This window comes from Eptesicus fuscus, chromosome 13 (genome assembly GCF_027574615.1).
Source record: "Eptesicus fuscus isolate TK198812 chromosome 13, DD_ASM_mEF_20220401, whole genome shotgun sequence".
Taxonomy (NCBI): domain Eukaryota; kingdom Metazoa; phylum Chordata; class Mammalia; order Chiroptera; family Vespertilionidae; genus Eptesicus; species Eptesicus fuscus.
This window is the reverse complement of record NC_072485.1, coordinates 10,193,057-10,265,145: the sequence shown is the minus strand read 5'-3', so window position 1 is coordinate 10,265,145 and position 72,089 is coordinate 10,193,057. Positions and strand designations below refer to the sequence as shown.

General features: G+C 41.2%; 2 protein-coding genes, 1 long non-coding RNA gene and 1 pseudogene across 4 annotated transcripts; 3 read left to right on the top strand and 1 right to left on the bottom strand.

The window, feature by feature from the left end:
* Positions 1-5,025: 5,025 nt before the first annotated feature.
* LOC129151230 (uncharacterized) lies at positions 5,026-10,474 on the top strand. The gene is made up of 3 exons (XR_008557964.1): positions 5,026-5,184; positions 6,237-6,330; positions 10,243-10,474. It is a non-coding gene; the product is annotated as an uncharacterized LOC129151230 (long non-coding RNA).
* A 9,947-nt stretch (positions 10,475-20,421) lies between these two features.
* CASP1 (caspase 1) lies at positions 20,422-31,624 on the top strand. 2 transcript variants are annotated; one of them, XM_008156096.3, is made up of 10 exons: positions 20,422-20,482; positions 21,108-21,374; positions 24,016-24,078; positions 26,170-26,285; positions 26,946-27,119; positions 27,525-27,759; positions 28,164-28,307; positions 30,442-30,551; positions 31,018-31,121; positions 31,531-31,624. In XM_008156096.3, exons 1-9 carry the CDS (start codon positions 20,476-20,478, stop codon positions 31,114-31,116), a joined length of 1,215 nt encoding a protein of 404 aa, XP_008154318.2. In that variant the 5' UTR covers positions 20,422-20,475; the 3' UTR covers positions 31,117-31,121; positions 31,531-31,624. The 2 variants fall into 2 exon arrangements, with proteins under 2 accessions (XP_008154318.2, XP_054581494.1); XM_054725519.1 differs by lacking the exon at positions 24,016-24,078.
* Positions 31,625-32,882: 1,258 nt separating this feature from the next.
* LOC103299257 (caspase-13-like) lies at positions 32,883-51,002 on the top strand. Its single transcript, XM_054725555.1, has 9 exons — positions 32,883-32,961; positions 35,894-36,142; positions 40,062-40,168; positions 41,030-41,203; positions 42,401-42,635; positions 43,483-43,626; positions 45,137-45,246; positions 49,060-49,163; positions 50,901-51,002. Exons 1-8 carry the CDS (start codon positions 32,955-32,957, stop codon positions 49,156-49,158), a joined length of 1,125 nt encoding a protein of 374 aa, XP_054581530.1. The 5' UTR covers positions 32,883-32,954; the 3' UTR covers positions 49,159-49,163; positions 50,901-51,002.
* On the bottom strand, positions 49,549-59,650 carry LOC129151120 (40S ribosomal protein S8-like; annotated as a pseudogene).
* Between the last annotated feature and the right edge of the window lie 12,439 nt (positions 59,651-72,089).

The following is a 72,089-nucleotide window of genomic DNA, read 5'->3' as shown; positions in this document are numbered from 1 at the left end:
CCACTGGAATGAACACTTAACATTGTTAAAATTAATGCACTTTACCACAATTTAAAAAATATCTTAGTATGTACTTGATTTAGTGGCAAAACATCCCATACTCTGTTTTGACTTTCTATTTAAACTTCAGTGAATTAATTATTTTAATTGCATAGATTTTAACCCTATATGTGATTTCTCTCTTTTTTTATATTCTCACTAGAGGCCCGGTGCAGAAATTCAAGCATGGGTGGGGTCTCTCAGCCTGATCAGTGATCAGGGCCAATTGGGGCTGGCGGGGGGTGGCGGGGGGTACACAGGAGGTTGGCTGCCAGGGGAAGGGGCCTCTGGAGGTTCTGATCTGGGCGATCTGGCCAGCACAAGAGGCCATGGGAGGTTAGCCAGCAGGGATGAGGCTGCAGGAGGTTCTGATTGAGGCAATCAGGGCCCACCAGCTGGGGGAAGGGGCCACAGGAGTGTGGCTGGCCAGGAGGAGGGGTCACGGGAGGTTGGCTAGTTGCAGGAGGTTGGCTGTGGGAGCATACTGAGTACCAGGGGGCAGCTCCTGCATTGAGCGTCTGCTCCCTGGTGGTCAGTGCATGTCATAGTGACTGGTCAACTGGTTGTTCCGGTTGTTCCAGTCGTTCAGTCATAATGGTCACTTAGGCTTTTATATATATAAATTTCTCAGTTCCCAAGGAAGGGTGAAGCAAGTATCTCATTAGCACAATTCCGCTATAAGCTAAGGTTCAGTGACCTACAAACATCTTGGGAAAAGATTGTCATTTATTATTTATTTCAAATAATTATTCCCTAAAAATGAAAAACTTATTAGGAAATAATAATTATTAACAAATATAGGTAGGTGTAATTATTATTACTCAATCTCTGCACACACCCTACATGCCCACATAAAATGATAGCACCAACTTGCCTGCTGTTTCAACTGCACATCCCAGGCAAGTGTGGGAACCATGGCTGGTGAGCCTTTTCTAATCTGAGAGTTCAGGGGGAAGAAATAGTTTGGGAAAAGGCTGACTTCCTCATTAGGCTTGGTGAAGGTTTATGTGAGCAACGTAAACCTAAAAGATTTATGTAGCAAGGGGATAGAAGGAGGAAGGGAAGGAGCTCAGACTGCCTTTCACAGTATGTTTGAAATAAACAGTAAAGTCCAGGAAGAATCTGGAATTTTGTTGGTATTTTGCTAGTCTTATCTGAATTTGAAAATGTGACTCGCCTGGGCATGTGATGCATATCAGCAGGTATTGTTTCCAAAGGAAACAACCCACCAGACCTCTTCAGAATTTAAGAAATGTAAGTGCGTCAGAGCAGAATGACCTCTGATTTTCAGGAAGCTAACAAATTCATGGAATCAACTCTCTCATGTTACTCAGTGACCATACGCAGGTAATGCTAGAATCAGAAAGAATTATATTGAGTAGATGCTGCAAGATTCAAAGATCATTTCTCAACACTAATGAACCCCATGGAGAGAAAAGTTTGGTTGAATAAGCCTGAAATGATTGCTTCCTTGTTGATGAGTGGAGAGGAAAATTGGGCTGTGTTCATTACTTATGGAATCTTTGTTTCAAATAGATCAAGTCTTGATTCAGAAGAGGAGGTTGTTTATTCATTCAGTGGGCCATGGTACAAAGTGATTAGCCAGGGGGAGATGAACAAAGTAAGAGATGAAAATGGCATAGTCATGGATAAGGCTCCAGTGTTGATTGACCTTATTTTTAGGTAAGGATGCTGGGCCTGCCAGAAATGTACTATACATCTCAGTGAAAACCTTCAACCTGCATTAAAGATCAGGCTGCACAAAGATAAGGGCCAATGATTCAACCTAAAGTCCTACTAGTCCCTGTATCTTGAGTCAGGTACCTGTTATTTTCATTTGTCTTGTCAGTTTAGAATAAACTTCCTATCATCTTAGCCTCAGACCCTTTATCTATGTGGCCCTACTGCATGATCTCTTGTCTCTAGAGAAATAATAAGCTCTTTTTCTACCTATAACTTTGCTCTTACCTCATGTTTATATTAATGTGCTTTTCAAAATATAAAGTGATGGTGGAATTGTTAGGGAGCAAATTGAGTATAAAATTAAGTGTGCATTAAATAATTACATTTTTATTAAATTACACATGGGTTCCGTTTTCTAGCCAACTTCTTTGCTTGTTATTTTGTACAGTATTGTCTACTTGCATATACCAGTCTGTGGGTGGTCCCCTGAGGGATACCTAAGTCTTCCTAAGACCCCAGTTCCAGGTACTGATATCTGAGCTGGCCCATTCTTATAATCCTCTGCTCCCTCCTCAGAGTGAAGATGGCTTCTCTGGTGAACTACCAGCACTAGAATACCAGTACTTCCCCAAGGCACTTCAGAGGGAGAAGCTGTTAGTTATGGTGGGAGAAAAAAAAAAGTCTCTTTCTATCACAGATGATTAATGTCCCCAGTGGTCATCTATTTTTAATAAATCTCTCACTCATTTCAAGTTGCTTGTTTCTTATTCCCCTCTTCCCCATCCCAACCAATGATAATCCATTTTAACAATGAAGACCATGGATTATTGTAATCTAACTGAGAAGGTTCCTCATCCTCTATTTGCTTTTTTTGTTCTATTCCCTTACAATGTTATAGACACACATACAGCTCACTTTGTGTTCTGCTGTGATGAGAAACAAATGAAACCCTCAGTCAGAATCTTCAATAGCATTGGCTCTATATGGCACTCATCTTCTTGCTAGTTTTTCAGCATCAGATCTATGACAACTGGCCAATGTAATAAACAAAATTTTTCCTGGAACAACACTAGAGAAAAAGCCATGGATAGCTATTCCATTGCTAGAAACCAAGATTCCTTAAGAAATGTTCATGAGCCGAAACCGGTTTGGCTCAGTGGATAGAGCGTCGGTCTGCGGACTGAAAGGTCCCAGGTTCGATTCCGGTCAAGGGCATGTACATTGGTTGCGGGCAGATCCCCGGTGGGGGGTGTGCAGGAGGCAGCTGGTCGATGTTTCTCTCTCATCGATGTTTCTAGCTCTCTATCCCTCTTCCTTCCTCTCTGTGGAAAATCAATAAAATATATTAAAAAAAAAAAAAGAAATGTTCATGAAAGTACTGATAGTAAATACAGCCTTTCCAGCCCAGATGAGCAGGGTGAAACAAGATGTGGCTTGCTACCTGAGGAATGAAGATTTGTGGAGTCACCATAGCAACATGGCATGCCATGGCTCTGCACCCTTCAGAGCAGGTAAATGGCCACTCATTTTCCCTAATCTGCATTTTCCTTGTGCATATAGTAATAAATAATGAAGTATTACTGATACCATTGTAATGTAACCCTGTTATTAAATAACTGGAAAGGAGCAAAGGGAAGGCCAAATATAGACATGTCATTTGGGCAGCTTTGCCAGGAATCTGCAGTTTAACACTCCCCAGAGACTGGATGAGGGGAAATAAACACATGCCAATTAAAGTCTGGGTGACATAGGGAAGTTACTTCTCTGTCAGTTGCACCTGGGAATAGGTCATTGGCCAGAGTAGGCATGGCTACTGTAAGCCTGGGAAGATTTGAGCTACGTAAACTCCTAAACAAAGGAGCTTGCTGTCTCGCTCTCTTGGTTCTCTTTGGATTCTTGCTGCAGAGGGGTTTACTGTCTTGACTCCCTGCATTCACCCACAAGGCCCACAGCCATGTTGACCAGACACAATGGACTAATAGACTGCAACTAGATTAATACTAAACTGAACCCAACTTCACCATAGAAAGTTTGCTCACTGGCTTTGCTTCTAGCCCTGCTGAATTAAGCTAATCTGGGCATGTATTCAGATCTACCTTAGCCTCATCCTTGTTATTAGATGTGTGGTTATATGTGTAATTAATCTTAGCTACAAATTTTTATCTGTAAGGTGAGTTAATCCTACCAAGCTCATAGTGTAGTAATGATTACATGAGATGATACATGTAGTAAATTAATAGTGCTTTCCACACAGAGAGTACTCAGTAAAGATGATGATGATTGATGATGATGATGGTGATGATCTTAAGGGTCTCAATTTAGATGCTCCTGAAAGCAGAGGCAGAGTTGGGGACTTGCATGGAGGTAGCTTATTTAGAAGAGGTACCCCAGGAAGCAGTGGTGAGTGAGGGAGAAAAATTACTCTCCAAAATTGTATTGATGAATTCATTACTGTTCCTAGCAAATGGATTTTAATCTTCCTTGGAATTCTCTAAAATTGTGTACAATCTACTTTTCTAGAAGATGGAGAATTGGGGGTATGGGCATTTATCAAATGACTACTGGCTTCCTTTGATTGAAGGTTGCCCCAGAGCTGGGCCCTTACCCAAGCCTAATTTTCTGGGTGTCCATGCTCACAGCTGAGCAGCCCTCATTACTTTGGTGAACATCCCTGGGAAGAAAAAAGCAAAAAGAGCCTGAGGCACAGGAGCTTGATGTGGGACACTGACCACATACAGGAACTACTCTCAGGTGGGCTAATGGGCTGTGGCGTATGATGATAATGGTTCTTAAATGCATAGTACAAATTAACAGCATACACTGCATTGCTTATTAACATATTATTTATGTATTCAATTTCTTTCTTTTTTTTAATCAAGATAATCTTCATGTCACTCCAGTCTCCCTCTATCCTTGAATGACTGTAATTGTTCACTCTTTAAAAAACTGCTTGTGGAAATATGCTTTTTTTTTCCTCATGAAAATTTTTCTCTTAAGACACTTCTCATATTCTACAAGTGAAAGGGCAGAGCAGGACAGCACAAAATGTACTGTACCCTCCATCCTGTGTAACTGTGTATCAGACTCCTTTTTCTTAGAAAACCGCGAGAATGTAACAATTGCATAAACCTGCCAATAGGAATGTAGAGAAGTAGATTCAGTCCAAATTAGGCAATCTCTGTAACCCACGTCACTTCCCTAAGCCCACCCAAATGTCCAACCCTTTATAATTCATCACTCCCCCGGGGTTCTCTCTCTGGCCCCACTGCTGCGTCAGGAGGAGGCTGGGAGCCAAGCCCGGGTTTGAATAAAGACTCTTTGCTTTTGCATCGGAGAAAAGGCTCCCTAGTGGTTGATTATTGGGGACCCTGAACTCTGGGCATAACATTTGGGGGCTCGCCCGGGGCTCCCCAATACCCACGAGGGACCCGATCCGAAGAGTCTGACTGCTGACTGACCGCGGTAAGTGTCTGTATTGTCTGTTCTGTGCGAGCTCGCTTCTGAAGCCAAATCTGAATTGCCCAAAAACGGTCTAAGTGGACGCACAGGTGGACCTTGGGTTGGAGGGTCAGAGGACGCTCTGATTCTCCGTCTGGAGGGGCGTAAAAACCCCCGTCTGGAGGGGAGTGGCTTCCCCTCAAAACTCTGGGACGAAGCGGGTCGCTCCCGCTAGTTGGCACAGGGCCATCGTCCAGCTTTTCAGTGTCTTTGTCTGTTTGGTTTTTGTGTCTTTCTGTGGACTTCTGTGGACTTACTGGACGGACATTATGGGATAGACTCAGTCCACTCCAAGTGAGTGGAAAGGGGAGCTTAATTCCTCCCCCCCCCCCCCCAAGGCCATAGAGCTTCCTCAGGCAAATTAATCAGGTGACTGTTTAAACTCTGGTAAATATCTAGTAGGAGTCAAAAACTCAGACTGTTTAGTATATAAATATAAATGTGAAAATATTTGTTATCTCTTTCTACTGTTTAATTTATTTAAAGATAGGGCGGACCTGCTATGGCGGAATATAAAGGTCTTTAGCAGCTGCTGAGACACCTTTTCTTAAGAGTCCTTTGTTCTCCGTCAGAGAGGGAATAAGCCCACTTAGATGATAAAAATTCCTCTGTTTGTATAAATGAAGGTTTCAGTTTGCTCTGATTTGTGAATTTACTGTATTAAATTGAATTTTAAAGTTCTAAGGTTGATTTAAAAGTATCCATTTATAACATTTCAAAGAACAAAATAACTTTTATTTACAGCTTCCTTATCTCTTTTGGTGCTGGGAGACTCCCCTTACAGCTTCACAGGGCGGAGAGATGTACAGGCCCTGCCCCGGCCTGTGACATCATAGTCCAACGTGGAACTAAGGCTGAAGTTACTATTAACTCTTTATAGACCCCGTTAACCGTTTGTTTAACTTACTGTTTTCAGTTATTAGGATCCTCAGAGAGGACATAACCTGGACTTTCCCTTCCTCTCTCATCCTGATTCTAATAGCATCTGTAACTGGATTAAAAATCTTTTCTTTCAGGAGGCCATCCAGGCTTTCAGCTCACAAGAAATCTTCTCCTGCGAGAGGAGAGAGGGACCCCCCAGAAGGGGCTGGAGGCTCTCCCTCTCAACAGGTGTTTGTTTTGTGTTTTGTCATGTTGGTATCAGGACTGTTTGTTTTGTCTTTTTGTCTTATATTTTCTGTCATAATTGGGCCCTATATGTATATATTATTTATTGAGTTTTGATTTGTCAAGGTTTTGTCAGTTTGTTATCAGTTTGTTAAAATCCTCTTAGAGGACATTGAGTGGTTCTTCCCTTCCAGTTTAACCTTTGACTGTGTGATTGAATTACGGAGCTTTTATCAAGGTTTTGCCTCTCCTGAAACAACGCTCCATGTGTAACCTGTCCCTCCCCGAGCCGGACTGCAGGATGATTTTTCCTTCAACACACTGGTCCCGCCCACTGGCCTATGGCAGAAGCCAGCGACGATAAGAAAGGGAGGCCCCCATCAGGGGACTTAGAGGCAGTGTTTCTGTTATCTGCTTAGATCCCAAGAATGTAAGAATACTTATTTACTGAAATGATATAAGGACAGATGTTTGTTTGATATTTTGTTGTCTGCCTGGTTATAATTATTTGTTCGTATATAGAAGAAAAAACAACACATTTAATTTGTTGAAGGCTGAGTGCTCTGACAGGTAGCAACCCCCCCGAGTGGCCACTGGGATTCTTTTTTCCCAGGGGTGTTTTCTCTCTGTCAGAGGGGGAATCAGCCTGCCTAACAACATTTCTGTCTATATTTATTAATGTGAAGATATAAAGTTATAACAATTGTAGTCCAAAGAGATTTAAAGCAGGGACCACATTCTAAAATTAACTATAAGAAGAAAGCTGGAGCTGGCAAAGTCACCAAGTCTGCCCAGCAAGCTCAAAACCTAAATGAATCTTATTTCTGACACCTGCCACCACCCAGTCTTAATCAGTGGTGGAGGAACAGTATCAGAACTGTTTGTCTCAATTGGTCATTAAGTTTGATGTGATTAATGTACATTGTAAAACCTTTCAAAGAAAAGGAAAATATTTTGTAGGCCACTTGGTCCTTGTGTGTGTGTAGCAACTCTTAAGTTATAATTTTAAAATCAGTAATTTTTAATAGAAACACACTCAAGCAGAGTGGCTTTTCAGAAAGGTCAGGGAGTCTGATTACAGTGTAGGGGTCACCGGTTCCCCCACGCCACTTTCGTTAGTAGGAGGCAAGCGCTTTTCCCAGTGGGAACAGAGAGTGGACTGCCAGATGAAAACGCCTCGGTGGGACCCGCGCTGAGCTCCCTGCCTCTGCCCACCCAGTGTCTATCCCCTCCAGGGGTTGTTTTAAGTGGCTAGAGGCAGCAACGAGGAGGGAAATTCCCTTGTGACCCCCTCCGCCCCAATAAGACCCAAGAACCCTCGGCGACTCCTTGGACACTTTTCACCGTGTTCTATAGGGGGCTTAAAGGCGGCAGCTAGAAATTCCCCTTTCCAGGCTTATCAGAATCTGAGATTATTATCTATAAAAAAAATATGACAGTTTGAAATTCAAATGGCTGAGCCTGCTCCCTTCTCCCTCTGCCTTTTCTAAATATTTTAAAATAATAAAAGATTTGAGGCATAGTTATGCATTTTTGAAAGACATCGAAGAAGGTTTAAAGACTAATTTGAAATTGTAAAATTTATAAAAGTTTATATCTATAGTAAGAAAAAAAGAACAGAGAAATATTAGAAAGAAGAAAAAGCCAGCAGCAAATAGGAAGGAATTAGTATACCTATTATAAGAAGCAGAGGCACAGGAAGATAAAATGTCCTGGCAGGTTAGCTAGAGAAGCAGAAAGGGGAGACTCAGACTCCAAGGGTCTTTAACTTAGAGGAAAAGGACTGACAGGACCGGGGTTCCTTTCCATTAAGCCTCCAGAGTAACCTTACAAGTGGGGGGGCAAACCTGTTAGTTTCCTGGTGGACACTGGAACAGCCTATTCAGTCTTGACAGAGCCGGTGGGACTCATAACCTCTAAGAAGACAGCAGTCCAGGAAGCCACCGGACAAATTGCCTGTTTTCCTTAGACATAAAAAAGGACTATGGACCTCAGAAAGAACACGGTAACTCATTCATTTCTGGTCATACCAGAATGCCTGTACCCCCTGTGTAAACGTGACCTCCTACAGAAACTATTTGGACTGCCATCATATCCTTTGAGCGGGACGGAGCGGGAATTCTTAGGGGCAGTTGGATACTACAACCTGTGGATACCGGGGCTCATAGAGATTGCTAAACCTCTAGACTCAAGTACTGGGGGAACGCAGCCACTGAACTAGACCGAAGTAGAACAATGGGCCTTTGAGGAGCTAAAGAAGGCTCTCATCTCAGCACCTGCCCTAGCCTTACCAGACGTCAGGAAGCCCTTCCACCTCTACGTGAGTGAGGTAAGGGGCATTGCCAAAGGGGTTCTCACTCAGACTCTAGGTCCCTGGAAGAGACCTGCTGCCTATCTGCCTAAGAGGCTAGACCCCGTGGCAGCAGGGTGGCCAGCGTGCCTCTGGGCAGTGGCCACCACAGCATTGCTGGTGAAGGAGGCAGATAAGCAGACTCTGGGCCAGGAACTAGCCCTGACAACACCCCATGGTGTGGAGGCCCTCCTTCGAGGTGCTCCAGAGAGATGGATGTCAAACACCAGGATCACCCAGTGCCAAGCTCTTCTCCTGGACCAGCCCTGCATCTGGTTCCATAAGACACTGGCCATCAACCCTGCCAGCCTGCTTCCAGATGATGACCCAGAGGAACCCATTCATGACTGCACGGAGGTAACAGACGCAGTACAAATGGCTCGCCCAGACCTGACAGATGCCCCGCTATCATCACCAGACAAGGTACTGTTCACAGTTGGGAGCAGTTATGTTCAGGATGGCATCCGATATGCAGGGGCAGCAGTAGTCACCCTGGACCACACCATTTGGGCGCAGTCCCTGAATAGGGGAACCAAGGCACAAAAAGTCGAGCTTTTGGCCTTAATCCAGGCCCTCCGATGGGAACACAGTGCCATCCACCAGAAAAAAGGGTTACCAACTGCAGTGAAAAAGGACATTAAAAATAAGAAGAAATTTTAGCCACATTAAAGGTCATCTGGCTCCCAAGGGAAGTTGCAATAGTGCATTGCAAAGGACATCAGAAAGGGAAGACAATTGAAGCCAAAGGAAATAGAGCCGCAGACCAAACTGCCAAGGAAGCCGCCCAAAAACCAGTGGGACTTTACAAGTTTTAGTAACCCTGCCGTACCTGGACTTATGCAGACCTCCTCCTATACCAAACAAGAGGAGGAATTGGCAGAAGAGAAGCAAGCCATTAAAGGACCGGATGGTTGGTGTACCCTACCAGATGACAGACTGTTGGTCCCAGAGGCTATAGGTTGGACGTTAGTTACCCAGTTATACCAGGCTACCCACTTGGCGTCACCAAGACTTCTGAACTTCTGCAAGGCAGGTACTCTTAGATAAAATAATTAAAAGCATAGTCACTAGAAGTACAATTTATGCACAGATAAATACTAAGCAAGGTAAGAAGGTCCCCCTAGAAATTCAGGCCCCAGGGAAATTCCCCAGGAGAGCATTAGGAGGTAGATTTCACAGAAATTAAGCCACCAGCATCAGAGTACAAGTACCTGCTAGCTCTCATAGATACCTTCTCGGGTTGGGTTAAAGCATACCCCACTAGGACAGAAACTACCTCTATAGTTGCTAGATTATACCTAGATTCGGGCTGCCAGTAGTCATAGGATCAGATAACAGCCCCGCCTTTGTAGCCAAGATATCTCAAAATATAGCTCAAGCCTTAGGACAGGCATGCGCGAGACTCAAAAAAAGAATTTAACTAAATTTACCTTAGAAACCGGTGAAAACTGGACCAACCTCCTGCCCTTCACCCTCTTATGGGCCAGGTGTACCCCCTACCGGTAGGGGTTTCCCCCTTTTAGAGATCATATATGATAGACCTCCCCCTGCCGCTTCCTTTCCAGGGTCAGGAAGAAACTGAAAGCTGGAATTCATAACCATTCCCTTACTCAAGTCCTTACAGGCTCTGCAGTATACCCAGAGAGCCACCCATAAGCTTGTTCGTGATGCTCTGCCAGTGCCCACTGCGGACCCTGTACATCCCTTCCAGCCCAAGAACTCGGTATGGGTAAAGAAGGTCACTGCCCAAGGACTCACCCCAACCTGGGAGGGATGCTACACTGTTATCCTTAGCACGCCCACGGCTGTTGAAGTAGATGGCGTCCAGACCTGGCTACACCACTCCCAGCTCCTGCACCAGGAAACGGCCTGGATCCTGGCAACCAGCGGCCTCACCCGTGAGATCCCTAGCCTGGGCTCCACGCAGGCCAGGAGGAATCTCGACACCTGCAGGAGAGGAACTGGAATTCGCTGTGGACAGTACTGTTGGGGACTGTAGTACTAAAGGCCTTGGCCAGAAGTAAGAGACAAAGTAGAAATGCAAACCGTCTCATGATTGAGCCGGGTGTCCCAAGACAAGGGGGGAATGAAAGGGCAGAGCAGGACAGCACAAAATGTACTGTACCCTCCATCCTGTGTAACTATGTATCAGACTCCTTTTTCTTAGAAAACCGCGAGAATGTAACAATTGCATAAACCTGCCAATAGGAATGTAGAGAAGTAGATTCAGTCCAAATTAGGCAATCTCTGTAACCCACGTCACTTCCCTAAGCCCACCCAAATGTCCAACCCTTTATAATTCATCACTCCCCCGGAGTTCGCTCTCTGGCCCCACTGCTGCGTCAGGAGGAGGCTGGGAGCCAAACCCGGGTTTGAATAAAGACTCTTTGCTTTTGCATCGGAGAAAAGGCTCCCTAGTGGTTGATTATTGGGGACCCTGAACTCTGGGCATAACACAAGCATTAAAGATATTTGAAAATTATACTAAAGTAATAATTAACATTCCTGAATGTCTGTTGTTCAAAAGGTGAAGCTGATTTTCAAACATTAACTTTAATTCAACAGCTTCTCCAAGGCAGGTAGTTTACAGGTAGGGAAACTGACACTTGAGTTGGATACCTATCAGGTGGATAATTATATCAGTGTAAAGTGTTGATAGTATTAAATGGTTGAGTCCAAAGTCTGGCCTTTAATCTCCCCAGCAGAGGCCACAAATGTAAGCACCCTACAGGTTTGCCAAAAAACATACATAAGTTAATCAGGTTATGTGGGGACAGGAAAAATGGGAGACCATATAAATGCACAAATGTAGCATTATGGATTCAGATTCAGATAATTATTGTCATGTGAAAATTCAGGCAAGAGAGGATTTTCATCCAATATTTTATTTGAAATCTTACAATTTTTAACTTCTGCTAAAGAGTGCCGAAAGAAGTGATAGCTGTGAAGCTCAAAAAAAAACCACACAACTTTGTTCATGAGGGAGTCCGTAGGTCACCAATGTTTTACTTCTGTTCTAACCCATATGGTCTCTGCCCTACTACTATTACAGGATAAACCCAGGAGGCTGAGATTTCTCCCCAGTCAATTCAATAAGTAGTTCATCTCCCTGCAACTAATCAATAATGCCTGTATCCATTTCCTAGGGCTGCTGGAACAAAATATCACAAACTGGGAGGCTTAAACAGAAATGTATTTTTTATAGTTCTAGACGCTGGGAGTCTGAAACAAGGTGTGAGCAGAGCCACGCTCTCTCTGTCAGCTTCTGGTTGTTGCTGGCAGTCCATGACATTCCTTGATTTTCTCTTTGAATACCTCCAATCTCTGCTTTCATGATCATATTGCTGTCTCCCCTATGTGTGTCTATGTTTTTATATGTTATTCTTTCTGTCTGTCTCTATTCTTGAGCCTCTCTTCTTTTATAAGTATATTAGTCATGATGGTTAAAGGGTTCTCTCTATTCCAATGTAGCATCATCTTAACTAATTACATTTGCAAGGACTCTTTTTCCAAATAAGGGCACATTCTGAGTTACTGTGAATTAGGACTTCAACTTATATACAGGTGTGGGCAAAAGTAGGTTTACAGTTGTATGTGAAACACAGTTCTCATTATATTAACGGGTATTATTATAATGTCTTTTTTTCCCATACAAAAAAACTATAAACCTACTTTTGCCTGCCCTTGTATTTTGTAGAACACAATTTAACTCATAACAATGGCTCACTCCCAGGGCTGTTATAAAGCTTTTATTCTTTGAATTTATCTTCTCTGGGGTGCATTGTGTTTCCTCATTCAGTGGGCTCATATTTTTCTCAGTTCTGGAAAAAATTTCTTCAATATTGTTCTCTCTTTCATTTTCTCGATTATGACTTTCTGCAATTTTAATCAGATACATATTAGAACTTCTCATTATGTTCTTCATATCTCTAAACTCCTCTTTCAAATTCCCCTGCTCCTCATCTCTGTTTATTGCATTCTAGATAAATTGTTTAAAAATATATTTGAGATTACTTATGTTACCACAAACTTTATATGTCTGCCTTTTAACCTAGCCACTATTAATTACAACTAATATACTTCCATCATTAAATTTATCTGATTACTCCTTACTATAAAGTAATTGCTTATTATTGTCCTTATTTGAACTCCTCATCCACTGCCATTCTATACCCTTATTTGATTAGTCAAACATTTGCTTATTCTTGGAGACATCAATTTGCAATTTCTTGTTTCTTCTGTATATTCTCATAGTGGCTTGCTTTTTAGTATGTTTATAAACTTCATTCCTTCTGCTTCTCCTAGCAGGTGACAGTCCAAATTCAAGATCTCATCAACCCCTCCTCAAAGATTTGGCACCAATTTAATTCTAATACCAGCCTTTCTACCTTGCAGAGGTCCCATAGGTCGGTATTTTTATCATAGTGTTGATATAGAAATCTGATGCACAAAGACTATAGCTTTCCTGGCTGCCAGTTGGTCTAGACAGGCTCTTTGCTGCTCCCCTCCAGCTCACAACCTCTGATTCTTCTTCTCCAGCCACCCTAACTCCTAAGAGCTCTAATCATTCTCTTGATCTCAGTACCCTGGCCACCAGGGGCCCAGGTTCTGGTACATATAGAACCAGCAGTGCCCCAAAGTGCATGTCTTAATAAATTCACAATGTATGGTGCATGGGTGGTCTCAGACAGCTCCTGGTTATTCCTTACAATAGACTGAGACATTCATCAGTGATATTCAATAGAGGATATACATCAAAGACACCTACGATTAGTTTTATGTATTCATAACCCTGAGCCTCACTCTTGGATATTACAGTTCAATAATTTGGAGTAAGCCCGAATATTAGTACTTTCAAAAGATTTCACTTGCAGAACCAATGTAGTTTAGTTCTCATTAAGCATTCAATACAAAATAGCTACTTTAGATGCACATTCACATGAGTCATCTACTCAAGAAGCTTCCTATCTCACCAGTTAAATTTCTCACTGAGGCTGACTGTTGTAAATCATCATAATCTGACCCAATCTGTCTTTCAGAACTCACTTTCCACTAATTCCCAACAAGCAACCTTTGTCATAAGCATTTAGAAGATTATCCTGGCCTCAGCATTTTGTCTATATTATTCTAGTCATTGATTCCAACCTTGGCATTTTGTTTATATTATTCTACTGATTGGATTGTTTTCATCTCAAAAGCAACAAACAAAACCACTGACTTTAAAGTATAGAAATCCAATTACACTCTGTATTCCTGACTCTGCTAATGAGAAAGAGACTTATACACTCTAAGCTTCAATTTTTGATCTTTAAAATCAGGCTTAATTTTTCAGTACTGCTGAGTCGGTGAAAAGACCTGTCTTAGTACCTACAACACAGAAATATCTCAATAAGTTAGTTACCCTCATTCTCCTGCATCACCAATCCAAACACCAGGCCTCCTGCAGTTAGAGTATGCTGTGCTAGCCTATGTGCCCTTCCCTGGCTGGTCAAGGTTATATTTAATTGACTGACTTCTGATATCTCACAGCACTTTCATCTATGCCCTCACTCATTGTCACAATTCTTTTCAATGCTGATATTTTATCTGCAGTAATTATCTTCAGTTCCATAAAAAATAAGTGCATAATTCTATTTTCTGCTTTTATACTCACATTTCTTAAAGTAGTTTCCGGCTGTGGAGTAGCACATGGAGTCAAGTACAGTCATGCATCACTTAACAATGGGATAGTTCTGAGATATGTGTTGTTCGATGATTTTGTTAATGTCTGAACTTCATAGAGTGTACTCACACAAACCTACTACACAACTAAGCTACATGGTATAGACTCTTGCTACTGATCTATAAACCTGTACAGCATATTACTGTACTAAATACTGCAGACAACTGTAACATAATATTAAGTATTTTTGTATCTAAACATAGAATAAGTACAGTAATGGAATAAAATATATTTTAAAATGGTGTACTTGTATAAGGCACTTACCATGAATAAAATTTATTGGACTAGAAGTTGCTCTGATGAGTCACTGAGTGAGTGTTGCATGGATGTGAAGGTCTAGGACATTACTCTGCACTACTGTGGACTTTATAAACATTGCCTCACAACAGTGTCCGAAACAGAACTTCTAAACTGTCAGTGCTGCTCTATAACAAAAATGTGGACTGGATTGATTGATTGGAAATATCAAGGAGAGATTGGATGGATAAGGCATAGATCAGCATGATAGTGACTGTCAGGATGGAATAAAAGGTGGTCTGAGGATCACTGAGAATAATAGCTCAGGATGAAGAGATAAAAGAACATAGGGATTGTCATGCAATGTGGTTTTGGCTATTGCATTTTAAAGCAGTGGTTAAATTAAGAAACTGTGATATTCATTAAAAAAAGGATGTTTAACATGTAGAGGGTGTAGAACAGTGAGGGCTCAATGTTTTGACTTTGGACATTTGTTTTTGGTTCCATTGACCCTATCTTACACAGAGGGCTCACTCTGGCATTGAATTCATGGGGGGGGGGGAAGAGGGGTGAAGAGGGGAATTTACCTATGTTTTACACCATTAAAACCTGAAATACTTTCAAAATTCAGGGACAGGCTGACTCCACACTATCACAGAAAGCTTTTACTAAAGTGGCAGTGGCACTTACTACTTGTTAAGGTAGCTCCTGTGGACCTGTGTCTTTGTACAGGACCTTATGTCCTTAACAAAGAATTTGCATAGATCAGCATGCAAATGAACTCTGAGGACCATCAGACTAAATCTGTGAGGATTGCAGTACCTCTGAATATTTTGCACTGGGGAGTCAGGTTTCTCTATGCTGAAACAGGTCAGTGGCTGACTAATTGGGATGTAATCTGTGCACCCACAATTCAGGTGCGATAAGTGAGAAGAAGTCAATTGCAAAGCCCCACAGATATGGCTCCTGTCAGAGAAAGAAAAAAAATTGCTCCTGGGTTTCTGGTTAAGGTGGCAGCATAGCAAATAGAGTACTCAGAACCTCTCACAACCACATCAAAATTATAACTCAACTAAAGTACAACCATCATTCAGAACCACGTGAAATCTAGCTGAACAGAAGTCTTATAACTAAGGGTATACAGAAGAAGCCATGTTGAAACTGGTAGGAAGGACAGAAACACAGAACAGTCTGGTCTCAAATTCATGTGTGGCTGTTAAAAATTGGTAAGGATAACTCAGCTGCAGACTCCCCCCTGAGGAGCCAGTGGTCTGAGTCCCACACCAGAATCTAGTGAAGGGAAGATAAGTTCCCATAACTTCTGGCTGAGAAAACCAGCAGGGATTGTGGCTAAGTGAGATAAAGGGCTGCTGGATCCCACGACAGTTCCTCTTAAAGGGTCCACACACTGACTGACTTGATCTCTCACTGCTCAAAGCACTAGGGCAGGAGATTGAAAGGCACTAGGAACATATGGCTTCAGGATGAGGGCTTAATTATCTGGCTTCAGGATGAGGGCTGGAGGGACAGCTTTCTCCCAGATGGAAGTGCTGGCAGAGACCACTGAACCTTTTCCCCAGAGAGTTGGCAGTCTGTCTCCATGTATGAACCTGCATCAGCCTCGCACTGTTCACCCGGCCCTGGTAATTTCTTGAGACTCCAGTCCACCCAACTGTGTCTAGAGTCTTTTCCAGCAAGCAAACCTACCAGTTGGAGCGTCTGCCCCCTGGTGGTCAGTGTGTGTCATAGCGACTGGTCAAGTAGTTGACCGAACAGTCAGACACTTAGCATATTAGGCTTATATATACATAGATAGGGCCATCTCATATATGGGGTCTGTTATAAACCAAAGCATCATTATGTGGCACATGACTATAATAAACAAGGAAGAGAGCACATTTCTCATATGTGATTCTTCAGTTTGTGATTTCCAAGTTTCTGAACCTGCTTTTCTTTAATCTGGTCTTCTTATTCATCAACTGGAATCAACATTTATTTAACCAGTTTAACTTGCACAGTTGTCATGACAGGCCATGAAATAAAACATATGAACAATTTATAAGCACTTTACAAAGCATATTTTGACATTCTTAGCTTCTGAAATATGGCTCATGACTAGTATAAACAGGAAGCACTGTGACATGGTCTTTACCCATATTATTTCATCCTAGAAAGTAAGAACGATTATGAACCTCCCCCCCGCCCCCGCACACACACGCAAATCAGAAAACGGAAGCACAGAGATGTTAAATAAATTTCCCAAGGTCTATAGGTAAATGATCCCAGGGCTATTGAATCTCAAAGTCCATGGTAATAAACTGTACAAAAGAGGTTTTAGCAGTCCATCACCTTAATCACTTGACCAACCCGCCCCCCAAAAGAGGTTTTAGACAAAGGAAAATTAACATGTGATGGTTAGTTTTCTCAGATGTATTAATCACAATGTCCTAACAGCCCTAAAATAATAAAGAAGAATAAGAGATAAATACACTGAGAATGTAAGTGGCTTTCTAAGGGGTTGAAAATGGCACAACCAGAACACAAGCACAGGGGTCTTCTGCCTGCTATGTAAGAGCTTTTCATACCACCTACTGTTATTAAAAATGATATTGTTGAACAGGCTGTCACAGGCAAATCTGACATAAGGATTTTTAAATCAGTAATCTTCCTTTTAAACAGGACTTATAATTGGACTGTTACATTAATTTATTTTATGATGATTTTATCTATGTAACAGTCTACATAACACTTTTCTACATACATAGCTGAGTTGACATATTTATCATTTCTAAAGTTTATTCCCATTCTGTCCATCTAACTATAGGTAATTCCATTTTAGTCACTACGTTTCAACTGATTTGTTGAGGATAGTGTATATTCATAAAACAAGACAGAAAATCCTTTCCAAACCAGTGTATCATTACAACCATTGATTTCAGTTTTTGCAATTTAACATTATGTGGTATAATTTACATAACATAAAATGTACTCCGTTTAAGGATTTAATCTGATTATTCTTTATAAATGTCTGATGTAGAATAACAAGACACAGAACAATTCCATCACCCCAAAATGTTCTTTCATGCCCTTTGCACTCATTTTTTCCTCCACCTCCTCCTCAGGAAAACAGTGACCTGATTTCTATGTAAACATATTAGATTTTCCCATTCTAGAACTGTATATGATTGGAATCACAGGGTATGTGTTCTATTGTATATAGCTTATTTAACTCATAATACAAGCATAGTGTTTTCATCAAGGTTGTTATATGTATCAGTAATTTGCTCCTTTTTTTTTTTATTGCTGAGTAGTATCATAGTGTATGGATTTAGCACAATTTGTTTAGTCATTCACGCACCCAAAATAGATATTTGGAATGTTTCCATTTTTTAGCATCTTTATTTTTGAGGACACAGTGGGCCCTTGCTATGTAGTGACTCTCTACTTAGCTTTCCAGGATCAATACTTACGGTTCTCCATCCCAGGCATACTGCTTGGCCATCCTTTCTGTGGCTGAAATGCTACCTCAGCATGTTTCGACTCATCAGTGTATGGCCCTGGATTGCAGAGAAACCCTCATGTGAAATCCTTAAGGCATTTCAGAAATAAATGAATAAATATAAATGTATACGGGAAGCGATATACATACAATTTCTGCTTCCCTACAACAAGCCTCCCTGCGCCAAGGGTCACAAGATTGTGTTGCATACTGGATTGGGTAAGTAGCAAAGTAAAAATGAAAACACACTGAGAAAAGTCTTAGATTAAAATCTACACAGTGGTTTTATTTTAATGAAAAAATAAATTTAACAAGTAGCCTAGATCACAGCAAGGAACTGGTAGTCCACGTGTCAAAATGTAAGACTGCTTGTAATAGTAAAACAGTAGTATTAAAGCTAATATTATTTAATTTAGATATTTCCTGCATTTTGCCTGCTCACACACACACACACTGAATGTTTTAGTAACTCTAGGTTATTATTCTCTTAAGAAACTAAGGTAATATTCCCATCAGTATTTTTAGTAAATAAATTGATAACTTTGAAAGACTAATAGGCATTTTGTTATTAGTCTATCTTTCATCAACCATATCTATAAAACAAATTGGTTATGTTGAGTTTATTTTGGGTCAAGCAATTAAACATGTGCTTACAAAAAGCAGTGACTTCTTTAGGCCTTCCTGTGCTCCTCTGTCTTCACTTTTAACATCCTCCATATTTCATCAATTGCTTTCTTAATTAACTTCTCCTTAGCACTTACCACACTCTCACACTATCCCAGGTACATATCGGTTTCATGTTTGTCTTCTCACCTTGAATGCGTAGCCATGAGGCAAGGGACCATTGGCTGTGTTGACTGAACCCCTGGAACCTAGAGCAATGTCTAGCATGAAGTAGGTCATCCAGATATACACTGAGTGGCCAGATTATTATGATCTCTGAACGCATAATAATCTGGCCACTCAGTGTATATCTTATATAATAAAAGGCTAATATGCAAATTGTCCTCTCGACCAGGAGTTCGACTAGTAGGTAGCCCGGCCAACCGCCCATGTCCCTTATATATTGAGTGGCCAGATTATTATATGTTCAGAGACCATAATAATCTGACCACTCAGTGTATACGCTAAGTGAATGAATAAATGAGATGTAGGAGGATTCTCCCAAGAGAGAAATTTAACTAGATAACCTGCAAATAACTAACTTTGGCTATTTAATTTATAAATATTTAAATTAAAAACAATATTAATAACAAATAATAACATTGTGTGCTGATGATGTGCTATGCAATTTCCACATTTTCATTCACTTAATGTTCAAAGGTGTGTAGGTATGTGCTATTAGTTATATTACCAATAGAGGAACAAAAAGCATGGGAAAATTCAATACCTTGCCCAAGAAATGATGATTAAAATGCTATCAGACATTCTGAGTCCAGAGTCTGAACCATTAGTCTCTATAGTAACCACAAAACAGAATCAACTGAAAAGAAAAAGTGTTAGATAAGAAAATATTTCATTCTGGTAAAAAATGTTTCCACTCCTAATAGCAGAGCTGCTTCTCAGAAACACAAAGCTCCGAGGACATAGCAGATCTGCAGGATGGGGACACGGATCACAATGGTTCAACTTCTCCAAATGTTATAGATTGAATGTATGTGTCCGTGCAATACTCAGATGTTGAAAACCTAAGGCCCATGGTGACAGTATTAGGAGTTGAGGTCTTTAGCAGTTGAATTGATCAAGAGGGCAAAAGTCTCATGAATGGGATTAATGTCCTTAAAACAGATTCCAAAGAGCTGTCTCACCCTTTCTGCCATGTGAGGTCATGGTGAGAAGTCAGCAGCCTGCAACCCAGAAAAGGGCCTTCACCGCAATCCACCCATGCTGGCACCTGGTCTTGTGCTTCCAGATGCAGAACTGTGCGAAATAGTCCTCTTGTTGATAAGCCACCCAGGCTGTGGCATTTGGTTACAGGACCGTGCATGGACGAAGACATGAAAGATGAGTTACTTTCCAGATCACACTTGCTCATGAATGAGAGATTCATTATTGAGTGAGTTTAAGTGAATGCATATTTGCTCTTTACTTTCTTATTCTCTAGGCTCCACTCCCTTCCTAGACCAGCCACATCCAGTGCTGGTGAAAGAAATTTTCCAAGGATATACACCCTGAAGCACTCTAAAGTTAAGCAATAAGATTATTACTTCGGAGAAAAAATAAAGACTTGCATATGAATGAGCAGTTGGTATTTCCTAATAATGTACACGCCCTGCTTAAAAGGAAGGTGAAACATGCTTTCGGTTTCAAATTGCACGCCAAGGCTAAGAGAGAAAAGCCATGGCTGGTGAGTTTTGGGGTTTCGTTGTAGTTGTTGTTCTGTTTTGTTTGTTTGTTGTTGTTTTTTTACTTTCCAAAAGAATATGTCTTGGAAAAATTTTTTGAAAGTGGCTGGCTTTTGGGAAATCCATAATTAGGTTCTGTGAATGTTTAGGTGAACAAAACTGAGGGAGAGGGAAGAAAGAGGAGAAAGGGAAGTGGAGAAGGGGCCACAAAGGCTCACAGCTTTCAGAAAGGCAAGGCGAGGGCCGGAAAGGAGCTAAGCTTTAGTGGTATTAGCCTGTCATTTTGCAATCTTAACTGAGTTATCTGACAAAGGGTGCAGGATCCCCATGAGATGGGTACCAGCAGCTGCTGTCCCCAAGGGAAATAGGCCCTCACTGCTTCCTTCTTTTTTTATGCAGAGGTGAATAGACAGGAGTCACCCATAGTAAATCTCAGACTTCAGGCACTCAGTGCGCACACTGGGCCCCACTGAGGGAAGAGTGAGAGCTGTGGGAAGCTCAGGATGACTGAACTGCATGGGGAGGGACATTTTGTGGATTAAATCTAAAGGAGGCTATTCCCTGTTGCTGACTTGAGAGGAAACCGAGGCTGTTTAGTGACTTGAGGAATCCTTTTGCTTCAAACAGACAAAGAACTGAAGGAGAAGAGGAAGGTTTTTGTCCAATCAGTGACTGAGGGCATGATAAATGTCTTGTTGGATGAACTTTTGGAGAACAGAGTGCTGAACCAGGAGGAGATGGAGAAAATAAGAAATGAAAATGCCACAGCTATGGATAAGGCCCGAGCTTTGATTGACTCAGTCACTCGGAAAGGGCCCCGGGCAAGCCAAGTGTGTATCACTCACATTTGTGAAATCGACTCCCACCTTGCAGAGAAGATGGGCCTGTCCCCAGGTAAGGTCTACAACTCGGACTAAGGTCCACGCAGGCCCCGTGTCTTTGACCCACATAGGATGTCTTCATTGGTCATGTTAGTTTGCAGACAACTTCTTTACGTCTGGCTTCAGGGCCCCATTTCTAAGTCAGTGGCACTATTGTATATGCCCTGTCTCCTTACTCTTTATTCTCACTCCTTTAGCCTCTGAGTCCTTCTTTGAATTAAAACTCACTTCCCATCCTGAGTATGTGGCAGCTCAGTTGTTGAAGTTTATGAGAACAGTCTGATAAACTTCATACCACATTCTCTAGTCCTCCTGGCAAAGCAATTTATTTAGTTAGTTAGTTAGTTAATTAAGTCAGTCTATGCCTGTCTTACTGACATAGCAAAGTTCATCTCTGGGTAACTTCTTGTTTTTCTTTTAATACCTTTTTTACATTTAACACTCCCCAAAATTAAAGATGATCAACTAACAATAAGGGTTCAACTAATTAAGTCTAGGAATCCCTAGAAACTTATATAGTTATCTGACATGAAGGCTTAAGGTCTGTCATGGAGTAGTTTTTTGATTTCTCTCCAAAAGTTTGCTCTCCAGGAAGAATAAAATATTTCAATGATGGTGAGGCAATCAGAGAATAAATTCAATGCTGACAGAAAAGCTAGGATTTTAAATGTCGACTCTTACATTTAATTGCCCTCTTGCATTTTATTTTGCATGACGTTGTCCACTAGCATGGAACTAGGCTGAAGACCATTGTGTAAGGCCCGACCTCTACCTCACATCCTCCTGAGGCCCTGATACAAGACAGACAGGCATCTGACCTGCCCCTTCTCTCCATAGTCCCTAAGTCCCCCACACTGCCGAGATGGGAGCTCTGGCAACTCTCAACCACTGATCTCTTTTATGCTTCCCAAATCCAATTAGTGGGAAATTTGTTCTTTGAAAACAAGACATCTTCTTATCAGGGAGGAGGGGAAGCCTATGCCTGGCTTACTGACATACAAAGTTCATCTCTGGGTTACTTCTTGTTTTCCTTTTATTTTTCATATATATTTTTCTTTTTTATTGATTAAGGTATTACAAATGTGTGGTTATTTCCCAATTGCCCCCCAACCACACGATCCTGCCCTCACTCTCACCCTCTGTTTTCTGCCTCCATTGGTTATGCTTATATGCATGCATACAAGTCTCTGTTTTCCTTTTAATACCTTTTTTTTCCGTTTAACACTCCCCTAAATTAAAGACAATCAATAACTAACAATATGGGTTCAGAATAATTGATTAGTAGCCAAAGTTTCTTCTCCCTTGCCCCATTCCTTCCAGATCATAGTCCTTGAGTTCTAGAGGCACTTGGACAAACCACTATAATGAAGATAACACCTGGAGTCCCCTATCTGCTTGCCAGCTGATGCCTCCTCAGGCAGGCTGTCATGCCTTTGTCTGTCTCTCATCTACTGGGCAATTGTTTTCCGGGCCACATAATGTGGTAATTAGATGACTTATTTCAGTAACTCTAATGGGAGAGATCTTTCTAAAAAATAGTTCTTGACATGTACACTCCTACCACCCCAAGGCCTCCTCCAGAAAACGTTCTTGAACTTATTGATGGTGAGTCAGTCCAGCAGTCTGGATGGGAAGGACGTGACAAGCTGCAGTCTGTCGCCTTGGGCTCAGCATTTTGAGGGACAGCCTATGGCTCTCCCTCATTCAGAGCAGGCAAATGGACCATATTTTGTCAATGGAAAGCTTGTCTTCAATAGTTACTTTGAGATGAAAACTCCGGGTATTTCACATATGTTAGCTCATGCCAACTCTTTAGAGTTTTTGGATTAAGCTTCTAAAGTGTGTATTGTTATATTGAGATCCTTATAAAAACTTAAATAAACTTAAATTTAATTCCTGTCCTTGAAATTGACAAGCATAATGAATGATGACCTCAGAGGATGCATTGATAGGCTTGAGTTGTTTTATGCACCAAAATAGTGTAACAGGTTTTTCAGTGTTTGTTTATTTGTGGATTTTTTTTCCCTCGGAGTGTGCCACTGAGTAGGGCAAGTGCAGATTACAGAGCCTGTGGCCAGGGCCCCTGTCCCATGCATAAACCCATAGGGCCCTTTGTGGGCTGGCAGAGAGGTTCAGTTCACCAGAGCCCAGATTTGTGTTTATACCCTAGCTCTACCTCTTTCCTGACCTATGGCACTTAGAAGATTAACTTAACACTGATTGGTGGTAGAGAAGTGAGTCACCTCGGCATCATTTTCTGCTGTGCTACCTCTTGGCAGTGTACATGTCCCAGCCTGTTCATGGTTTTCCCTAAAATCCAAGTCACCTCTGAGTCACACAGCCTCACTTTGCACATACCTGCTAGGCAGTAGTGGGCACCTCAGGAGCCACCCTGAAACACGCATATATATTAAGAGCACTCTTGCTTCTGTAGCTGACGGAATCTCATCATAGAAAGCAGAAATCAAGGGATTCACGTGCAGGCACGCTTCTGTTCTCCCTCCAATGTTCATGTGCAGTAATACATATGTGGAGAGGCTTTTGTTTCTCAGTGACCAGTGTGCTTGAACAGGTCAAAGCTTGTGGACCTTGTTTCCAATAGGGAGTTTCCAACAGAGATAAGTGACTCATTTATGGCCTTTATCTTTCCTCAGGTGCACAATCAGGAAATGATCACAATACACAAGACTCCCAAGCAGGGCTTCTTCCCTTCCCAGGTAATGGCATGTTCAAAGCAAGAACCATTTTGAGCACCATCTTCCTTGACATTAACTACAGATTCATTGGATAAATACGGGGTGAGGAGGCAATGGGCAATTCTCCTGGATTGACCCTGTGCTTTTTGCTGTTTTCAATCTATTCTGCTTTAGCAGAGGGCATTCTTGCAGTTTCACTGTCATGTTTATACCAACAAATTCTGAATATGTGTCTCAAATTCTGACTACCCACTTGAACGCCACACTTCATTGTCCCAGTGCCTACTGAACATAGGCACTGACATCTCCCACAGCCCCTTGTCCTCTACATACCCAGAGCTAAACTTGCCCTCTACCTTCCTTCACACCTTGGTTCTCCTCCAGTGTTCTCTCTCTTGGTTATGGTGCCTCCATTACCAAGTTATTCAAACCAGAAACCTGAAATTCTATTTTGGCTCTTTCTTCTCCCTCAGTTCCCCCATTCAAACAGTGTCTGAGATTTATGGATTCCTCTCTCAAATCCAGGTCTGTCTAGACACTTCTCTTTGTATGACTATAGTTCAGAGCTCCTATTCCCACAGTTCCCTATGACTCTCCTGCCATAATCTCATTATATTTTTCTTGTATTTTTAAAAATAAATTCATCATTGTCCCTCACTGGGCTTTAAGCTTTATGAGTCCAGCCTCTTATTTACCAAATAATCAGTGTTTTATTTGTCCTAGGACAGTATTTTACCCACAGTTTAAAATATTCGAAGTGTTTCATGTGAAGGTGATTCTTTTCTCTAAATTTTAGAGGATATTTAGAGGCCACAGATGGAAATAGTTCACCAAACTTATAAATTTATAAATTACTATAGTAAATTTATTAAGGTTGGTTATCCCATGAATTTTTTTCTTAGATATTTCATGGGATGGAGACACTCACTATATAATCAAATGCCCATTTCTTTACTAGGAAAAATTAGGTCTAATGTAATCAAATATTTCTCTTTAATATTTGCCATTGTTCTCCAGATTCTGTATGAAGAAATAGAATATTTCTTCCACCTAGTAATGATTTCTATAGTTTTCTTCAATAAATTAATTCTAATTATCTTTTACTTTACCCAGAGTAAACACATTTCAGCCTGCCTTGTTTTGCCTAAATAAATAATGTCTTCAAATTTTCCTTCAAAATTGAATATAATTTTCTTGTTTGAATAGTTTAGTTTTTTATAGATCTTTCAAATATTGAGAAAACATATTTATTTTGAAAAAGAGATTACGTTACTTCTTTAGCAAGTACATCACACTGTTGGATGGTGTTAAACTTGTAATAAAATAAACCTAAAGGCTTTATTCACATAAATTACTGTTAAAACTCTTTCTCATATATTGATGTAATCAATGTTTAGTGCTATGAATCTAATATGCATCTTGATTTTAGCATTTATAATTCTATTTCATAGTCATTCTAGTTAATAATTCAGTATTCCTCTTCCTCCTCCCCATACATACACACATTAGAGCGATCCTTGAGGACAGAAGTCCTTCCTTCCTTCCTTCCTTCCTTCCTTCCTTCCTTCCTTCCTTCTTTCTTCCTTCCTTCCTTCCTTCCTTCCTCTCTTCTTCCTTTCCATCTCTAATTCATCTTAAGTAAATAAAAAAAAATAAACACACACACACACACACACAAACACATATATTTTAAAAACATTGAAATAGAGTGATTAGGTTCTACTTCAGTTAAATTTTATCATCCATTTTAAATCATTTGAAATAAATTTATATCCTAAATACTTTATCTAACATATTGATTGTTTTTTGAGAGTTATATCATGCATGGCCTTGAATAAATTCCCTTTTTATTCTTTTAATCTATATTTTTTATAAAAATGCTGGTCCTTAGAGATAAAGGCTGATTCTTGTATCGCACCCCTGGAAGCCTCCTCTGGTGTGGAGTGTGTTCCCATGACAGTGGCTCACTCAGCGGTGCTGACATCTAGCCCAGGGTTTTTCCTCTAAGGACTCACTTCCTCCTCTGTGGCTTCACATGCAGCTCATGTTGTGAGGAGCACCAGGGGGACACTCAGGGATGCCATTACTCATAATGCTTCTTGTCTGTTGCAGCTCCACAGGCAGTGCAAGACAACTCAGCTAAGCTGGCATTCCCAGGACCAGGAGGGAGCCTCAAGCTTTGTCCCCCAGACATAGCCCAAAGGATCTGGAATGAAAAGTCAGCAGAGGTGCTGTGCTGAGAAAACAGGATCCGGGTGAAAGAAACACTGGAAACTCTTTGAAAGGGCAGTGGAGCTTTCTTAGAGCCAATTTCCTAGAGAAGTTCTAGAAAATCATCGTGCTGCTCCCCTTACATAAAGGATTCCTATCTCCTAGAATCCCAGGTTTATGTATTGAGTTCTAAGTTTGATACAGCTCCCAGAGTAAATACTTATAATAACAACAAAGGCATCCATTGAATGCTTAATATGAATCAGATACTGTTCTAAGCAAGTTGCAGAGTTGAGAAAACATTTGAATAACACCTTGAACCCTAAAAGTAGCCCATGTTATAGATCAGGAAATTGTGCATTGGATTTTAAAATATTTTGGCAAAAACAATAAGCTGAGGAATCAGTTTTAAAATTATGTCATTCTTGAGTCAAAACCTCTTCTCTCAAATCCAAACTCTAAAAAAAAAAAAAAAAAATTAAATCCTAACCAGTTGTCATCTGGGTATTTGTAAGCTCTATTTCAACTCCTATAGTAAGATTCATTTGCCTTTCCTGTAACTATGGTTGATGAAATTTGGTTTCTGGATCTAACTAGAAGGGGAGAAACAGTGTTGTATCCTCAAGATGAATATTTAAAGGAAACAGGACCATTTATGCAATTTGCATTTCCGACAGATTTACCCAATAATGGGAAAGTTTACTCGGACACGTCTTGCTCTCATTATCTGCAACACAGAGTTTGACAAGCTTCCCAGGAGAGCTGGAGCTGATGCTGATATCAGAGGAATGAAGATGCTGCTGGAAGGTCTGGGATACACCGTGGATGTTAAAGAAGACCTCACTGCTTCAGTAAGGTCTTTCAGAATGTAGGGACAATGATCACACCTTTCATTTTCCTAAATAGCTTTTGGTTGTAGCTCCAGAAACTTAATTTCTTGATAATCTAAAATTTAAATTTGCCCTTGGAGCATGCTTCTCACCCCTCCTAACAAAGAGGCTTTTAGCAAAATCTAGTGAAACTTTTATTTGGGAATTGCTCTGTAAACAAAAATACCCTTTCCCTTCTACTGGAAATTCCTGAATGGCATCCTGTAATCTTATGTCATCTTTCTTTGAATTGAAACTTATATTATCTTTTGTACCCCATTGATTTTTATATTATCCTGGAAGTCCTTAAGTGTCTTTTTATTGAATTCCCCGGGCACTATGATAACGGATCTCATAGTCCAACATCAATGGCATGGTCTCTTGCAGGACATGATTGCAGAGCTGAAGGCCTTCGCTGCCCGCCAGGAACACAAGAACTCTGACAGCACTTTCCTGGTGTTCATGTCTCACGGTATCCGAGAAGGCATTTGTGGGAAGAAACACTCTGAGGATGTCTCAGATGTATTGGACATCAACACCATCTTTAAAAGTTTGAACACTTATAACTGTCCAAGTTTGAAGGACAAACCCAAAGTGATCATTATCCAGGCCTGCCGTGGTGGTGAGTGCTGATGTCTGTTAGAACACAAGATATGCGAGTGTTGACCTCATTTCTATACATGTTTTGTGCCTGGTCCTTGATGTCAAAGAATATCTACTGTCACCAAACAAAACTGTAGCTTCTGTGAGCTGTATGAATGGTCAGTAGATATTTATTCTATTTTCAACTAAAGAGATAGCACTTTTAGTCTTAAGACTTGGATGTTTCAGTGTCATTACAATTCATTTAGGGTTAGTAGAAATGAAGGTTGTTAAGAAGATAGTTCCTGGGAAGTATGTGTGTACAGGTACATGAATGAAACATAGTCACAAATAAATTAGTAAATATGGTTGAGCAGAGGCTTAAGGGTGAAAATAAATCTTTTGGCTGTTGGTATTAACAAGATATCAAATCTTGTCTTCTAGAGAATGAAGGGGTGGTGTGGTTAAAAGATTCAGCAAAAGATTCTGGAAACAGCTTCTCATTGGCTCCAGAAGATTTTGAATATGATGCCATTAAGAAAGCCCATATAGAGAAGGATTTTATTGCTTTCTGCTCTTCAACGCCAGGTAATGGGTGCCTGTGTAGGACACCTTTATGGGCATTGCCAATACAGAAATTCACACACACACACACACACACACACACACACACACACACACACACTCTGTAGAGAATGGATATCTGTTAAACTTTCTATGACACTTCTTAAGAACAACTAAAGCAGTCCTCCTAGTTTAAATCGTCAATTATCCTTTCCGATTGAGATCACATATATTTTCACTAAATTAGTAATTAGTAAACACCCATGGTACAAAAATAGTTTCCTGGAACTCCTTGGGATCAATTGAGAAATATCTATGCTGAAGTAAATTAGAAGCTGACTCCGCTTAGGGAAGGTTCACAATGTTGGGATCAATCAGCAGTTCAATTTGCCTAGACATCAGCATGTGTTTACAGAAAAGTAGTATTATAAATATAGGGGCAGGGAGAGATTAAAAAGCAGAAGAGGCATATTGAACCTCTAAGTTAAATTGTTTTCAACTACAAGTATAGAGTTGATGAAAAAGGAAAACAAACATAATGATTTCTAAATCTAGGCTATGGATTAAGAATACTGCCAATTATATTCTGACCCTGACATCCATTTAATATTTTGTAAAGTAGTCCTAGTTATTCAGCCTCTCCGGACTTTCTTTGAATTCCTCACTGATTATATATATATATATATATATATATATATATATATATATATAATATTTTGAAAATTTTTGAAATTCACATTTTGTGTGTATGTGAGTTGACCATGTCTTAATGTAGAAATCTATCATATTTTGCCCCAAAAATAAAAAAACAGTGATGCTAGGCAAAAAGTCTCACACATTTACAGCAGATTTAGCAGATTTTAGTATTATTACATAATTTTACTTTAAAACCTTTTAATTCCAGCATTCCAAAAAGATTTACCTCTGGCTATCTAGTCTGTTGTAGACCCCCTGGCTTCACTACATCCCTCTTGCTGAGTTCTTTCTCCTTTTACTTTCCTCACCCCTCCATTGCATTGACACTTAAAAACTTCAATTCTGCTATCTTCAGTTACTTATCTGCCACTAGTAAACTTAGCTTCACTTTCTCTGGTGCTAATTGCAAGCACATTGTGATGCCCTCCTGAACACACGGGGCCATTTATTCCCTTAATTTCACAAAGAATGTGTGGAGATTTCTGCCTCCATCCTCTCTCCCATCTGCTTCTTTTAATAGGAACCATCTTCATAAAACACCTGTGGCTTTAAATAGAATTTTAACCTGTAACTATTACATGTTTTATTATCAATATTATTGGCTTAAAGTTTTGGTTAAAGCTTGTGTCCATGGTTATATACAGAGCTATATAACTTTTCTCTTGTATATTGCTTTGTAAAAATTTTAAATGGCTCAATGATTTCTATGTGTCTACTATTCATATAATTAATATCATTCTTCAAAATTTATCTTTCATAAGGCTGTTTTGTCCTCCAGTCGAATACGCTATTTCTATTTTACACCTTTTTTAGGTTTGCACTTCTTTTATATTGGTAGCATTCTCATATTCAGTTAACATTTATTTGCACAAATACTTTATGATCAATAGTATTTGATTTTAATTTAATTTTTTACGTGGTCGATATTTGAAATGTTATTAATATAATTATCCTATGTAGACTGTATATAACAAATCCTATATTCTCCTAGACACTTATAATCTTTCAATATGTTTTTGTGGCAGAAAATTTTACCCTCCCTACCCTTTATAGTCAAGGCCATTGCATTTCAGAATGTATAAAAAACTTAAATTAGCGTCAGTGAACAAATAATCTCGGGATCCACACTCAGATATTTCTTCCCTAAGGCCCAATCACTTCCCTCTACCTCATTTTGCCCTCACCTCCATATCTACTAGATTTATAGATCCGTGAACCCTAAGATGATACCAACTTAACATCTGCCCCATATATGGCATCCTTCATATGGCATTAACAATTGTCAAGTATCAGTAAAAATATACTCATTACACATTGAATATATCACTACATGATGGCAAACAGTGTATAGTAAACAGCATGAGCTCAACAGGCTTCCTCAGCTGGACTGGAAATCCTAGCATTCTATCTTTTGGGCCAGACAAGAGTTTTGCATGAGATTTGGAATGTGCTTTATTTACAGATAATGTTTCTTGGAGACATCCCAAACGGGGCTCTCTTTTTATTATTAAACTTATTGAAAATTTGCAAGAACATGCCTGGTCCTGCGACATGGAGGAAATTTTCCGAAAGGTAAGGCTCTTGATGTTTCTCATACTCTTATTTCCCTGGATACTTGACAATTCCAGGTGGAAACCTAGGGAGCAACTCTGGACAGGCTTATCTTTCAGAAATGTCCTTCTTTCCAAATGAGCTTTGGGTTTCTTTGCTGAGTCAGCAAACCCGAAAGGCAGATCCCATCTGCTATGATCTAGAAATCAACATCCAGAAAATAATCATTTATTTTAACTCCTGTGGAACCCTAAGTAGACAAACAACTGGACTTCGATTTCCCTGTGTCCATAGCTATTAGATCCAGCAACAGATTTAAACAGTCTGGTCATTCCATGCTTAGATATGTATATTACTATGATTCTTACAGATGCACAACCTTTTTGCTTTCGTGATTTATTTCGCTCTACTTTCTGTAATTTTTCAAGCTTAAGTGAAGGTTCTTCTTTTCAAGGAAACAAAAATACATATTCTCTTTTCCCTTTAGGTTCGATTTTCATTTGAGTCCCCGGATGGTAGGGCACAGATGCCCACCACTGAAAGAGTGACTTTGACAAGATGTTTCTACCTCTTCCCAGGATATTAATATAAGTAAGTTGTATCAGTGGGCGAGATTGGGGAAGAAAACCTCAACGTCATCCTTATCAAGGTCTCAAAGCCTCATGTAGTAAATTGGAGCTACTAAAGGATGCTTTCTGCTGGTTCAATGCAGAGCATGCTGCTCTTCTCTTAAAGTTCAGCAGTCAGATGTCCCATTCTCAAGCTCGGCTCATATAGACTGAGATGTAGCCATAAAATGATGAAAGTGTGGTTTTATATGTTCCTCCCTTTCACACAGTAGGGCAATATTTAGACATAGCATGGTCTCTTCCTTCTGTCCTCATAAGTGGAGTGATCTTTTAACTTGCATTTCTTTTAGCAGAACACTTTTTTTAAATATGTGTGTGTGTGTGTGTGTGTGTGTGTGTGTGTGTGTGTGTGTGTGTGTGTTTTCTTGTAGGAAACCAGGATCCTGTCATTCTGTTCCCATTTTTGGAATTATTTCTGCAGGAAACAGATATTTCTTTCATCATTCTAATAAATCTGAAATTTAAAAAATGAAAAAGTTGTTATGTTGTTTTTCTACTCTGAGAATATACAAAGTGGTATTTGGAGCTTATAATGGATCTGGAGACCTTAGACTTGATCCATGATCAATGAACAACCTAATAGCACCATTCTTGCTTTCTAGAAACCATTATCTGGGCTTTCAGTTTTAGGGATACAGATGCCAATCACAGTAGCTACCTGACTTCAAAGAACCTACTGCTCAGCAGGAGGGATGCAGAGTATGATAAGTGATGTATCCAAAATCCTAGAGTTTACCACTACCAGAAATTACGTATTTCAATCCTTTCTTAAGGTATTTTAGGGCTGCAAAGTAATTTTGACTCAGCTCCAGGCAGCTCACAGTTTACAGTGCTATTGGGAACAGAACCCAACAAACACAAAACAATTAGCTGATAGTACATGACACCCTATGTATTGTATATAAAGTAATATCCTTGTGTGGTACATTGGTAAAGAGTTTGAGGTAAAATCCTCCAGTCTACAATGCTAGACTTGGGAAGGTCTGAAAAGACTACCTTTCACATGCAATTTGAGCCCTTCCTAACCCTAATCCATGAGGAGTTGAGGTGAATTTTTGAACTTTTGAAGACCTTGTAAGTTGAATGTCAGTTTTCAGGTTTTTTTTTTCTCCCACTAACTAATCTTCTGTACATATCTTTTTTGTACTACCATGCATTTGTTCTACTGCAGCCTGAGACTGCTTCTCTGATGACTCATGGTTCAGAGAATATAAAAAGGAAATGGTAGTGGGAAGTCACTCTCAGTGAAAATTAACTATGTAAGCAGTTACAGGAAAGCATGAGGAGAGTGGAGACGCAGATTCCTTCAGAACTTATCCATAAAATCTCAAAATCACAGGGAGACGGGGAGGGGATGATACCAGCACTGTCAAAACAGAACACAGAAGCTATTTTGGATAATTCTTATCTGGAAATACAAGGAGACCTGTTAGTTTTAACTGCTTCATTAGTTTCAGGTGAGTAGAGGAGAAATCTGAGGGGTCAGAAAAAGGACAGAGAGAAGGAGGTGTGTGGGCAAAGAAGTGAGAGAAGAAAAAGGGAAAAAACAAAACAAAACCAGAGGTGCCAGCCAATAGGAAAATGTTTCATCATTTAGTTCTTTTTCCTAAAGGAAGAAAGTGTTCTTCCCAAGGGATTTTCCGGAACTGACTTGTGAACTCAAAGTTCTAAGCAGCAGTTGCACAATGTCTGATCAGTTGTCCCGCCCCCTGCAATGAGGAAATGCCAGAAAGTTTCATTTTCGAGTCTGTGACTTGCTTCCCAGCAGCAGGAAGGGCTGAGGCTGTTGGCACCTATGGCTGGTGAGTAGGGGTCTTTATCATTAGATAATAGATGTGAGAAACTGAAAGGCAAGAGACAAAAACAAATAGATGGCCCAATAAACATAAACAACCAAATTTGGTTAGCCATTGTTATACAATTAACAAGGACAAGGAAAAAAATTGCTAGCCTAGGGAGAAAAAAGACGTCTGGAGCATATACCTCGGACACTCTGTCTAGTTTGGGAGCATCATTTCCTGAGGGAAGTGACATCTCATCTGAGATATAAAGAATAAGGGAGCAGTGGGGAAATGGGAAAGAATGTGGGGGTGGGAGACTGCCCACACAGAGCTTCCTAAGTAAGGGCCTTCTAGAAACAATGTAATGAGCAAGGTGGGTAAGTGAAAGAGGATGAGGATGAATCAATGAGAAGACCTACATTAGATTAATCTCAGAGGTTTCATGATCAAATCTAGATTTAGCACCCTAACTCTGCTTCATTGTGGAGAACAGATTAGAAGGATACAAAAGTAGATTTATAAAGCTCCTAAAGTAATGAAGAAAAGGAAGGATGTTGGCCTGAAATGGAATAATGTACAATTAAAAATGAGAAAAGTGGGCAGATTCTGTAAATATTTAGCAGAGAAAATTAATACAATTTGACATGAGATGGAAAATAACTTTCTCAGAAAACAGGAGAGATTCACTAATACCATGTGATGAACTTGGTGTTTAGATATAATTTACTAGTATAGGGAACAAAGCAGATATATATCAATTTTCCGAAGATAAGTTTAATAACTTTTGGTATATTGAGAGGAGGTAGATATATTAGTCTCAATTTTAGTATCCACCTCTGGGCTGCATCCATAAATTTGGGAGTAATTTCTAATGAAGCCATGAGGATGTAGAGATGATGAGAAGAGTACCTAAGACCAAACTCCTTGGTTGTATTGTTTACCACATTTCTCCCAATGCCATTCATTCAGTCAACACTATACCACCTTGTTGAGTGCACAGATAAATGACACTGAAGCCCAGAACTCAGGTAGACTAAATCTTCCATACACTAACTGTATGCTGTTTGCAATTCTTCAAACTCTCTGTTCTATCTTCTATATACTATATTGTATATTCGTGTTTTCATTACCTTTTATAAGAAGCCTTTGTGGTCTCACCTGCAGAAATTTACCCAGTCTTCTTTGAGTCCCTGAAACACTTGGCACTATTTTAAGTAATTCATCACCAAGTGTCATGTAATGTAGTTTGATGATTTAAGTGTGTGTGTGTGGGGGGGGAGAGGGGGGTGCTTTGAACCCCTGATTCTGATTCCCTTCTCTCCACTTACTATACACACTGTGCACTAAACATACAATTTGTGTCAATTACTTAACCAATATCTCTGAGTATCATTTCTTTGTTATATAATAGAATTATTAATATTCTGGTTAGATGGAGTTTTGGTAGAATTTAAGAGAAAAAATTCATGCATAGCACTTGGCACCAGTTGGGGCTTGATAAATACGAATTATTATTACTGAAGCTGTGCTTTAAAAATAGGATATGAATCCCAATTTGTGTTATTTGGAGCAAATGGTCTTTAAATAGAGAAAAATAATGGCTATCTCATTATATTATTGTGAGGATATGGCATATTAATGTTTGTATTTAGTACAGATACATGTAAATAATAATGATAATAGTGATAATGATGTTTTACATTACTTTATATGTATTTCTTTTTCAATACATTTAAGTGGACAAGAGATGTTAGCTGCGATTAAGCTAATTGATATAAGGTAACATTTAATTCATGTTTTGTAATTTCCATGTTTCTTTCTCATAATCACTAATAAATAAACATTTATTGAAATAATTCAAGATGACATGGAAAATGAGGCTAGTGTTTCTGGGCTCAAGTTCTTGTTCAATGTCGTGGCACATTTTCTTTTGAAAGTGTCATTTTTGTGTCCAGGCTATCCTTATATCTAGATGGACTGAATAATTACCTTAAAATTAATTGTGAATTGATGAGATATCCTGCCTTCCCGTATATGTCTAAGTCATACCTGTGGTATTAAAAAATCACTTATCACTTTGACTTTTATATTCCTCTATAAAAATTCCAACTATCCCAGGCAGTAATAAATTAACCTGTTCTCAAATTAATCTGCCATGCTGAAAGATTAGTCATCAGGTTATTTTCAACTTTAAGTTTTGATTGAGACAAGATTTTATAGTATTAGGATCTGGATGCATTTATTCACTTATTTATTACTTCATATTTTCAGCAAGCCTATAAGTACTTTTAAGATTTTAAGCACAAAGATGTAACTAAGAGATGTGGATACAAATTGTGGATTCAAAAACATAGTGCTGCCAAAACCAGTTTGGCTCAGTGGATGGAGCCTTGGCCTGCGGACTGAAGGGTCCCAGGTTCGATTCTGGTCAAGGGCACGTACCTTGGTTGCAGGCACATCCCCAGTGCGGGGTGTGCAGGAGGCAGCTGATCGGTTTCTCTCTCATCGATGTTTCTAACTCTCTATCTCTCTCCCTTCCTCTCTGTAAAAAATCAATAAAATATATTAAAAACAAACAAACAAAACATAGTGCTTTCACCAAGAAAACTAAATACAGAGAGAGAATAGATTCTGTGGTCTAATGAGACAAGAGCATGGACATTTCTTGGAGCATATATCATCACTGTGGGATAGAGAAATATAAGATGAGTGGATGACATTAAGCCCAATGTCAGAGAAAAGAGATAAGAAGCTATCCAAAAATCTTAAAGTGGCAATGATTCATTAAACAAAGCCTAGTATATAATGAAAAAGGTTTGTATTTTATTTGAGAACTATTGAAATAGTCAGAAGGTATTTCAAGAGTATTTCACATTTTAGGGAACTCTCTAAATATAGTGCAAAACTCTTTTGGTTTTGCCCACAGTTGAAAGAGTCTTTGTATTTTTGACAGATGGACGCAACAAAAACCCATTTAAGGCTTTGGAATCTATTGGGAAAGAAGTCTTAGCTGGAGCTTTGGATGTGTTGGTGAAAAAAGATGTTCTGAAATTGGAGAAAACTGACAAGGAAAAATTCAATGATGCCAAACCTGGAGACAAGTTACATGTTTTAATGAATGCTGTGGGACAGAAACGCATTGAAGCAGGTCAAGTCCTTGTCCAAACCTTCATTAACACAAACAAAAATGCCATCACAGAAGGTAAGAACAGAGGCATTTACAACCAATATCTCAAATTATCTGGAATCTGTTTATTTCCAATGTCCCTCCTGTGTCCACTGTAATGCCCCCATTCTAAATTCCTAAAATATTATTTTTACTTGCTTTACTAGTCCTTTTTGGGGCTACCTTGTCCTTTGTGAGAGGGGATTTGGTTTCCCATTAGCTAAGAAGCTGAGTGTTTGTGTTATGGTTGCTCATGGAAATAGCTTACTTAGAGACTTTGTGGTTAGGGATACCTGATCCAGGACACTGGTTCTGTCTCCGTGGATACTACATATATGACTTTCTTCAAGTTTCCTTACCTCCTTAGGCATCAGTCTCAGCATCTGTGAAATGGGGGCAATTTTAGGAACTTTGCAGGGTTCCTAAGGCTAAGAACAGAGTGGTAGGCATATACTGACAGCTCCTAAGATTTTATTTCTCATCCAGCATTCTTCCCTGAGCTCCAGATACATTGAGCTCTAGCAGCATAGTCTCCATTTCCACTCAAATATTCCCTGGGCTTCACACACCTAAGATAACTAAAATTATATTCTTGGCACCCCTCATCAAATCTATTCCCTTTGTATCTCATTAGAACTATAATCCACCAATTTTCTTAATCCAGGGTGCAGCTGTTCTCTTCACCAATGAGTAAGAGCTCTTTGTGCCAGGCACAAAGCAGGCACATAATAAATATAAGATGAATAGACACACAAAGACGATACTTGCAATAAATATTAGTAATCATGATCATCATAGTAATATTTAAAACTTTCTAGTGACACCTAAAAGTTTCGAATATATTAAAATCATTCAAACATTTTTACCTAGATTGAACTACGAATGCTACATGTCCTCAGGCCCAAGTTCAACAGTGACAGACTCCGCTTGCTGCAGTTTAACCTAGAATCCCAACCCTGAACCCTAGAGTTCCTCAATAGTAACAAAAAAAGTAATAAAAGGCTACATACCTTATAGAGCCCTCACAATTACACATAAGCTTTTGTTTCCTTTTTCTTTTCTCTTTTTCATGTCTCTTTATTCCTGAAAGCATTACATATGCCCCGTTTCTCCCCCTCCACCCCTCAGGCCTTCACCACACTATTGTCTGTGTCCATGGGTTACGCACATATGTGTATAAGCTTTTGAAAGAAGCCCTTCTCTAGGTGGAAGGGACATTCCGCCCCGTAGGAAGGACACACTTGTCTGGGAGATGTCCAAGATTGTGGCCTGAGCTGTGTTCTCATTAATATTCACACAGCTCCTTGTGCAAGTTTCTTACTTTCTCTTTAATCTGGGATGAGGTAGGAATAATTGGATTTTTTTTTTTCAAAAATAAAACATTTGCAAACAGAAGTCACATTTGAATAATATAAATTATAAAATAATTTTAGCAACTACAGGAATCAATAAGCATCAAACCAAGCTGAGATAAACTACTGCATTGGCAGAGATAGTGAGTGGCAGGCAGGAGGCAGGCATAGACCCTGTCATGATGTGTTCTGTGGTTCCCTGGGCGCTATCTGCACATGGAGCCTCCAGGGTGATCCTAGGAGAACTAAGGTTCACAGGCCTCGCAGGCCGGGAAGCTGGGTGAGATTGGCTGTTAGAGTAAGTAAGGTCCTGGCCAGGCCGTTTGGACATAGATGTAATTCTGAGGTTCGTAGTATAATACTGAGGGAAAGGTGTGGGAGATAGAAAGAATACAAGGTATTTGATTGCTTATTTTATTTAACAAACTCATATATAGACACATACTATGTACCAAGCATTGCTATTTAGTCAGAGAGATAAGCACTCAAATTCCTACCCACCAAGGGATATGGGTTTGTCTCATCTCATACCAGTCCCTTCCTTTTTATATCCTTTGAAGGGGTTTCCTGAATATGTCCGTAGGTCACAGGTAAACTGAGCTTTTTAAAGTTTATCTAAACTTCTAATTCTCTCATTTCTTTCTGCTCCATCCCCAGGTTGCTAGAAACTCATATTGGGCAGCAGGCCCTACTATAATATCTATTATATTGTAATGAGAGGATTTGTTTTCATGCTAATTTGTACTATTACATGTAACATAGAAATATTAATTCCCAATCTTAACTGCAAACACTACATTTACATATAGACACAAGGGTCATTGGGAGATGATGTTTCTTAAGTTAGAGCGTTCACCAAACTTGCAAATAACCAGGAAACAGAAGAGGTTTTTGCTGAGAAGCATCCCCTCTAACGAGGGACTATCCCAGGACTCGGGGTGTCTTTACACTACCAGAATCTTCTGGAATGAGAAGGGAGAGCATGCCTCTGTTTAATCTATCAAAGTGTTCTAAAAGCTTGGTTTCTGTAGAGACTAACAATTTGCAGCATCTCCAGAGCTTCAGTGTTTAACACATGTTTTAGAAAGATATTTATAAAAAATGTTGTGGGGAAAACTAACGGCATTAAATGATTAAAATAGAAAAAGTTATAAAATATAGAAACTAACACATTTATACAGGGTAATATTGCCTTTTTCTTTAAAAAAAAAATCAGGAGTGCCTTGATTGGTTCATGTAAATATACATCAAGGTTTGTTCTTGGACAAAAACCTTGTTAATTAGATTTGTCAAACCTCTCCTCTATTGTTTATGAATTTGTACTCCTTCCTCAGAAAGGAGGGGTTCTGGACTTTCCCAGTCTCTTGCAAAATTTGTCAAGTGATGCCCAGCTGTGACAGATATACTTAAGTTTCTGTAAGGATTGGGTCAGGATGATTCAGAAACAAACTTCTTCAAAAGGGAAGAGTTCTTCCCTCACATTTTAAAAGTTGGGTTGAAAATTTAGTGCTGGTTGATCAGAACTTTGGAGGAAAGGACACCTAGTGTATGTTAGAATCTCTGAGCAAAATGTTGTCCCTCTGACCCTAGAATCAGTACTCTGGTGGCTAGTTAGCATTTCTCCTTGACATAGCTGACTCCACAGCTTTGCATGGGATCTTAGAAGCCCATCTCCTCTGGACAAGTTGAGAATTCAGGCTGAGGTCCCTGAAAAAAAAAAAAAAAAAAAAGCCTGGATGGTACAGGATTCAGGATACTTTTAGGTGCTTAGTGTGTGTCTGTGTCTGTGTTCCGTATAAATTAGGAGCAGACTTGGGGTGTTATACCATCCTATATAATAAAAGGCTAATATACAAATTGTCTGTTCCACTGGGAATTCCACAAGTGGGTGGGGACCATGGCCCTTCCCCCCTGGCTGGCCAGTCCAATTGATCAGGGTGGGCCAGCCAGACCCAACCTGTGCAGGAATTTGTGTACCAGGCCTCTAGTCCAATATAATAGCTACAAGCCACATTGTGACTATAGAGTGCTTGAGTTGTGGCTACTAACACATGTTAAAATGATAATAGTTTGAATATATAATGTCAAATATAATATTATTAAAAGTAATTTCATCTGTTTGTTTTTCCTTTTTAATGCAAACAGTAGAAAAAATTTAATTGCACATGTGACTTAATTATGTTTCTAATGAACAACACTCTATTAAATATTTATACAATATACTCTTGCTCAGTGGCAAGAAACCAACCACCTAGATGAGTGAGTGCGCTAGAGTAAAATATTGCAATACTCAAGCTGTTTTAGCTGAATATAAAAAGGCTAAATTTGACTCAAGTCACCAAGGAAGATGTTTTCCTCATTATAATCATAATCTAGTATTACATTTATGGGTGGATCTGCTACCAAGAATATCCCCCTACTTTCCCCAGGCACAATACACCTCTTCATATTAGAGGTTACATACAAGGAAAATTCCTACATTTAAAAGTGTTTAAAAAATTCTCATGATTTACCTTCTCTATCAGTATGTTTTAGGTTACCATAGGTAACAGATGCAGATATTAAAATTTACATCATGTGATGTCGTATGATATATCCTACAGTTCCTCCAGAAACGACTGGGCCAGCTGAGTCAGCAGAAACTACAGATACCCTCAAGCTTTGTCTTCCTAAAGATTTCGTGAAAGTGTGTAAAGAAAGGACTGGAGAGGTACTGTGTTCTATCCATAAAATAGAGAAAGAGAGAGAAACACTTGCTTTCACTAAGTACAGGATTTCCTAAAGCACTAATTGCAGAGTGGTAGGGTGGGGACAGCGACAATCTTTTTCATAGTTGCTTTGAGCAAGGAGGAACTCATATAGCCTCACACAGATTCCCATTTTCTTTCAACCCCATGATTAAATACAGATCTCTCTCTTCATTTATTTGTTCTATCTATTTGAGACTTATTACAATTAAGCTATAGCTGTAGATCAAAATATTTAGTCATTATTTTCATACTAGTTGAAAAGCCTAGACACAAAACATGACTTAAATATAATTAAAGCTTTAAATCTATTTTATCTTGATGTATTAAAAATAATACTGAAATAATGATGTTACCAAAGGCAGAGCGTCTTTGAAGTATTTATTTTTAGCTGGAGTCAGTAGAAAATGTCTCCTGCTTTTTAGGAAATTTGATCTGAACCTTGAACACTGAGAATGATTTGTGGAGGTGGAGAAGAGAGAGGAGAAAGTTATGGTTGGAATTGCTCTAGTCTCTTCAAGATTCTTTCGTTACTATCCCAAATTTGTTCTAGGTCCACTTCTGGGCTCTTGGAAAATAAATTACATTCTTTTATTTCTCGGTCTACTTTTATTTTTATATAATCTGAAAGTGCAAAATCACTTTCAATTCTCACTTCCTTCTTATGTCAGTTCAATCCATTACAAAGAAAAAAGCAGGGTCTCTGGTATAAGGGAGGGGACACTGCAGATCCATGAGCCTCTAACTAAGCAACAGAGATTAGTTTATGAAGGTTTAAAAGAGATTTAGGTAAATCAAACTCACTCTATATCCATTTCCTGCAGATCTATCCAATAAAGGAGAGAAACGAACGCACTCGCCTGGCTCTCATCATATGCAATATAGAGTTTGATCATCTTCAGCCCAGGAAGGGGGCTGAACTTGACATCACAGGGATGGAAGAGTTGCTAGTGGGCCTCGGCTATAGTGTGATTGTGGAAAAGAACCTCACAGCCAAGGTAGGGGCTCCTCACCCACCCCAAAGAAGCAGATATTCAACACACACACCCTCCTGCTACCATATTAACTTCATAATGATAGCCAGATACTTTACCAACCTTAGGCCACGTATCTCTCTGTTTGTGTAGGTGCAGGTGAGTATTTGTGTTTATAAAATGAAATTATTAGATAGGGGAAATCTCTGTCTCTTTTGAGCTCCAAATATCCTCAATTCCATAAAACTAGACACAAAGTAACAGGCATGCATACCCACATAATTCTTATTTCCAATGTGGGGTGATTGGGATTCAGACCCAATATTCCAGAAATTTCTACAGTAATGAATGTTCAAAAGACATGTACCCACCATATAAATACTGAGTCCTGACTTGGTCCCAGGGCCTATTTTTGGCACTGAGGGTAGATCTGTGAATGAGACAGAACATTCCAAGTTCAAATTGATTTAGCTTACTGGCAGGGGTAGGCAATCATATGAAAAGCAAAACAGAAAATTTCAGAGATTTGATGTGTCTTGTGTCTCTCTGTAAGAGTGAAAATAAAGTTAAAAGTAAGTGGAAAAAGAAAAAGACAACATAAGAGCGAATTGGTGAGTGGGGAGTAATTGTTTTGATGGAATCGTCAGGAAAAGCCTTGTCATGAGACAGTATGGGACGTGACAGATGACTACCGGTAACAACACAGGTCTGGGAACATGTGAATGCAGTACATTCCTTGAGAGATCACTACCATGAAAAGTCTGAACTACATATGAAACTGGCCCATGAAATATACAAAAAGACCAGTGGAAGGAGAGCTGAGAGAGGACGGCAGGAGGGAGTACACATATGTCAGAAGGTTGATTTTATTATAAGTACAGTGAGAAGGGTTGTTGAAGGGAAGTGGTATGATACATATATGATGCATGGCTCCTATTAAGTAATCAGATAAAAGACAGAGATAGAAAGAAAAGGTATGTAAGTGACAATAAACAAATGTGAAATACATCAAGAGGGCAGCTCATATAATGTTAGCAGGAGCAGGTCCTTGAACCCCCAGCTCCATTGTCAGAAGACAAAGAAAACTGTCATTGAGCGCCGCTATCTGAAGCACAGTGACTGGAACATTGCAGATGTTTCTTATCCTGCTCAGGACAAATAGGCGGTCAGGTTGGTGGTAAAGCTTGTCCTTTTAGAGTAAGGTCCCGTGGCCTTTTTCAGGAGATGGAGTCAGTGCTGGTGACATTTGCTGCCCGCCCAGAGCATAGGACCTCAGATAGTACATTCCTGGTGTTCATGTCGCATGGCCTCCTGGATAGACTCTGTGGGACTCTGCATAGCGATGAAAACCCAGACGTGCTACCTTATGACACCATCTTTCGGATATTCAACAATCGCAACTGCCCCAGTCTCAAGGACAAACCTAAGGTCATCATTGTCCAGGCCTGCAGAGGTGGTGAGTTCTGACAGGGAAAATCCAAAGGGCATGATGGGTTTGCAGTGGATTGTGATGTATGTTTTGCTCTTAGGGGAAACAACCCTAGACCCCATTCAGTGCAAATAAAGTGAATCGAATTCTTGGGCAAGTCCAAGGGGAGTTGCTATCATGAGAGATTGTCTGTTCAGCTAAGAAATACCTATTCAATTTAACCCAAGGTACGTGGTGAAGGAGATCTTCAGAATCCCTAAATCCAAGTTGAACACAAGTATTGAAACCTTGGCAGAAGATCATGTTAACGACAGCCTTACTGGTAACTGTCTCACAGGCATTTTGACATTCTCTGGCTTGAGAAGAATTCCCTTGGAAAGTGGGGCTGTTCTATAGGAGCAGCACCCTTTTCCCCTGTGTGTTATTGAAAGGGAAGTGAGTAGGGAGATGTGGGCACTTGGGATTGCAGTCAACATTTCATTGGTTTTTTTTTCTGACTTCCAATGGCCTCCTAGCATTTTGGAGCAGTGTTTGAAAGAAAAAGCAGATTTAGCCTATCTGAAAAATAGTAACCAGACTCTGTCATTATGCAGATAAGCTTTTAAGTCCTTTGCTCTTCTTAGGAAAGGGGTTCTTCCAGTTTGCTGATACTATCACTACTTGCTGGTAAGATGCTGCCACTATTAATTGGCATATTGTTCAAAGACACTAGAGAGAGGCCAAGATATGTGTGTGTGTGTGTGTGTGTGTGTGTGTGTGTGTGTGTGTGTGTGTGAAATTGGTGAGAATAAACATTTAAAAAGTAAGAGGTAGTCGATTGTGACAGCCATACTGAGGGAGGCACACAGTTTGCACAAAGTTAATGTCTCTACAGAAAACCGCGGGGAATTGTGGGTCAGTGACTCTGCAGCACCCTTGATGGACAGCTCTTCACAGTCAGATGAGACCCTGGAGGACGATGCTGTTTACAAAGCTCACGTGGAGAAGGACTTCATTGCTTTCTGCTCCTCAACCCCACGTAGGTCTTCCAGTTACAGACAAGGGGGGTTTGTGGGCCTGAGGCCGCCTCAGGATGATGCTAGACTATTGAGACAGGCTCCCTGCAGCAGGGACATAAGACACATTGTGAGGGCTGTCAACACAATTTACATTTATCGGACCTATTTTATGGAAACAGAGGTTCTATATTTTCCACTTTTTAAAATTGTACTTTTATTATAAGTGCTGCACTTTAGGGTCAAAGATATACCAAATATTAGAACAACCCAATACAAGGAACCCGATCCCCATACACCATTTAAAGAACAAATTTGATTCCATTTTCTAACAAATCTGTTTAACAGTTTGAATGGAGTTTTAATGGATCCTGAGACTGGCTGCCCTCCTTAAATTACCAACACCAGCTCCTTTTCTCCATGGTTCTCATGAGATACTATTTAAAGTGAGCCATTGCATGGCTCTGCAGGAGGAGATCCTTTAAAAGAGGTTGAAAATTATACCCTGGGCTTAGCAGCCTAATAATAGGGATCGTGACCTCTGGGTAGTCATCTTAAGAAGCCTCTCACAATTGAATGTTTCTACTTTGCAAATTTTTGTTTTAAATCTTTTCTTTTTGTAACCACTCCATGGAGATTTTTGTCTTGTTTTGTTTTGTTTTATCGTCACCCAAGGAGTGAGGGTATTTTTTTCCATTAATTTTTGAGACAGTGGAAAGGAGGGATAGATGACGGGGAGGGAAGGGAGAGGAGAGAGAGAAACATCCATGTGACAGAGACACATCAATTGGTTGCCTCCCACACGCCCCCTGACCAAGGGGCAGGGATCTAACCTGCAACCTAGGTTTGTGTCCTTGCCCAGGAATGGAACCCGAGACTCTCCAGTGTGCAGACCATGCTCTAACTGAGCATCACCAGTCAGGGCTCATGGAGGTTTCATTAACATACAAAATGCTGTATATACTCAATGTATATAACACAGTGAGTTTGCATATAATATACACCAATAAAACCATCACCACAATCTATGCCATAAATATATGCCCCTCTCAAAGCTTCCTTTGGATTTTTTCACCTATCTTGCTTATACTATTGTTATAACTTTATTTGATTATACCCTGTAAATAACCTGGAAGCCAGGGAGCCATTTTTTGTTGCTTACTGTATAAGCCTGGGGAAATTCTTCAATCCTGTGAGTGTCTATTCTTTCTTCTGTAAAATGGGATACTTTCAGTTATCTCTCATGCCTCTTTTCAAAACCAAGTGAATGAACATGAAGCAGGAGTAATTCAGTTCCAAGAATATAATGCAATCATTATGAAATCCTAGTGAGTTATCCCTTTAGTTAAATGCTAGTTTTTTTATTTGTTTTCTCCTCTTTTTGAAAAATTAGTTAATGTAGAGATATGTTTCCCCTAAATATGTTAATTCCAAAACTATGCTTAAAAACACAAAAATTACATAAAACAAATGTGTGACAAAAGAAAACATTCAAGGGCACAGCCCAAGGCTGACCACCCCTTATCTTCCTAGATAACGTATCCTGGAGAGACCCTAGTAGAGGTTCTCTCTTCATCGCACAGCTAATCAGATGCTTCCAACAGTATTCTTGGCGCTATCACCTCGAGGAAGTATTTCGAAAGGTAAGCTTTTTCCTTCTGCCTTTTTTAATCGTGTGTGTGTGTGTGTGTGTGTGTGTGTGTGTGTGCAGAAAGCCTTACTCTCATTCTTATTTCAAATGACAATGACAGGCTTTATCAGGCAAGCAAAAGTAGAGCAGTGCCTGGTTTCCATTATCCAGGGGTTGACATCTGATTGAGGAAAAGAAGATGCTATCCCAATATTGCAGGAGATCCAAATAGAACAAAATAATATAACATGTAAGCTTATTTGTTATGGGCTATACATTTTTTTAAAAGTCAAAGAATGGAAAGTATTTTGAGGTGATTTGTATGGCTTACTTTATTGAAAAAATATATTGGGTGTTATTGTATGTGTAAATTATTGCTATCCTGTGGCATCGGTATAAATGACATATTCTGTCATAAGGTGACTCAGGACCTTTTTGTGAGAGAGATGGATACTAAACAAATAGGCCAGCAAACACATGTGTCATTACAGATTGTGAGCGGCTCCATAACACAAAAGATATAGGGCATGTGAAAGAAAAAAGGGAGAAGATATTCCTTGAATGAAGTGGACCAGAAAGGAAGACCAAATTCCTTTCTCACCTCAGGAAATTCCTTATTCCTCTCTTCTCCTAATTTGTTTTCCTCCATGGTGCTGACCACCACTCATTCAGCATACATTCTGTTTGCTTTTACCTGTACTTACTCACTTGAATGCAAGCTTCATGAAGGCAGAAATTTTCTCAACACCTCAACATGCTAGCACATAGGAATTAATATTCCTTCAATAAATCAATGCATGAATATCAATACCTCTCTCCCTTTAGGGTATTAAGAACATGGGGCAGTAGGGCTGTTTTTTATTTTTTATTATTTTTTAAAATATATTTTCATTGATTTTTGAAGAGGAAGGGAGAGGGGAGAGAGAGATAGAAACATCAAAGATGAGAGAGATTCATTGATTGGCTGCTTCCTGCATGCCCCCCACTGGGTATTGAGACTTTCCTGAAATTGACCCCAGGATCCTTTAGTATACAGGTGGACACTCTATTTGCTGAGCTAAACCAGTTAGAGCTGTATGATTTTTTATAAATTAAATACTGTAGAGAACAGTAGCACTCTGGGCAAAGAGGAACACACCTTTAGTAAACAGGAGAAGATTGCATTATAATGTAAGTTAGGGTCTCTGTGAATGAGAACTTGGGAAATTAAGTCCTGTTGGATGAGTAGGAATTAGACATTGCACTTCCAAGGCCATTGCTAGGAGAAGTCTAGAAATAGTTTGATCAGTGGGGAGACAATCTCAGCCCAACTACTTGCTGGTGGGAGTGGGTTTGTTGCAATATCCTGAGAAAATGAATTTTCTGAAACTCACATGGGGAGGTGATATCCTATCTAATAAAAGAGTAATGTGAAAATTGACCATACCTCCGCTACACCTACAAGCCATGCCCACCAGCCATTCAGGAGTGAGTATGCAAATTAACCCAACCAAGAAGGCTGTGGCCACAGAGCAAGCAGGAGGCTTGGGTTTCCCTGGCAATGGAGGAAGCCAAGCTTTCTGCACACCCTGGCTGGCCATGGACTCCACTCAAGGATAAAAAGTTTCAATTATAGAAGATAAAGAAATCCCAACAAAACTGTCGGCAGCCACTGTGCTGGAGAGAGCAGGAGGCTTGGGGTTCCCTGGCAATTGAGGAATCCAAGCTTTCCACCTGCCCTGGCCTGCCCTAGCCTCTGCTCAAGGCTACAAAGTTTCAATTATAGAAGATAAAGAAATCCCAACAAAAATGGCTGCAGCCAAGGAGTAAGCAGGAGGCTTGTGTTTCCCCCACGATGGAGGAAGCCAAGCATTCCTCCCACCCTGGTCTGCCCCAGCATCCACTCAAGGCTACAAAGTTTCAATTATATAAGATAAATAAATCCCAGATACCAGGGCCTCCACTTAGGTTGCCAGGGGGCATGGCCAGTCTGCAATCGACCACAGGCCCCTTGTCAGGGCCACCCCATGCCCCAAGGGAACCCCCACCCTGATCTGGCACACCCTTCAGCGCAAACCAGCTGGCACAGACCCATGCACCAGGCCTCTATCTTATCTAATAAAAGAGTAATATGCAAATTGGCTGTCACTCCAACACACAAGGTGGCTGCCCTCATGTGGACACAAAATGGCTGCCACACAATGGCCAGCAGGGGAGGGACCAAGTCTGCAATGGAGGGTAGTTTTGGGCAATCAGGCCAGCAGGGGAGGACAGTTGGGAGGGACCAGGCTTGCAAGGGAGGGCAGTTGGGGGCAATCAAGACTGCAGGGGAGGGCAGTTAGGGGTGACCAGGCCAGCAAAGGAGGGAAATTGGGGGCGACTGGGCCTGCAGGGAAGGGCAGTTGCAGGGGGACCCAGGCCTGCAGGGGAGAGCAGTTGGGACAGGGACCAGGCCTGCAGGGGAGGGCAGTTAGGGGCAATCAGGCTGGCAGGGGAGCAGTTAGGCATCAATCAGGCTATCAAGGGAGTGGTTAGGGTTGATCAGGCTGGCAGGCAGAAGTGGTTAGGTGCAATCAGGAAGGCAGGCAGGCGAGCAATTGGGAGCCAGCAGTCCTGGATTGTGAAAGGGATGTCCAACTTCCCATTTAGGCCAGATCCTAACAAAATCAGGCCTAAACAGGAAGTCAGACATCCCTCGAGTGGTCCCAGATTGGAAAGTGTGCAGGCTGGGCTGAGGGACACCCCCCCCCCCATGCATGGATTTTGTGCACCGGGCCTCTAGTATTATAGAAAGCTTCATTTCTGTGTAGTTATTCCCGTAAGTTTCCAAGGTCCCATTTCCCTTTGTCCTGCCAAGAAAGAAGTACAATTCTTTTCAGCAGATCTGAAATCAAAGCCAGTGTCCAGAGTTTCTGTTCCATGTCTCCACAGTCAAATAGAGCATCAAGCTAGCTTAGTTTGTGTTTCCAGTTATAGTCCATTACGTGTGAGGACCACATGGCTGTGGGCCATGCAACTATGGAGACAACAGGGGCAGGAACAAAGCCAGAGGAGCATGTGAGCCAAGAGAGCCACACAAGAGAGGGAGCTTCTTTATCAGCGGGTTTATGTATTCCCAAATTTGTGCGGACGTGCAATGGCCCTGCCTATTCTAGCCAAATCCATTGCTCCCCAGGCTTGACTGACAGGCTCTTTTCCTTGTAACCCCAACTCCTTGTGCATGGATTCATCTCCCATTTGGTAGCTCCCTTCCCCCAGTGGTCCACAGGGAATGGGCCTGTGAAATTGCAGGTTCCTGGTGAAGCTGCCCAAATAACATGCCTAAAGTGTCTTGTCTCTCCCCTCTGCTCCTGTTCTATTGTTAATAACTAGCCAATTGCAATGGTATTAATAGAACCTCATTTATCAGTCCATGACAAAACACTTCAGAGGTCAGCTTGTTGGTTAGGATGTGAAAGTTGTTGTGTTCAGGTTTTAGTAATAATAGTTGAGTTTGTGCCTTATTGAATTCAGGATTAACCTTGGATGTTGAATGCAGAGCATTTTCGAGATCCAGTTCTCATGAATTGACTCCAGGAGATCAGTTAAGCTCTGTAGAGCTGAAACCCAAAATAGAAAAGTGAACTTTGAAAGGCCTTGGGTTAGGCATGAGGTGCTTATTTGGAGATAAAGAGAATATTCTGACATAGGGAGCTACTTCTAAACAGTAGGGTAACAGTGTCAGAGAGTTAGAATATCCATTGGCTCGGTCCCATCATTACCAGAATTTTTTTGGCTCATGGTGCAAAATGTTTTCTGAGAGTGGATAAGAGTTAATTTTCATCTTAAACCTCTTCTTTTTTTAAAGGTACAACTATCATTTGAAAAGCCAGATGTTAGAGCCCAGATGCCCACCATAGAACGAGTATCCATGTCAAGACATTTCTACCTCTTTCCTGGCAATTGAAAATAGTAAGTATCAAAGCTGTTGACATGTATAATAAATTGGAAAATGATATTGGTGGGGAGGTCAACAGCTAATGACAGCCAATTGCTTGGGTAGTCAAATTAATGTTGCTTCTTGATGTAGTTCAGTGACTAGATGTTATTTTTTATTCTACTTATATGAATATGGATCCTCCTCATCTCTATAATCAGTTAATCAGTCAGCCAATCAAGGAGATAAGTCATACTAAAACAGGAAGTAATAAACAATTAAGGACACAGGGTAGTAGTTAATAAAACAGAAATGTACTCATGCTTCCATTGTTACTTGATATTTCTCTCTCACCTCACATACACACACAAACACACACACACACATACACCCATACACACCGAGTTACCAAACATTGATTCAGATCCTGAAAAGCAAAAACAACAAAAAAACAAGAACAGGTAACAGTGGAGATGACTGTAAAGGAAGCAAGACATTGGTCCTTTAAGAGCAGATATCACATTACTGACCTTGAGTTCCTATTACCAAGACAGTACAAAATATACCCAGGACTTTAATTCTTGTGTTGATGCAGATTCTGACTCTCTGACTGTTCTCACAATGTAGATTGCAGAGTGTGCTCTCAGATCCTTAATTACTGCTCTGAAACCCTTTCAAGCCCCATGTTAACACACATTTATTGTTTTTTGGTAAATATATTTTAGAGTGGGTCCATGTAATTTAAACCCAGCTATTATTTACTCACTCATAACAGCTTATATTACACTGTCTTGTAAGTATATTGTTAATCTCTCTTTCAACAACATAATTAAAATTATATTTTATAGTAAAGTTTATCTCACTACTTTAAATCTTTACCCATCATCTTCTACAACTGGTTTGTGATTCCCAGGTGGAATAATCGCATAGATAGTTCATCAGAATATTGTTTATTGCCTAACTAGTATAAGAGAACCACATTAGGGATTGAGCTATTTGACTAATATTTATCAAGCACTTACTATATTCCAAGTTCTGTTCTAGAATATTGAAATATACCAATATACAAAATAAATGGAAAGCTTTTGCTTCAGAAAGCTCATACTCTAGTAAGTGAAGACAGACTATAAATACACAAACAAGGAAATATATGTGATAGAGTGGTAAGAACAAAGAAGAAAATTAAATGAGGTTAAAATGATGAAAAAGATGGGTGTTGTACTATAATAGATAGATTATTCAAGAAAGGCTCCTATGAAGTGATAAAATAAATTAGAACAGGGTGTGGGCAGAGTGGGCTAGTGAACCTTGTGATTCTCTGCAGCACAGTGTTCTAGCACCCCTGGGACTAGCAAGTACAAATGCCCTGAGGCTGAAATATGCTTCACATCTTTAAAGAACTGCCAAAAGGCAGCACACTGGGGGAAATGGCAGAGACACATTCAGAAAATGGTGAAAAGTCTGGTCACATGGGCTTTGGTGATCACATGGTAACTGTTCTAAAATTGTCATCCTGAGTGAGATAGCAAACCCTTTGTTTGAGTTCTTGTGAACAGAGAAATGAGAACGAATTAGATTTTACAAACATCACCCTGTGAACTTTTGGTGATGATAAGGGTCACAGAAGTAAAGGAAGTGGCAAAAGCACATGATAGAGGATGAAAGGGGAAAGATGGTAAGGGACGGATTGAAGGCTTCTGGGAATTACTAGCCTCACCTTCTGTATTTTGTCTCTTGTTTTTTTGTTTGTTTGTTTGTTTTTCCTTCTATAGGGAAATACAGGCAGTCCTGCCCTTCTTTACCAACTTCTAGAAGCACCTCTACCTGTATGGCACACATATTTAACCTTTTGTATTTAAATAAAAATGAAAACACATAAACAGTGTCTTTTGGTCCTTTAATAGAGACTAGAATTTCAATGAAAATGGTGGGTGAATGGAAATGAAGTGGAGTAAGCTAACTGCATTTTGTAGCTTAGGACTCATATAATACGTGCATTTCCCTGAGTGAAGAGAGCTGGCCTTGACTGTCCCTCAGCAGATGGTGCCTAGATGGAAGTCAAGAACTGTAAATTGGTCAGCTCCTCAGTTGTATACTCATCAAATCCAGTCTAGTATGATTCAGAGAAGTTTTCTAATTTATTATTTAACCAACATCATAGATTCAGAGAATATTTTTCATCACTAAACCATGATTTTAGCAAATTATTCCCATGTATCTTTCTATCAGTTAATTAACTTTCTTGTCATTTTCTTTCCAGATGATTGCATATTTCCAAACTTCTGGAAAATTTTCTTCTTTAACAAGCTGTTGGGTAATGTCTAAAATAATTTGGCATTTGGTTCAAGATGGGATGACCTTACTGTATTTGTATAGAAATATACATATCATCAGATAAAAAATGGAAAGAGAATAGGGAGTGTCAGCAATGGGAGAGAGAATATTAAAATTTCTGAAAAGGTGAATATTGGTAGAGGAATTTTGGCACCATGGCTATCAGACCTACTAAGTAAGGATATGTACTACTTCTGTTATATACGCATAAAATAGTGAGTAAATATTTGAGTACATAGCTGAAATGAATTAAAATAAGATGCTCTCAGTTTCAAATATAACAATAATCATTAATATTTATTAACATAATTTTCACAGTAATATTAAATATTAATTCTATATAATTTAATTCTATATTAATATTATTTTTAATAATTTTGATTACTGTAAAGTATTTTATATTTAAGAAATCAATTTGACCATCACAGCAACCCTATAATGTAATTACTATCAATATCCATTATACCTATAATAAAACAAAGTAATATAGAGTTTAAATGACTTGCAAAAGTCACTCAGTTAATAGATGGATACACCATAATTTGAACTCAATTTGACTTTCTCTAGAATCTGAGGTATTAACCACTGTTGTGCATTGTCTCTGCAAAGCCATGAAAAACAGAAACTATAAGAGTTCTGAATTATAAGTTTTAATTGAATTTTGAATTGTAGTGTTAACTTACACTACAAAGATTCATAATGTTTATATTCCTGGACTTGGTTGTCTTTGTAGAAATATTAGACACATCACAAAGATCCAAAAACACATATCATAGAGAATTCATTATTCTACTGTGTGGTAATATTAAAAATCCAATAACATAAAGATTTTCACACATCACCATACAGTTGGAAAAAACACACACATGCACATATATATTAATATTGCATATGCATATACTAGCTGCATACACATGTAAGCATATAAAAAACAAGAAAGTAAGAAAAAGAACGAACTAAGCATTAGACTTGATAAGTCAGAAAAATACTGAACCAATAAGGAAATAGAAAACACAAAAATCAATGAGATGTCCTGAAACAAAAAAACACACAAATTGAGCAGATCAAGAAAACCAAAAGCTGGTCTTTAAAACATACTAATAGCAGACATTCAGTGAGATTGAGTATGAAAAATAAGAATTAGTAGAAACACAATATTTGAGATAAAAATGAACCATAAATACAAATAAACATAAATATAGTAAAATTATAAAATTATCTGCCATACATAATAGAGATGAATTTCTAGAAAAGATAAAATAACAAAATTAATCGATGAAGAAATACAAAGCCAAATGTATCAATAAACATTAAGCAGATTATTTTTGTATATATACTTGCAAAAAAGTTAACAGACATAAATAAATAAATAATAATTAAATATCTTACAAGACCTCTAAGAAAGTGCTGAGCTTAACTTTATATAAATACATTCATATAATAAAAATATAAGTAACCTCTTTAAATTCTTTTATGGGGCTAGTACAAAACTGATACAAAACTAGAGAATGGAGGCAAAGTTAGAAAAACATAGGCTGATTCTCAGGAGCATTGATGTAAACACTCTAAATAAGGTGTTGGCAAAACAAATCCAGCCACATTTTTGTAATAATAATAATTTTTAGCCATTTAGTATTTGCTGTGGGAATATACTTATAGTTGAATAACAGAAATATTCATAGTTGCATTACTCAAATTAAGAGATTAAAGAAAAAAACTGTATTTTATGATGTTTAAGAAAGCATTTAATAATATTCAAAATTCTTTAGTGATTTAAAATTAAACCATAGATATGTAGGAAGAAAAGCAATTCCTAAATTTAACAGCATGTACCTAATAAAAGCTTAATAGTAAAATAAGAATAGAGGAAAATCAATATGAGAAAATACAGGGTGTCCCTCAAAAATGTATATTAACATCTGATAGCTCAATTTTGAAAATGAAATGTATTTTAATAAGCATTGTCTTTATAATTATGCACAGTATGTGTATACATTTTTGGGAAACCCTATATATATCCTTCTTGTGTCAAAATATTACAGAATTATCCTATCTAATAAAGGAGTAATATGCAGATTGATCATCACTCCAACACATAAGATGGCAGCCCCCATGTGGTCAAAGATGGCTGCCCCCATGTGGATACAAGATGGCCACCACAAGATGGCCTGCAAGGGAAGGCAGTTGTGGGCAGTCAGGACAGCAGGGGAAGGCAGTCAGGGGTCACTGGGCTGGCAGAGAAAGCAGTTGGGGGAAATGAGGCCTGCAGGGGAGAACAGTTGGGGGTGACAGAGGCCATCAGGGGAGGGCAGTTGTGGGCAATCAGGCCAGCAGGGGTGGGCAGTTGGGAGCGATCAGGCCTAAAAGGGAGGGCAGTTAGAGATGACCAGGCCAGCAGAAAAGGGCAGTTGTGGGAGATCAGGCCTATAAGAGAGGGCAGTTAGGGGTATGGCAGAGGAGGGCAGTTTGGGAAGACCATGCCTGCAGGGGAGGACAGTTGGGAGAGACTCAGGCCTACAGGGGAGGGCAGTTAGGGGGGACCAGGCTGGCAGGGGAAAGAGATTGGGGGCCACCAGGTCAGCAGGGGAGAGGAGTTAGGGGTGACCAGACCTGTAGGAAAGGGCAATTAGGGGCGACTAGGCCAGAAGTGGAGGGCACGTGGGAGTGACCAGGCCTGCAAGGGAGGACTGTTAGGAGCGAACAAGCTGGAAGGGGAGGGCAGTTAGGGGTGACCTAGCCAGCATGGGAGGGCAGTTAAGGGCAATCAGGCAGGCAGGGGAGCAGTAAGGTGTTGATCAAGTTGGCAGGGGAGTGGTTAGGGGGTGATTAGGTTGGCAGGCAGAAGTGGTTAGGGGCAATAAGGCAGGCAGGCAGGCGAGAAGTTGGGAGCTAGCAGTTCTGGATTGTGAGAGGGATGTCCGAGTGCCCGTTTAGGCCCGATCCCGGTGGGACATCCCTCGAGGGATCCCATATTGAAGATGGTACAGGCTGGGCTGAGGGACACACACATAATAATAGAAGGCCAAGAGGCGTCACTACCAAAACAACCAAACAACTGGTAACAATGAGGGGACCTCCATCACAATTGGTACCATGGCCTGTCAGTAAACCGACAGCAGCCCCTCACCCAGGCCAGCCCAGTGCCCCAGAGGAGACCCCCGCCATAAATAGGAGCGTGACCTGTCTGCAAAGCACTGGTGGCCCCTCGCCCAGGCTGGGGCTGCACTGAGGGCTGGGCGAGTGTGGTGCAGTCTTTTAAAAATAAAGAAAGACCCGCTGGTGCTTGGAGGTGCCTCCCTGCACTGGCTGCCCGCCTCCGCCCCCACCCCATGCGGAGCCCCAGGCAGAGCCCCAGCCTTAGAAGCTTGGTGGGTGTAGGCCTTGCAGTTCCAGACCCCAGGCCCTGAAGGGATGGAGAGGTTCCCGCTGCAGCCAGTGCAGTGACGCTGGTTAAGTTTGCTGGGGAGGCCAGCGGGGCTCTGGTGTGTTCAGAGCAGCCTGTTTATGCCAGGACCCAGGTGTGTGGCCGCACACACATGGGAGACATGTGCTGGGAGCGCGGCACAGGAATCATATGGACATTTGTGAATGTAAAGGTGTGCACACACCTTTGTGTGCATAAATACATAGGTTTCTTAGAAGCTTACCTGGAAAGGTGCTTTATCTGTAATAGGCAGTTTCCAAAATGTAATCCAGAGCAAGGGATCTGTAGTGAAAACACACACACAGGAAAAGGTTTTGGTACTAAACACAAAGCTGTAATTGAAGTGTTTATGCCCAAATGTACTGTGTATCAAACATATGGTGATGTTTATCGTCTGGTGGGTCTGTTTGAAAAGTTTGGCCGATCACTTCTCATTTGACAAAAATAAAATGATGTAATTAAGTGATTACTAAATATATACTTCTAAGGCAAAGTAGTTTACCCACTTTGTGTACTTTTTGTACATCAAGGCTGTTGACAAAGTATAACTCGGAGGATGTGACAATATGTTTGAGGAAGGGGGTGTGGCCGGTTGTTTATAAAAATTAGGCACCTCACAGTTTTTAAGACAAACGTGTAAACCTAAAATCTTCAGAAGGCTGGGTCAGGGGTCTTTTAAGACCTTTGCAGAGGCCTAAGACATAAAAAAGCAGCTACCTTTTTAGGATGTGGCCTAAAAGAAACTGGTATTTCCAGTTATTACTGTCTTCAAAGTAAAACAACATTTTTGCAGCATTTTTATGTGAGGGTTGTTTTTTTCCATACTTTCATTACAATATTTGAAATAGGTGTTGTCATTATCTTAAAGCAATAGCTTTTTCTTTTCAATATGAGAGACCTAAATTTTCACACACACCCCAAAAATGTTTATTTGAAGTAACTTATGCATCTGGACTCCGGGTGGCCTAATAAGCTCAGTGATTAGACAGGTGTTTTTATAGCCAAGGTCAAAGGCTCTTTCCCCTGATTAGTCCTTGAGGTGGGAGCAGCCAGAAGCTTTCCTGACCAGCACAGGGAAAGGGGGGAGGGGCAGGAAAACCATTAAAGGAAAAGGAGTGGGATTGGAAACTCCCTCCCAGTCACTCTTAAGAGAGTTCAACACTGTGAGTAGCAGAGGGCAGGTGGGCAGGACGGTGGACTACCGTGTTGTTGACCAAACGACAGGAACGACTGGTCGACCAGTCCCTAGGACGTGCACTGACCACCAGGGGGCAGATGATCAATGCAGGAGCCACCCCCTGTGGTCAGTGTGCTCCCACAGCCAACTGCCTGTGGCTGGCCAACCTCCCCCGGCCCCTCCCCATGGTCAGCCAACCTCCCATGGTCCCTCCACCCCAGCCAACCAGCTAACTAGCCACAGTCCCTCACCCAGCCAGTCCCTCCCCACAGCCCACCACACGGATCTCCCCAAATGGGGCTGTCTGGCCAACCTCCCACACTCCACCGTCCTGGCCACTCCCTCCCCCTAGTTGACCCCTCCCTCTGGGCAGCCAGCCTTGATCCATCCACATTAGGGCTGGCCAACCTCCTGTAGACCCTCCCCCCAATTGGTTCCTCCCCGCAGCTGGCCAGCCAACCTCCCACAGTCCTTCCCCCCGGCCAGCAGGCACCAATTGTCCCAGCCCTGATCTGATCTGGGCTAAAGGGCCCATATGGACCCTGATTGCCTGACAAGCCTAGTGACCACACCCGTGGGTGAATTCATGCACCAGGCCTCTAGTCTTTAAATAAAATGTAAAAAATAACTGTATTAAATGTTGCACTAGACTTCCAACAAAATAAAATTAAAAGTAAAATAAAAATGTTTGGAGCACAAGAAATTATTTACTCTACTGTTGATTCCCAGTATCTTTTCATCTTCCTTCCATTATTCCTGGAAAACATGTATGGATTCATTAAAATATCTCACTTAAAATTTAAATCATTTTTTCATTACAGTTGGCATACAATATTATGTTGGTTTCAGGTGTACACTCAAGTGATTAGAAATTCTATAACTTTCAAAGTGATAATCCCAATAAATATCACTCCCATCTGACACCATGAATATTATTGAGCCCTGCTGGTGTTGCTCAGTGGATAGAGCATTGGCCTGAGCACCAAACAGTCTCAGGATCAGTTCTGGTCAAGGGCACATACTTAGGTTGCATGTTCATCCCTGGCCCTGGTCAGGGGGTATGTGGAAAGCAACCATTCGATGTGTCTGTCTCACACACCGATATCTCTCTCTCTCTCTCTCTCTCTCTTGTCCTCTCCTTCCCACTCTCCTAGTCTCTCTAAAAGCAATGGAATAAAAAAACCCACAGATGAGGACTTAAAACATTTTAAATATAATATTATTAACTACATTCGCTGTGCTGTACTTTACATCCCCATGACTATTCTGTAACAACCAGTTTGTACTTCCTAATCAATCCACCTTTTTTCACCCATCCCCAAACCCTCCGCCAATCTAGAAACCATCAAAATGTTCTCTACGTCGGCCTGCAGACTGAGGGGTCCCAGGTTCTATTCTGGTCAAGGGCATGTACCTTGGTTGCAGGCACATCCCCAGTGGGGGGTGTGCAAGAGGCAGCTGATCGAAGTTTCTCTCTCATCGATGTTTCTATTTCTCTCCCTTCCTCTCTGTAAAAAATCAATAAAATATATTTTTTTAAAAATGTTCTCTATATCTATGAGTCTGTTTCTATTCTGCTTTGTCATTTATTCTGTTATTTTAGATTCAATTGTTGATAAATATGTATTTATTGTCATTTTATTGTTCAGATATTTTTATTTTGTTTTCTTCTTCTTCTTAAAGAAGGTCATTTATTATTTTGCTTAATACTTACTGGTTTGGTGCTGTTGAACTCCTTTAGCTTTTTCTTATGTGAGAAGCACTGTGTATGTCCTTCTATTCTAAATGATAGTTTTTCTGTATAGAGTAATCTTAGCTATAATCTTTGATTTTCACCACTTTGAATATTTCTTGCCCATCCACTCTGGCCTGCAAAGTTTCTATTGAGAAGTCATTTGACAGTCTTATGGGATCTCCCTTGCAGACAATGGATTGCTTTTCTCTTGCTGATTTTAAGATTCTGTCTTTATCTTTAACCTTTGTCATTTTAATTATGATGTGTCTTGGTGGGCCTCTTTGGGCTCATCTGGTTTGGGACTCTGTACTTCCTGGACTTGTATGTCTATTTCTTTTATCGGGTTAGGAAAATTTTCTGTCATTCTTTTTCAAATAGATTTTCAATTTCTTGCTCTCCCTTTTCTCCTTTCTGAACCCCCATGATGTGAATGTTGGTATGCTTGATGTTGTCCAAGTTGCTCCCTATATTATATTATAATAATTATTTTATTTTCCTTTTACTGTTCTGATTGGGTGTGTATTTTTTTCTTTTTTTTTCATATTCTAAATTGCTGATTTGATACTCAGCTTCATCTATTTTACTGTTGATTCCCTGTAAATTATTTGTCATTCCAGTTGGTGTATCACTAATTTCTGCCTGATTTGTTTTTTTTCTTGTTTCCATGTTGTTGTTTTTCATGCTGTTTAAGTTCTTACTAAGTTCCTTGTACTCATTAAATTTCTAGAGCATTGTATTGAATTCTGTATCTGGTAGTTTGCTTACCTGCATTTATTTAGTTCTTTTTTAAAAAACTAATGTTTATTGAGTATCAATCACAGGAAAGCTAGTCCAGGAGGAGAAAACAGCATGTGCAAAGGCCCTGTAATGGGGGAGGGAAGTATGCTACAGTCTCAACAGAATAAGGAAAACAAATCCACTGTGATTGAAACACAGTGAGTAAGGAACAGATAAGCCCAAGAGTAGGGTGGAGAAAGAGCAGGGAGGGCCAGACCCAGTAGGACTGTGAGAACCTATAGAGTTGGATCTTAGCCTATACACTGGGAAAGCCATGAGAATGTTTTACGTCAGTATGTGATCTGATACCTACTTTTTTTTTTCTTTCTTTCTTTCTTTTTTTTTAGAATAAACATCTTTATTACATGAGCTAAGATAGGAGGGCAGCTGATTTATTTGCTTTTCCGGGGCTTTGATTTTCCTCAAATAGAACTCCAGCTCCTTGCCCTGGAGCACATAGTCATCTGCTGGGCCACACTGGCCTGGTCTTGAAGCGATGCATGCAAGAAGCTTACCTGGCTGAAACTGCTCCTCGAGAAGACTGCTGATTTGGGCATTCTTTTTCCTTTCATCATATTTCTTCTGAATTTCCTTTGATCGTTTTTTTGTTCAAAATCTCTTCCTCTTCAGGAGTAAGCTTGGCCCCCTTCATGCGGCCCAGGGGCAGTGTGTAGTAGGATGTAGTGGGACTCGTACCACTGTCGGTACGGTGTGCTGTCAACGAGCATGAGCAGTTCTTTATTAGGGTCTTGGTGGGGACCAGTTTGTTGTTGGATGCATTGTAGACAACATCAATGCTCCATGTTTTGTGCCTACAACACTCTGAGCCTCAGGAGAAGATGCCCACGTCCAGCCTCGAGGCTAGGTACTTCTGTTGCCTCGGGGCACTTGGTCTGTGTGTATGCAGCTGGGTCGAATCTTAGTGTTTCTTGTGGTAGGACTTTCTCTTGTCCCTAGTCTTGTGGAGCTTGTGCCAGTTGTCCCAAGTGACACCCCCAGCTTGGCACCGGCTTTTTATCAAAAGCCACCTGCACAGGAATAAATTCTGGAGGTCCAGCCTGCTTAGATTCACCATAAGTTAGAAGTGGTGCCTTATTGGCCAACTCATCCAGGTCAGCTGGGACAGGCGGTCCCCACCTATTCCAACCATTGGACGTCGAGCCATTGCATAGCCATGCGTGTATCTCAATGTCTAGCTTCTATGGAAGTCTGTTTTCGTAGGGTCTGCACAGAATGTGCCAGGGGAAAGGGGCAGACCAGGCTTGGGGTTGGACATCATCGCATTCCCTACACCACTGCTGCTGCCTTGGAAAGGTTTTGTCGTCCCTGGTTGCCCAGGTGATGTGCTTCGAATGCGTGTCTCTCGGTGTTCCAGGGTGATACCAAACAGCCCAAGTACCTATGGTGAAATCTATTTAGTTATTTTTTTGGATATTTCTCCTGTACTTTTACTTGTGACCTGTGCCTTTCTCTCCCCATTTTGGCTGTCTCTCTAGGTATGTTTTTATGTAGAGCTGACCTTAAGAGAGTGGTGTTGTATAGTAGGTGTCATGTAGGGCCCAGTGGCACTGCCTCCACAGTAACCCAAGATAGGTGCTCCAGGTACACCCCTCTTCAGTTATAGTTGAGCCGTTATTACCTTTCGTTGCCCCTTAGAGGGCCAGCTGCCACTATAGCAGAGGAGTGGATCCTACAGAATAAGACTTGTTTCAGTGAGGCTTTGTGCCCACTAAGTCTGCTGGTGATGGTGTCCCTTATGGAGTAGAGAGTGCTGTAATCCAGTGCAGTTTGAAGCTGATTGCTGGGTACACTGGCTCTAGGGTTTCCCAAGAGGTGCAAAATCAGTGACTGCCTCTGCCCTACCTTGGGCCACCCAGCACATGCTACAGAATAATCTGCAAATGGTTGTTACTTGTACTGTGCTTGAAGGTGCTTAAGAGAGGGCACATATGAACCAAGGCTAGTGTTTGGCCTGGGGCCACATAGAAAGTGGCACAGTGTATGCAGAGGCCTGATGCTGCTTATTGGAGAGTTGTTAAAAATTTCTGAAGCATGAGGCAAGAGTGGACACATTTATGAAAAAGTCACTGGAAATGACATGGGGTTGGGGGGGGGGGGTTGGCACAAATTGAGTGTGGTGAGGTAAAGAGAATAACCAGGGCAGGGCAGACAGTGTGAGACAGATTGATGGAGATTCAGGTTAAAAGAAGCTGCTTGGGACTCCATAAGCCCTCCATCTCATTCAGCCACAATCTTCACTGGTCTTCATAGCCAGAAGTAAGGGGAACTTCTCTTCTTGCCACTGGAATCCTGGGCTGCAGGTTGCAGGTCTTGGTATTGTAATGGGACCCTTGATTCTCAGAGCGGACCTCTGCAGAGAAATATCCTTCCTGATTTATATCTGCTGTATGTGGGAATGCGACCAGCCTGTTCTGGGTCTCTCCCCTTCCTACCAGTCTTGATGTGGCTTCTTCTTTAAATCCCTAGTTTAGGATTTTCATTCAGGTAGATTTCAGGTGGCTCTGAATGATGGTTGTTCTATAGTTTAGTTGTAATTTTGATGTTATTGTGTGAGGATTTGAGTACCACATTTACCTATGCCAACATCTTGATCAGAGTTCCTTATTGAAATCTCTCAGAATTAATAATAAAGTCCCCACATTTGCAAGGATTTTGATAAATATATAACATTAATACCATTTTCTATTAAAAAGACATACAAGTAGAAATTATTTTTTGCTTTTTTAGCCTCTATTTGCAATAGCAATAAACATTACAAGGTACTTAACAAAATTATAAACAAATAGTTACAAAGTATATATGGAAAACTACTTTAAAAATTATTGAGTGACATAGATAAAGATTTAGCTAGCATGAGGGATATGCCACATCTTACCTAATAACAGGCAAACATGTACATTGACTGTACCTCCACTACGCCCACAGCCAATCAGAGTGAGTATGCAAATTAGAAGGCCAAAGTTGGTGGCCACTCAGCTGCTCCAGGCACAGAGTGCCTGGGCAGGGCAGGACACTTGCTATGAGAGGGAGGGCAGGGGGCAAAGGGATCTACAGGAGCCGAGTGCCACAGTGAAGACTCTAGAGTCTGCGGTGAAGACGAAGATGGCAGACTCTGGCAGGAGCGAAGGCCTGGGTCCCAGGTGCCAGAGGAAAACCCGTGCTGGAAGCCAAGGGAAGGAAGGCTTATTGCACGAATCTGTTCATGCAACAGGCCTCTAGTCATTAATAAAAAGACAAATAAGTGTAAAGTTTTTAATTTTTTACCAAAACTAATCAATAAACACAACAGAGTGCCAAGGAAAATGTAACCAGGTATTTTTGAAATTCACAAGTTATTTATACTCTTTGATTAGAAGGTCAAGTAGTAAGAATATCTAAGAAAAAATAATTAAAAAGTGGTTGGGAGATTGCCTGAATACAAATCATAAAATCCAGTTGGCACATGGGTAGACAAGTAGACACATACAAAAGGTTGGAAATGAACAATACAAAATATGTCATGTTCCAGAGGTAAAATAATGAGTGATTCAAGATATTATTTTATAGAAACACACACACACACACACACACACACACACACACACATTTTGTACCTGAAGCCATACACAAAAGAATATACTAGGTGAAGTAAAGACCTAAATATAAATAGCAAATCCTTCAAGTTACTAGGAAAAAAATAATATAGAAAAATATCTATACTAATAAAAGCCTACATGGCAAAGAGGTTAGGGGCAATAAAGCAGGCAAGCGAGTGGTTAGGAGCCAGTGGTCCCAGATTGTGAGAGGGATTTCCGACTTTTAGTTTAGGCCTGATCCCTAAATCCCCTGAGGGGTCCCAGATTGGAGAGGGTGCAGGAAGGGCTGAGGGACATTCCCCCATGCAAGAATTTCATGCACTTGGCCTCTAGTCTAATCTAATAATAGACAAATATGCAAATTGACCATACCTCTGACACACCCATAAGCCACGCCCACAAGCCACGCCCAACATCCAATCAGAGCGAGCATGCAAATTAACCCAAACCAAGATGGCTACAGCCACAGAGAGCAAGGTTTCCTAGGTAACAGAGGAAGCCAAGCTTTCTGCCAGCCCTTGCAGGCCTAAGCCTCCACTCAAGCTACAAAGTTTCAATTATAGAAGGTAAACAAATTCAAACAAATGGCGGCAGAATGGAGCTTGAGAGAGCAGGCCAGGGTTGCCGCCGGCAACAGGGGAAGCAAAGCTTTCCACATACCCTGGCCAGGCCCACCTGCTTAAGGCAACAAAGTTTCAATTATAACCCCAACACAAATGGCTTTGGGCCTCGGAGGGAGCCCCAGGCTTGGCTCTGCTCCAGGCTACAAAGTTTCAATTGTAGAAGGAAAATAAATTCCAGATACCAGGGCCTCCGCTTGGGTTGTCAGGGGGCGTGGCTGGCCTGCAAACCACCACAGGCCCCTCACTCAGGCCGCCCCATGCCCCAAGGGTACCCCACCCTGATCAGGGACACCCTTCAGGGCAAACCAGCTGGCCCCCACCCCTGTACCAGGCCTCTATCCTATCTAATAAAAGAGTAATATACAGATTGATCATCACTGCAACACACAATATAGCTGCCCCCATGTGGTCAAAGATCCTGCCCCCATGTGGACACAAGATGGCCACCACAAGATGGTCAGCAGGAGAGGGCAGTTGGGAGGCACCCGGCCTGCAAGGGAGGGCAGTTGAGAAGGACCAGGCCTGCAAGGGAGGGAAGTTGAGAGGGACCAAGCCTGCAATGAAGGGCAGTTGGAGGTGATCAACCCTTCAGGAGAGGGCAGTTAGGGGTGACCAGGCCAGCAGAGGAGGGAAGTTGGGGGCAAACAGGCTGGCAGCAGAGTGGTTAGGGGGTGATCAGGCTGGCAGGCAGAAGCGGTTAGGGGCAATCAGGAAGGCAGGCAGGCAAGCAGTTGGGAGCCAGCAGTCCTGGATTGTGAGAGGGATGTCCGACTGCCCGTTTAGGCCCGATCAAGGATCGGGCCTAAACGGGCAGTCGGACATCCCTTGAGGGGTCCCAGATTGGAGAGTGTACAGGCTGGGCTGAGGGACAACCCCCCTCCGTGCACGAATTTCGTGCACCGGGCCTCTAGTATTTATGATATTTAGCTAGGAAAATTTTTCAACAAGATTCAGAAAGCACATTACATAAAGAAACAGATGAATAAATTGAATATAAAATTTATAGAACTGTGTACAATGTTAGACTTTGTGGTGATGGTACCATGAGTGTAGATATATTTCTGAACTCATCAAAAATTTACATTAAATAAATGCAATGTTTTATATATAAAGTTGATGCCCAGCACATGAAATTTTTAAGCAGATATGCTCCCTAGGCCTAGCCTTTGATCAGGGCCATCTTCCCTGGCTGCCTGCAGGCAGCCCCTACCCCCACTGCCACCCACACCCAGTTCCCCATTCTCCATCAGGTAATCAGAGCCTGCTTGCCATGGGGAGGAACCGAGAGGTCGGGCGTTCCACCCACTCGCCAGCCCCATCCCGGTCACAGGTTGCCCACTGTGTGTGGGATGACTGGTGGGTCGGGGACCTTGGCCTGGCGCCACCAAATTCCCCTGCCACAACCTCCGGTTCTCTGTTTGACATTGGATAATGGGGCCTGCTGGCCAGGGTAATAAACCAAAGGTGGTCAGTGTACCTCATAGTAATTGGTGGAGCAGTTGTTCTGGATGTTCCGCCATTACTATCAATTTGCATATTAACCTTTCATTATAGAGGAAAGAGGCCCAGTGCACTTTCCTGTAGGGGGGTCCCTGCTGGAGGCGGGCTGGCCAACATGAGAATTTTGCAGGCTGGCCATGCTCCTAATCAGGGTGGGGGTTCCCCTGGAAGGCTGGGCCAACCAGGGCAAGGGGCCATGGTGGGTTTTCAGGCTGGTCATGCCCCCAATCGAGGTGGGGGTTCCTGCTGGGGGGTGGGGCTGACTGGGGCTGAAATGCTACTCAGCATGTTTCTACTCATCGGTGTATGGCCCTGGCTTGTAGGAAACCCTCATGTGAAATCCTTAAGGCATTTCAGAAATAAATGAATAAATATAAATGTATATGGGAAGTGATACACATGCAATTTCTGCTTCTCTACAACAAGCCTCCTTGTGCCAAGGGTCACAAGATGGTGCTGCATACTGGATTGGGTAAGTAGCAAAGTAAAAATGAAAACACACTGAGAAAAGTCTTAGATTAAAATCTACACAGTGGTTTTATTTTAATGAAAAAATAAATTTAATAAGTAGCCTAGATCATAGCAAGGAACTTGTGGTCCACGTGTCAAAATGTAAGTTTGCTTTTAATAGTAAAACAGTAGTATTACATGTAATAATATTTAATTTAGATCTTTCCTAAATTTTGCATGTTCACACACACACACTGAATGTTTTAGTAACTCTGGGTTATTATCCTCTTAAGAAACTAAGGTAATATTCCCATCAGTATTTTTGGTAAATAAATTGATAACTTTGAAAGACTAATAGTCATTTTGTTATTAGTCTATCTTCCATAAACCATGTCTATAAAATAAATCGGTTATGTTGAGTTTATTTTGGGTCAAGCAATTAAACATGTGCTTACAAAAAGCAGTGACTTCTTTAGGCCTTCTTGTGCTCCTCTGTCTTCAGTTTTAACATAAGCCATATTTCATCAGTTGCTTTCTTAATTAACTTCTCCTTAGCACTTACCACACTCTCACACTATACCAGGTACATATCGGTTTCATGTTTGTCTTCTCGCCTTGAATGCGAAGCCATGAGGCAAGGGACCATTGGCTGTGTTGACTGAACCCCTGGAACCTAGAGCAGTGTCTAACATGGAGTAGGCCATCCAGATATATATGCTAAGTGAATGAATGAATAAGATGCAGGAGGATTCTCCCAAGAGAGAAATTTAACTAGATAACCTGCAAATAGCCAACTTTGGCTATTTAATATAGAAATATATCAATTAAAAACAATCCTACCTAATAATAGAGTAATATGCAAATTGACCGTACCTTCGCTACACTCACAAGCCATGCCCACCAGCCACTCCCACCAGGAAAATATCCTGCCGGAGGCTTTTCCGGCCTTGGGCACCAGCGGGGAGCCTGCGACGGATGGCAGGCAACTGGCGGTCAGCTCCTGCAATCCGTCGCCAGGAGACTGGGATGCGGCCCAGCCCAAGGCTGGGAAAGCCTCTGCCGGAGGCTTTTTCCAGCCTTGGGCACCAGCGGGGAGCCTGTGATGAATTGCAGGCAACTGGGGGTCTGCTCCTGCGAGGGCATCTTCTCCTGTGGTGGATTGCAGGGAGCTGGGGTCCCCTGCCCAGTGGGCAGTGTCTGCAATCACAGGGAGCTGGCGGTCCCCTTCCCAGGCCTAAAGCTTTGGCCAGAGGCTTTAGGCCTGGGCAGGGCACAGCCAGTGATTGGTGTGAACTACAGAGGAAACACCTTTTCTGACTGCACATTGGCTAAGCTCCCTGTATGCCACTGGTAATGTTCTTAGTAACTTGCATAATAAGAATCCAAAAAGATGATTTAGGGTTTTTACACCACACTTCTGGAGAAAAAAATGAAGGTCTGCTGCTGGAGGGCTAAGAAATGTCATATCCTTCCCTAGCCGGTTTGACTCCGTGGATAGAGCCTCGGCCTGCTGACAGCAGGGTCTGGGTTGATTCTGATCAAGGGCATGTACCTAGGTTGCAGGCTCCTCCCTGGCCGGTGCCCAGATCAGGGCTTAACCAGGAGGCAACCAATCGAAGTGTCCCTCTCACTTTGATGTTTCTCTCTGTCTTTCCCTTTCTCTTCCACATTCTCCAAAAGTCAATAGAAACATATCCTCAGGTGAGGGTAAAAAAAAAAAAAAAGAAAGAAAGAAATGCATATCCTATGAAAGACATATCTTGAAAATGCCTAAAGAAAGTTGTCATTTTTTCTTGGTGAAGGGACTGGGGTCGTGTTGATGAAAACACCTTGGTGGCTGTGGTGACTGACAGTGGCTGCAGCAGAAGGGTGATGGGGCTGGTGCCTTCCCCTGACCAGCCCAGTTGCCTCCCACAAAGGGAGGCCAGACTGCGGCTTAGGCCCGCTTCCCGTGGGGATCCGGCCTAAGCCATCAGTAGGACATCCCCTGAAGGCTCCTAGTATGTGAGAGGGGGCATGTTGGGCTGAGGGACCCCCCACCCCCCAGTGCACGAATTTCGTGCACCAGGCTCCTAGTATTAATAATAAATAATAACATTGTGTGCTGATGATGTGCTATGCAATTTCCACATTTTCATTCACTTAATGTTCAAAGGTGTGTAGGTATGTCTTATTGGATATTTTAACCATAGAGAAACCAAAAGCATGGGAAAATTCAATACCTTGCCTAAGAAAGGATGGTTCAAATGCTATCAGACATACTGAGTCCAGAGTCTCAGCCATTAGCCCCTACAGTATCCCACAAAACAGAATCATCTGAAAAGAAATTATTAGATAAGAAAATGTTTGATTCTGGTGAAAAATGTTTCCACTCCTAATAGCAGAGCTGCTTCTCAGAAACACAGAGCTCTGAGGACATAGCAGATCGGCAGGATGGGGACACTAATCACAATGGTTCAACTTCTCCAAATGTTATAGATTGAATGTATGTGTCCCTGCAATACTCAGATGTTGAAAACCTAAGGCCCATGGTGACAGTATTAGGAGTTGAGGTCTTTGGCAGTTGAATTGATCAAGAGGGCAAAAGTCTCATGAATGGGATTCATGTCCTTAAAACAGAGGTTCCAAAGAGCTGTCTCACCCTTTCTGCCATGTGAGGTCATGGTGAGAAGTCAGCAGCCTGCAACCCAGAAAAGGGCCTTCGCCGCAATCCACCCATGCTGGCACCTGGTCTTGTGCTTCCAGATGCAGAACTGTGAGAAATAGTCCTCTTGTTGATAAGCCACCCAGGCTGTGGCATTTGGTTACAGGACCGTGCTTGGACTAAGACACCAAAGATGAGTTACTTTCCAGATCACACTTGCTCATGAATGAGAGATTCATTATTGAGTGAGTTTAAGTGAATGCATATTTGCTCTTTACTTTCTTATTCTCTAGGCTCCACTCCCTTCCTAGACCAGCCACATCCAGTGCTGGTGAAAGAAATTTTCCAAGGATATACACCCTGAAGCACTCTAAAGTTAAGCAATAAGATTATTACTTCGGAGAAAAAATAAAGACTTGCATATGAATGAGCAGTTGGTATTTCCTAATATGTGTACATGCCCTGCTTAAAAGGAAGGTGGAACATGCTTTCGATTTCAAATTTCATGCCAAGGCTAAGAGAGAAAAGCCATGGCTGGTGAGTTTTGGGGTTTTGTTGTAGTTGTTGTTGTTCTGTTTTGTTTGTTTGTTTTTTTTTACTTTCCAAAAGAATATGTCTTGGAAAAATTTTTTGAAAGTGGCTGGCTTTTGGGAAATCCATAATTAGGTTCTGTGAATGTTTAGGTGAACAGAACTGAGGGAGCACGGTACAGGCATCATGTGGACATTTGTGCATGAAAAGGTGTGCACACACCTTTGTGTGCATAAATACATTTGTTTCTCAGAAGCGTGCCTGGAAAGGTGCTTTATCTGTAATAGGCAGTTTCCAAAATGTAATCCAGAGCAAGGGATCTGTAGTGAAAACACACACACAGGAAAAGGTTTTTGATATTAAACACAAAGCTGTAATTGAAGTGGTTATGCCCAAATGTACTGTGTATCAAACATATAGTGAAGTTTATTGTCTGGTGAGTCTGAAAAGTTTGGCCGATCACTTCTCATTTCACAAAAATAAAATGATGTAATTAAGTGATTACCAAATAAGGCAAAGTAGTTTACTCACTTTGTGTAATTTTTGCATATGTATAGCACATGAAGGCTGTTTATAAAGTATTAGAGGCCTGTTGCCCGAAAATCATGCATGCGGGTGTGTGTCCCTCAGCCCAACCTGCACCCTCTCCAATCTGTGACCCCTCGGGGGATGTCCGACTGCCAGGCCTAAACAGTCAGTAGGACATCCCTCTCACAATCCTGGACTACTGGCTCCCAACTGCTCACCTGCCTGCTTGATTGCCCCTAACCGCTTCTGCCTGCCAGCATGATCACCCCCTAACCACTCCCCTGCCAGCCTGATCGACGCCTAACTGCTCTCAAGCTGGCCTGATCATCCCCAACTGCCCTCCCCTGACAGCCCGGTCACCCCCAAATGCCCTCCCCTGCATATTCCCTCTTTATTAGATAGGGTTTTTTCTTTAACATATTGGACAGCCCCAACTGGTTTGGGTCAGTGGAGGGAGCAATGGCCTGCAGACTCAAGGGTCCCAGGTTCGATTCCAGTCAAGGCCATGTACCTTGGTTGGGGGCACATACCCAGTGGGGACTGTGCAGAAGGCAGCTGATCAATATTTCTCTCTCATAGATTTTTCTAGCTCTCTATCCTTTTCCCTTCCTCTCTGTAAAACATCAATAAAATATATATATATATATATATATAAATATATATATATATAAAAAGAAATATTTAAGATTCCTCTATATCTGCCCAGCTGGTGTGAATCAGTGGCTGAGAACCCAGGCTGATCTGGAAGGGAATCGCAGCATGGGTCCACGTGCTACTGCCCGCTTGAGACCCCAGGCTGGGGCGGGGGCCTGATCGCCCTGTGGGTCCATGCGCCATTACCTGCCTGAGACCCCAGGCTGGGGCGGGGGCCTGATCGCCCTGTGGGTCCATGCGCCATTACCTGCCTGAGACCCCAGGCTGGGAGCATGGACCCAAACCACCGCATTCACAAGCTGCTGCAGGTGGGGCAAGAAAATCCCCCTGTCACTATGGTGACTTTCCCGCCCCACCCCCAGCCACTTGGCGCCTCCACTCATAGGCTCCAAGTGGCCAGGGGGCGTTCTGGGAACCCTGCCACTCAGAGCCTAAACATGGGCCTACAGGCAAGGAGCAGCCTGGGTGCAGAGGATGTTTCTGGGACCCATCCACTCAGCACCTGCATATGCAAATTAACCAAGATCTTTGTTGGGTCAATTTGCATACTCGCTCTGATTGGCTCTGGGTGAAGCGAAGGTACGGTCAATTAGCATTTTTCTCTTTTATTAGTGTAGATACCTTGGATGATATGACAATATGGTTGAGGAAGGGGGTGTGGCCAGTTGTTTATAAAAATTAGGCACCTCACAGTTTTTAGACAAATGTGTAATCCTAAAATCTTCAGAAGGCTGTGTCAGGGGACTTTTAAGGTCTTTGCAGAGGCCTAAGACATAAAAAAGCAGCTACCTTTTTAGGATGTGGCCTAAAAGAAACACGTTATTTTCAGTTATGACTGTCTTCAAAGTAAAATAACATTTTTGCAGCATTTTTATGTGAGGGTTGTTTTTTTCCATACTTTCATTACAATATTTGAAATAGGTATTGCCATTATCTTAAAGCAATAGCTTTTTCTTCTCAATATATGAAAGACCTAAATTTTCACACACACCCCAAAAATGTTTATTTGAAGTAACTTATGCATCTGGACTCCGGGTAGCCTAATAAGCTCAGTGATTAGACAGGTGTTTTTATAGCTAAGGTCAAAGGCTCTTTCCCCTGATTAGGCCTGGAGGGAGAGCAGCCAGAGGCTTTCCTGACCAGCACAGGGAAAGGGGGGAGGGACAGGAAAACCATTAAAGGAAAAGGAGTGGGATTGGAAACTCCCTCCCAGTCACTCTTAAGAGAGTTCAACACTGTGAGTAGCAGAGGGCAGGTGGGTGGGAGGGTGGACTACCGTGTTGTTGATCAAACGACAGGAACAACTGGTCGACCAGTCGCTATGACACGCACTGACCACCCAGGGGCAGATGATCAATGCAGGAGCCACCCCCTGTGGTCAGTGTGCTCCCACAGCCAACTGCCTGTGGCTGGCCAACCTCCCCCAGCCCCTCCCCATGGTCATCCAACCTCCCATGGTCCCACCACCCCAGCTAGCCAACTAACTAGCCACAGTCCCTCACCCAGCCAGTCCCTCCCCACAGCTCACCACACGGATCTCCTCAAATGGGGCTGTCTGGCCAACCTCCCACACTCCATCCTCTTGGCCAGTCCCTCCCCCTGGTTGAACCCTCTTCCTGGCCAGCCAGCCTTGATCCCCGGAGATCAGGCACGGCCAACTTCCTGGTATCCCTCCCTACAGTTTGTTCCTCCACCCAACTGGCCAGCCAACCTTCCACAGTCCCTCCCCCCAAGCCGGAAGGCCCCAATCGTCCCAGCCCCAATCTGATCTGGGCATAGGGCCTATATCGACCCTGATCGCCTGACAAGCATAGGGACCCCACCCATGTGTGAATTCATGCACCATGCCTCAAGTCTTTAAATAAAATGTAAAAAATAACTGTATTAAATGTTGCACTAGACTTCCAACAAAATAAAATTAAAAGTAAAATAAAAATGTTTGGAGCACAACAAATTATTTACTCTACTGTTGATTCCCAGTATCTTTACATCTTCCTTCCATTATTCCTGGAAAACATGTATGGATTCATTGAAATATCTCAATTAAAAAATGTTTTTAATCATTTTTTCATTACAATTTGCATACAGTATTATGTTGGTTTCAGGTGTACACTCAAGTGATTAGAAATTCTATAACTTTCAAAGCGATAATCCCAATAAATATCACTCCCATGTGACACCATGAATATTATTGAGCCCTGCTGGTGTTGCTCAGTGGATAGAGCATTGGCCTGAGCACCAAACAGTCTCAGGATCAGTTCTGGTCAAGGGCACTTACCTAGGTTGCATGTTCATCCCTGGCCCTGGTCAGGGAGTATGTGGGAAGCAATGATTCAGTGTGTCTCTCTCACACTGATCTCTCTCTCTCTCTTTCTCTCTCTCTCTCTCTCTCTTTCTCTCTCTCTCCTACTCTCTTGTCCTCTCCTTCCCACTCTTCTACTCTCTCTAAAAGCAATGGAATAAAAAAATCCACAGATAACAGCTTAAAATATTTTTAATATATTATTAATTATATCCCCAGTGCTGTACTTTACATTCCCATGACTATTCTGTAACAACCAGTTTGTACTTCATCATCAATTCACCTTTTTCACCCATCCCCAAACCCTCCTCCCATCTAGAAACTATCAAAATGTTCTCTAATCTATATCTATGAGTCTTTTCCCATTCTGCTTTGTCATTTATTCTGTTATTTTAGATTCAATTGTTAATAAATATGTATTTATTGTCATTAAATTGTTCAGATATGTTTATCTTGTTTACTTCTTCTTCTTAAAGAAGAGCCTTTAATATTTTGCTTAATACTTACTGGTTTGGTGGTGTTGAACTCCTTTTGCTTTTTCTTATGTGAGAAGCACCATGTATGTCCTTCTATTCTAAATGATAGTTTTTCTGTATAGAGTATTCTTAGCTATAATCTTTGATTTTCACCACTTTGAATATTTCTTGCCCATCCACTCTGGCCTGCAAAGTTTCTATTGAGAAATC

What these genes read in the sequence shown, in the direction of transcription:
- CASP1 (XM_008156096.3), top strand. An exon ending in GAAGATGGGCCTGTCCCCAG is followed by an intron (nt 21,375 to 24,015) that starts GTAAGGTCTACA and finishes ATCTTTCCTCAG; the next exon opens with GTGCACAATCAGGAAATGAT. An exon ending in AGGGCTTCTTCCCTTCCCAG is followed by an intron (nt 24,079 to 26,169) that starts GTAATGGCATGT and finishes TGTCTGTTGCAG; the next exon opens with CTCCACAGGCAGTGCAAGAC.
- LOC103299257 (XM_054725555.1), top strand. An exon ending in CAAAAATGCCATCACAGAAG is followed by an intron (nt 36,143 to 40,061) that starts GTAAGAACAGAG and finishes TATATCCTACAG; the next exon opens with TTCCTCCAGAAACGACTGGG. An exon ending in AAAAGAACCTCACAGCCAAG is followed by an intron (nt 41,204 to 42,400) that starts GTAGGGGCTCCT and finishes GGCCTTTTTCAG; the next exon opens with GAGATGGAGTCAGTGCTGGT.